Genomic DNA, 70,480 nt, shown 5'->3' with positions numbered 1-70,480 from the left:
GATTCTTTCCTCTCTTTCCTCAGGATCCAGAGGCCTTCCAGAGGCAGAAGGCAGCTCTGCTGCTCTGCGGAGGAGTAGGGTCCTTTCAGCCATGAAGCATGTGTTGAACCTCTACCTCTTAGGTGTGGTACTGACCCTACTTTCCATCTTCGTTAGAGTGATGGAGTTCCTAGGGGGCCTACGAGAGATCCCATCGCCTGGGACCTCCTGGACCACCAGAAGCCAGCTAGCCAACACAGAGCCCCCCAAGGGCCTTCCAGACCATCCATCCAGAGGCATGTGATAAGACTTCTTTCTGTGCTGGCCATATTTTGGAACGCTGACCTACACGTGTCCAGATGGGAGTCCCATTCCTAGCAGGCAAGCTGAGCACCAGTGTAACCAGAGAACTATTACTAGGCCTGGAAGAACCTGGCTAACTGGATGCTCATTACCTGGACAAAGCCTGTTTAGGCCGGCTGCCGTGCTTTACGAATGTAATCCTAGCACTTTGGGAGGCTGAGGCAGGTGGATCACCTAAGGTCAGCAGTTTGAGACCAGCCTGTCCAACCTGGTGAAACCTGGTCTCTACTAAAAATATAAAAGTTAGCCAGGCGTGCCGGGCGTGGTGGCTCAAGCCTGTAATCCCAGCACTTTGGGAGGCCGAGGCGGGTGGATCACGAGGTCAAGAGATTGAGACCATCCTGGTCAACATGGTGAAACCCCGTCTCTACTATAAATACAAAAAATTAGCTGGGCATGGTGGCGCGTGCCTGTAATCCCAGCTACTCGGGAGGCTGAGGCAGGAGAATTGCCTGAACCCAGGAGGCAGAGGTTGCGGTGAGCCGAGATCGCGCCATTGCACTCCAGCCTGGGTAACAAGAGCAAAACTCTGTCAAAAAAAAAAAAAAAAAAAAAAAAAAAAAAGTTAGCCAGGCGTGATGGCAAGTGCCTGTAATCTCAGCTACTCAGAAGCTGAGGCAGCTGAATTGCTTAAACCCAGGGGGCAGAAGTTGCAGTGAGCCAAGATCACACACCCCTTCACTCCAGCCTGGATGAAAGAGCAAGATTCCACAAAAAAAAAAAAAAAAAAAAAAAAAAAAAAAAAAAAAGAAAGAAAGAAAAAAAAGAGCCTGTTAAATGCACAGGTATGAATGGATTGCTCGGGGCTGTGAGACAGGTTGAATTCGCCCTTTCCCCAGGGCCTGCTGTATGCTGTGCTTTCCTCAGCAGTATGGCTGACATCGCTTAGATGTCCCAGCTTCAGCTGTTGGGAGAGGATGTTTTTAACCCTGCTTCCTAAACATCTGCCAGGGGTTCCTTTAGACATGAGTGTCTTATGCTCAATTATTTGGTGTTCAGCCTCTCTTCCACGAGAGCTCCTCCATGTTTGGATAGCAGTTGAAGAGGTGTGTGGGTGGGCTGTTGGGAGGGAGAGGATGGAGTGTTCAGTTCCCATTTTTAATTGTTTTACATTTTAAAGTCCTTCCGCCAACATAATGTGTATTGGCCTGAATGGGGTCGTGGGATGCCAGAGCCTGCTCAGGTTACGGACATTGTGGCCACTATGTGGCTTAAATGATTTTTTCTAATTAATAAAGTGGAATATGTGTTTCTACTGTGTGCCATGTTGGCTTCTGCCCTTGAAATTCTTGGTAGGGAAGGGTCTTAATTTCTAGACCTGAGGTTTAACATCTTAAAACTTTGGAGCAGGAAAGTGCTTAAACCACTTTGTTAAAAACATAATAAACCTCTGCATTTGGGGGCAGAGACAGTTGGGTCTGCCCTGTATCAACCAGTTGTGTGAGCCTAGGCCACGACTACTGTAGTCCTCTCATGACTGGATCTGTAAAGAAGAAAAATGAAGGCCGGGCGCGGTGGCTCAAGCCTAATTCCAGCACTTTGGGAGGCTGAGGCGGGTGGATCACTAGGTCAAGAGATCGAGACCATCCTGGTCAACATGGTGAAACCCCGTCTCTACTAAAAATACAAAAAATTAGCTGGATGTGGTGGCGCGTGCCTGTAATCCCAGCTACTCAGGAGGCTGAGGCAGGAGAATTGCCTGAACCCAGGAGGCGGAGGTTGCGGTGAGCCGAGATCGCGCCATTGCACTCCAGCCTGGGTAACGAGTGAAACTCCATCTCAAAATAAATAAATAAATAAATAAATGTAAAAAATAGGAGAAAAATGAGCATCACCACTTCCAGCCCCTCACCTTGAGTCTCTGGGACAAAGAGGACTGTCAGTCCAGGAGGCCGTGGCTTTTTTCTTCTGTGCTCTTCACGTGTTTTATTTACCCACCAAAAAGACTGCTTAATTCCAGTTGTTCTCAAAGTCAGTTGGTAAAGCGTCCACACTACAGATGATTATTTCTGCTCTCCCAGATCTAAGCAACTTGGCCTTTCCTCAAAAGTTGGAGGTATTTCTTTTTCCTTGTATCCACCACTCTTTCGCTCCCTGTCCCATGTACAATTGTATCCACTCCTCTGCCTGTGACAGTATTTTACACTTCCATCACAGTGTGTGCATCATTTGGTTAATTTGATTTACTTTTGCCAAAGGTAAACAGCGGAGTACAGTGTCTTCTGTGAAACCAGTTTTGCTTCTTGAGTGAGTATTCCTACAGTGTCACGATAGAAGCCTGTGGGTTAAGCATCACTTTCATTTATTGCACTTTGGTTGACGTTAGTGTTATTTATCAAGTATTTCCAGTTTCCCACCTTCTGGATACATGTGGCTGACTGGGTTTATATGACTCTTACTTTATTAGCATAGTACTACTCTCAAAAATGGAGGTGGCCTTTTCTGTCTGATTTCAGACAGTTTCATGTGCCAGTGGTTGCCCTTTCCTAGTCATATTTCTTGTATTTGATATATTTTCTCATTCTCATGCCTCTGTAATTTGGGTATTTTTGAACTTTCAATTGGAGAGCTGCACTTTAAGCCTCTCCTCCAAGTGGTTTAGTTGAACCCTTGTGGTTGGATGGGGCCGTGTCTTTAGTTCTAGCCAGTGAGCTGTGAGTGGTAGTGACTTGCGTTAATTCTACATGAGGGCATTTCAGTGCTAGAGAAACCTGCGAGGCCCTCTTTTTCCCTCTGCGCAGTGACCAGGAATGCTTCATATGGAACTGTTCCATTAGTGTAGGTCCTGGAATGATGATGCCATGGAACAGAGCCCTTAATCTGTCCAGTCTGACTGGGATGTGGGAGAGAATTCCAGACCGGTTGCTTTCTTTAGGGCATGTTCTTGTATTTCCCTTTACCCACCACCCCTCTGCAAAAGGACTGAGCCTGTTTCAGGAAGATGACTGACATTTGCACTGCAGCACAGGAGTTGTGCTCCTGATATCTGGGGGTTTTGTTAACTGAAGTGTAACAGCCTATCCTGACTGATACATAGTGTACAGCACCTATTGGATGCCAGGTGTCAGCTAAGACCTCATCACTACCTGCCTCAAAATGTACAGGAGGTAGTAGGCGGAAAGCATGTGAACAAATAATGTGTCATGATCTTATGATAGATGTGTATACAGGATAGTGGGTATATAAAGATATTTGTAGGCAGGAGAGGGATGTTCAGGAAAAGCTTCTTAAGAGGATTTCAATTTTTTAAAAATGAGTAGGTTGTAGGCCTCCTGGTCAACTTAGGAAAAGGTGTCTGAGTGGAGAGAACACTGTGAGCAGAGGCACAGAGATGAGCCTGTGCACAGCTCATTTAGAAAACCGCAAGTACAGTCCGGGCACGGTGGCTTACACCTGTAATCCTAGCACTGGGAGACTGAGGCAGGTGGATCACCTGAGGTCAGGAGTTCATGACCAGCTGGGCCAACATACTGAAACCACAACTCTACTAAAAATACAAAAACTTTGCCAGGTGTGATCACAGGCACCTGTAATCTCAGCTACTCAGTAGGCTGAGGCAGGAGAATCTCTTGAACTCAGTGGGTGGAGGTTGCAGCGAGCTGAGATCACGCCATTGCTGTCCAGCCTGGGCAACAAGAGTAAAACTCCATCTCAAAAAAGAAAAAGAAAACTGCAAGTACAGGCCAGGCACAGTGGCTTGTACCTGTAACCCCAGTGCTTTGAGAGGCTGAGGCAGGAGGATCGCTTGAGCGCAGGAGTAGAGAACAGAGCAAGACCCTGCCTCTATTATAAAAAAAAAAAAATTTTTTTTCCATCCAGGATCTCACTTCGTTGCCCGGGTTGGAGAGCAGTGGTTCAGTCTTGGCTCACTGCAACCTCCACCTCCCAGGCACAAGCAATCTTCCTGCCTCAGTCTCCCGAGTAGTAGGGACCACAGGTGTGCACCACTACCCCCAGCTAATTTTTGTGTTTTTTGTAGAGACGGAGTTTCACCGTCTTGCCCAGGCTGTTCTCGAACACCTGGACTCAAGTGATCTACCCACCTCAGCCTCCCAAAGTGCTGGAATTATAGGTGTGAGCCACTGCACCTGCCCCCTCCTCCATTTTTAAAAAAATGTTAGCTGGGCATAGTGATGCATGCTTGTAGTCCTAGCTACCAAGGAGGCTGAAGTGGGAGGATCACTCGAGCCCAGGAATTTGAGGCTGCAGTAAGCCATGATCATGCCACTGTGCTCCAGCTTGGGTGACAGAACTAGACGCTGTCTCTTAAAAATAAAAAATTAAGGCCAGGCACTGTGACTAACACCTGTAATCCCAGCACTTTGGGAGGCAGAGGCAGGTAGGCCATTTGAGATCAGGAATTTGAGACCAGCCTGACCAGTATGGCAAAACCCCCATCTCTACTAAAAATACAAAACTTAGCTGGGCATGGTGGTGTGCACCTGCAGTTCCAGCTACTGGGGAAACTGAGACAGGAGAATTGCTTGAACCTCCAGACTGGGTGACAGAGCGAGACTCCATCTATAAATAAATAAATAAATAAATTTTAAAAGAGCAAGTACAAATTTTAAATCTTACTAGCTTGTGGCCTGAACTCTAGTGCCACCTAGTGGACTCTAAAGAAGAGACTATTTTATGTGCTATATGCTGTGTAACGCTTTCTGAATTTGAATGACTGCCTCTAAAGCTTAAGATACGAGAATATTGGCTGGGCTCGGTGGCTCAAGCCTGTAATCCCAGCACTTTGGGAGGCTGAGGCGGGTGGATCACGAGGTCAAGAGATCGAGACCATCCTGGTCAACATGGTGAAACCCCGTCTCTACTAAAAATACAAAAAAACTAGCTGGGCATGGTGGCGCGTGCCTGTAATCCCAGCTATTCAGGAGGCTGAGGCAGGAGAATTGCCTGAACCCAGGAGGCGGAGGTTGCGGTGAGCCGAGATCGCGCCATTGCACTCCAGCCTGGGTAACAAGAGCAAAAACTCTCAAAAAAAAAAGAAAAAAAAAGATACGAGAATATTAAGGGCTGGAAGATACAATCTAGCCACGTACTGTCCACTAAAAATATAATGCAAGACACATATAATTTAAAATTTTCTAGTGTCCGAATTAAAAAGTAAAAAGAAACAGAAGGTACTTTTTACGTATTTAACCCAATATATTCAAGATATCATTCCAAAATATAACACAAAGTATTATTATTATTATTGTTTTTATTTATTTATTTATTTATTTATTTTTTGAGACGGAGTTTCGCTCTTGTTACCCAGGCTGGAGTGCAATGGCGCGATCTCGGCTCACCGCAACCTCCGCTTCCTGGGTTCAGGCAATTCTCCTGCCTCAGCCTCCTGAGTAGCTGGGATTACAGGCACGCACCACCATGCCCAGCTAATTTTTTGTATTTTTAGTAGAGACGGGGTTTCACCATATTGACCAGCATGGTCTCAATCTCTCGACCTTGTGATCCACCCGCCTTGGCCTCCCAAAGTGCTGGGATTACAGGCTTAAGCCACCGCGCCCGGCTACAAAGTATTATTAATGAGATATTTTAAATACTTTTTTTGTGGTGCTAAGTGTGTATACTGGTACTTACAATATATCTTTACTTGGATTTTGCACATTTTAGTTAGTTTTTGTTGGTGGTGCTGGTTTGTTTGTTGTGTCTTTTTTGAGAGTCTTGCTCTGTCGCCCAAGCTGGAGTGCAGTGGCATGATCTTGGCTCACTGCAACCTCCACCTCCCAAGTTCAAGCAATTCTCCTGCCTCAGCCTCCTGAGTAGCTGGGGTTACAGGCACCTGCCACCATACTGGACTATTTTTTTGTATTTTTGGTGGGGACAGGGTTTCACCATGTTGGCCAGGCTAGTCTCAAACTCCTGACCTCAGGTGATCCACCTGCCTCAGCCTCCCAAAGTGCTGGGATTACAGGCGTGAGCCACCGTGCCCGGCACCTGCTTTTGATTTTATAGGCTCATGGGTAGAAGGGACTTCCAACTTGTCCAGTTGCCTTGTCTCAGGTGAGACTTTGGACTGTGGACTTTTGAGTTAATGCTGAAATGAGTTAAGACTTTGGGAGACTGTTGGGAAGGCATGATTGGTTTTGAAATGTGAGGTCATGAGATTTGGGAGGGGCCAGGGTGTAATGATATGGTTTGGCTGTGTCCCCACCCACATCTCATTTTGAATTCTCATATGTGGGAAGGACCTGGTGGGAGGTAATTGAACGACAGGGGCAAGTCTTTTCTGTACTGTTCTCATGATAATTAAGTCTTATGCGATCTGATCATTTTAAAGAGAGGAGTTTCCCTGCGCAAGCTCGCTCTCTCTTTGCCTGCTGCCATCCATGTAAGACGTGACTTGCTCCTCCTTGCCCTCTGCCGTGATTGTGAGGCCTCCCCAGCCATGTGGAACTGTAAGTCCAGCTAAACTTCTTTCTTTGTAAATTGCCCAGTCTTGGGTATGTCTTTATCAGCAGCATGAGAACAGATTAATGTATTCTGCCTCTCGGGTTCAAGAAATTCATACGTTAGTCTCCTGGGTAGCTGGAACTACAGGTGTGCACCACCGCATGTGGCTACTTTTTGTATTTTTAGTAGAAACAGAGTTTGACCATGTTGGCCAGGCTAGTCTTGAACTTCTGACCTCAAGCGATTCACCCACCTCAGCCTCCCAAAGTGCTGGGATTATAGGCATGAGCCTCTGCGTCTGGCCTGCACTGTGAATTTATAATTCCAGTGATTAGATATGGATATTAATGTTACTCATTTTCTTTTTACCTTAAATATTTTGTTTTTAATAATAATAATTTTTAAATATTTGAAGATATAAATATCCTTAAATACTTTTAAAGTCATGTTAAAAATTCTTCTGATTTCAAAAACAATGAAAAATTGATAATGCATTTGGAAATTGTAGAAATATGAGAGGGTCCTAATTTTGAAAATGAGGCACTCTGATACAGGTCAGTTGTACAAGGACATCAGTACATTAGTACTGGTGATTTCTTCATGTTTGGCAATTATAGTCAGATACTTCTTTTATGAATTTAAAATTAGTAATTTATTTTATGACCAAATTCTCAGGAGCTGTTATTGTGAAGGTCTTTTTGCTACTGTGAGTTTTATCCAGTCCGAAACAGGAACCAGTTGTAAGCAATTACTTGTATTGCTGCAAACAATTTTTAAAACCTGCCAAATAAGCCATTCCTTGCTATTCAAAAGAAAAAAAAATCATTGGTTTAACTCCATAGTTTTGTTGTTGTTGTTGTTGTTGTTTTGTTTTGTTTTGTTTTGTTTTTGTTTTTGTTTTGAGATGGAGTCTTGCTCTGTCACCCAGGCTGGAGTGCAGTGGCACCATCTCAGCTCACTGCAACCTCCACCTCCCATTCAAGCAGTTCTCCTGCCTCAGCCTCCCGAGAGTAGCTGGAACTACAGGCCTGTACCACCATGCCCAGCTAATTTTTGTATTTTTAGTAGAGACAGGGTTTCACCATGTTGGCCAGGCTGGTTTTGAACTTTTTACCTCAGGTGATCCACCCACCTTGGCCTCCCAAAGTGCTGGGATTACACATGTGAGCCACCGTGCCACGAAAGAAAAAAAAATTCAAATTTCATCCCTGAAAAATTATAGCCTTCATGAGATCAACACCTGTGGAAAGAAAAGAAAACATTAACTCCTTCAAACTAACCTGATAAGGTTTACAAATCCTCAATATTTAAAATAGTATAGTGCCAGCATATGAATAGACAGTTCAAGACAATGTAAAATAAATTCTGAAATTGGCCCACTATAGTTAAGACTTTTGATTCTGAGAAAGGTGGCATTGTCCTCATGAATCTCAATGAGGCTTAAACTGACCCCCCTATTTAATAGCACAACCTTCCACCACATCCATCCCCAACATTCCTGCTCCCCCTTATCCTGTTCTTTTCTTTCTATAGCACTTAACACCTCCTAACACACTATATCATTTTTCTTTAATTGTTGGAATCTCCTTGCTTAAATGTACGCTTTTTATTTCATTCATTGATTTATTCCAAGCAGCTAGGATAATGCCCGCCATATATAGTAGATACTTAATAAATAATTGTTAAATGAATGAATCTCAAATCAGTAGTGAAAGATGTAACATACTAAACTATAAGTGACACGGGACAATTGATAGCCATTTGGGGAAATACAGACAAACACATTGGTTCTAGACTTTATCTCACAAACCAGGAAAAATCCTAGGTGGATTAAAGACTTAAATAGAAAGATAATAATCGTAAAAGCAGTTCAGGAAACCATGGGAAAATATTGTATAATCTTAGAATGGGGAAACTTTGTCAAAATATCATACAAAATCCCAAAGCCATAAATGAAAATACTATAAAACTACAGTAAACATATTCAAAGACAAATTTAAAACTAGGAAAAAAAAATCACAACTCAATCTTTCCAATATGAAAAGATTGCCTATAAAATAGATAAGAAAAAGGCCAGTAGCCTAATAGAAAAATTGGCAAATGTTGTGAATTAAAAATTTATAGAATAAAAAGCAATGAAGGAAATGAAAAGATACCCAATTAAAATTACATTGAGATACTGTTTTAAAAACTTTCAGCCTGATAAGTTCAAAAGCTTGATGACATACTGGGATGGTAGATCTATAAGAAGCACAAACTCTCAAACATTGTTGGTAGAAATATAAATTGGTATACTTGTTATGAAGCGCATTACAATGGTATCCATCACTATTTTTTTTTCAAATTATTTATTTGTTTTGAGACAGGGTCTCACTCTGTTACCCAGGCTGGAGTGCAGTGGCATGATCTTGGCTCAGTGCAACCTCTGCCTTCTAGGATCAAGTGATCCTCCTACCTCTGCCTCCTGAGAATCTGGGACCACAGGCATGTACCACCATGCCTGGCTAATTTTTTCTATTGTTTGTAGGGATGGCATTTCACCATATAGCCCAGGCTGGTCTCAAACTCCTGGATTCAAGTGATCTTGCCTCAGCCTCCCAAAGTGCTGGGATTATAGGCGTGAGCCACCACACCTGGCTCATATATATCCTTTCACACCAATTCTACTTTTTTTTGTGTGTGTGACATAGTCTTGCTCTGTCACCAGGCTGGAGTGCAGTGGTGTGATTTTGGTACACTGCAACCTCGCAATCCCTGGTTCAAGCAATTCTCCTGCCTCAGCCTCCTAAGTAGCTAGGATTACAGGCATGTGCCACCATGCCCAGCTACTTTTTATATTTTTAGTAGAGATGGGGTTTTACCATGTTGGCCATGATGGTCTCAATCTCCTGATCTCATGAGCCACCTGCCTCAGTTTCCCAACAATTCTACTTCTGAGAATTTATTCTTGTTACCAATCAGGATTAGCTAGGTTAAGTTGAGGTAATAAACAATCTCAAAATATTGATGGCTTAAAATTACAAAGGGCTTTTTTAAATGTCTCACTAGAGTCATGGAAAGACTATCCTTTAAAACATATCTAAAGTGGCCTTGCCCTGTTACTCATGCCTGTAATAGCAATTTGGGAGGCCAAGGCTGGTGGATCACCCGAGGTCAGGAGTTCGAGGCCAGCCTGACCAACATGGAGAAACCCTGTCTCTACTAAAAATACAAAAAAAAAAAAAAAAAAAAAAAATTAGCTGGGCGTGGTGGTTCATGCCTGTAATCCCAGCTACTCAGAAGGCTGAGGCAGGAGAATTGCTTGAACCTGGGAGGCGGAGGTCGCGGTGAGCCAAGATCACACCAGTGCACTCCAGCCTGGGCAATAGGAGCAAAATTCCATCTCAAAAGAAAAGAAAAGTTTTAATAATTGCTGTGTTTAACAACTGGCTTGTAACATTCCTGAAAATGCAACAGCCAGCTCTCATGACCTCTTTTGGTCTGGCTCTAGCACACAACTGTGTCACTGCCTTCTCCTTTGCCCACTGTTTCCAAATAAATAAGCCTGTTTAGTTAATAGGTGTTTATTTCTTTAAAAAAAAAAATCTCCTTTTATCCCATGAGAGGGGGTAGGGAAGAGGAACTCCCTTTCTCTTACCCTTAGACTTCTCTGAGCAGGTGAACAAGTCACACGGAAGTTTTGTGACAGGCTTCACTGGGAGGCAAGAGAATGAAAGCCTGTGTGTTCCCCAGAGACTTTCTTGCATCTGGCCAGCTTACTGCTGTCTTGGCATAACTTTGGGAGGGTCATATTCCCCATTTGGGGTATGACTGAATGTTTAAAAAGTGGAATAGGCTGCATTACTGCTGGTTAGTTGGTGGAAAGAGGGAGAAAAGAGCCTGGCACATCCAGTGTCCTTCCTCTCCTCTCCTATTTTTTTTTTTTCCTTTTCTGTTGTCACCATCACATTCCTTGATGTCATTCCTGCCATTGTGAGCCGACAGGCCCTCCCGGCTCTGGTGGACAGCCCGTAAGTAAGGAGGGGAGAAAGAGCTGGGGAGGTGGGGGCAGATCACATCAACATCTTGCCGTTGGGCTGGGTCTACGTGGAGCCCCAGAAATGTTCCCCAGCCCATTCTTCCCAAGAATCAATGAGTAAAATCAGGGGCTTCCCACCTGAGGTCAGGGAACCAGGCCCTGGCGTGGAACTTGGGGTGGAAAATGGCCTTCTTTGTCAACTAATTCATTCTCCAGAATTCAACTTGTTCTCCGACTCGGTGGTGTTTGAAAGCAACTTTATCCAGGTACCCTCGTGGCACTCAGGGCCAGCTGTCTTTCTCTTTCCAAAACTTGTTCCTAGGGGATGGTTAGGTTTGAAAGCCCTGAGGAGGATAAAGAAGCCACCAAAGCTAGAGAAAACCAGAGGGTCTGGGTCCCATGTTCACCTCCATTTATGCCTGTGGTATATTGAGGATCCCTGCAGGTCGTCTGCTTTAAGGAAATCGATTTATACCTTACAAAAGGAGAGATCAGAGCTCAGTCTCCAGGCGGGATTCACAGGCCCTTTCTGGGCTACTTGTCCAAACTGTATGGTTACAGGAAATGAAGGTTGCTGTTAGAAACTCTGCTCTGAAATCCAACTTCCTCACTCTGGGATGGTTTAGAAACAGCCTTATTTGAAAGCAAAGACACTGGGTAAATAGGGCTTACCCAGATCCTACCATTCCCAAAGAGCAGTGGTGACATGACCAATGGAAGTGAGCCTGGGATGGAGCCACTGGGAGTGGAGGGTGATCGTTTTCGTTAAGTATCAAGTCTTACAGGTGCTGCCTGTCTCCCTCTAGCGGTCTAGCCTGAACCCGCGCTCCTGTGCAGGAGAGCATAACCAGTTAATCAGCCGGTGAGCACACACCAAACATCTACTGCATGCAGAGCAGGAGGTGCAGGGAAAGATCAGAGAGTGTCCCTGGCCAGGAAGCGTATGAGTTTAGTTTACCTGTTATTTGGTACCTGTCTAAGCAAATTGTATGTCAGAGAGTTTGGGCCAGCTGATGTCCCAGACATGGCTGCAGAGAGCGTTAAAGGCATTCTTTCTGGACTTTGTCTGAAGGCTTTCCAGAAGGGTCTTAAGCCATTCTTTAAGAGACTGCTGAGATTTTGGTAAGTGGAAGAGCAGCGGGGAGTATATCCCAGACAGAGTGGCTTCAGAGTACCTGAGGAAAGGCAGGGAGACTGGAATGCAGGGAGGTCTGCAAGACACAGACCCATTCAAATGGAGGGGGAAAATGGCCAGGGGTTATAGGAGAGAAGGTGGGAACAGTTGGAGGTGGGTATTGGGCTTCATTTAGAGACTCTTTACAGAGCAATGAGCTACTCCCTGATGGAGTCTTCAGATTTTGGAGAGCTGTGTTTATGGCTCCTGCTGCTCCTGTGCGGCCCCGGGGAGATGTGTAGTTGGGTGATCAGCTGGCAAATCTGGGGTGAGCTCATTCCTAACATCCTTGATGGAGACAGAGCAGTAACACTGGAAATCCAGTCTCAGGATCTAATTTCTAGTTATTTCTATTGGGGAGTAATGATTTGGCTGCAAATATGTTCTCTTAATGTTTTTTTTTTTTTTTTTTTTTTTTTTTTTTTTTTTTTTTTTTTTTTTTTTTTTTAGAGAGAGAGAGAGAGAGAGTCTTGCTCCAACACCCAGGCTGGAGTGCAGTGACGCGATCTTAGCTCACTGCAACCTCCGCCTCCCAGGTTCAAGCAATTCTCCTGTCTCCGCCTCCTGAGTAGCTAGTCTGTAGATGCCTGCCACCACGCCTGGCTAATTTTTGTATTTTTAGTAGAGATGGGGTTTCACCTTGTTGGTCAGTCTGGCCTTGAACTCCTGACCTCAGGAGATCTGTCCTCCTCAGCCTCCCAAAATGCTGGGATTACAGGCATGAGCTACAGCACCTGGCCTCTTAATGTGTTTTCCTTGGCCTGATATTAAAACTGTTTAGCTTATCTGAATGGACACTAAGTGACCAAGGCAGCAGCAAACTCAGAACCTGCTAGGGAGAGGCTGACTCCCACAGTAAAGTTCAAAGTTTGATTTTTTAAAGAAATGTTTTGATAGAGACAAAGTCTCACTATGTTGCCCAGGCTGGTCTTGAACTCCTGGCTTCAAGTGATCCTCCTGCTTTGGACTCCCAAAGTGCTGGGATTATAGGCATAAATAACCACACAGCTCAAAGTTTACTTGAAATGATGCAATCCACATATTAGTTATAGTTATCATTGTCACAGTGCAGTTACACTGCTTCCTCTCTCCCGTCTCCTCCACATCACCATCACTATCATCTTCCCAAAGCAGCATCACCCACAAACATTTATTGGGCACGTACTCTCAATGTGTGCAATCCTCTGTGTTTTGCAGAGGACATGAATTTCATTCCTCAACATGGACTCCAAGAAGTGTCACTTTTTTTTTTTTTTTTCCCCAAAATCAAAAATCACTTTTCTTGGAACACCATCTGGTCAGGCTGGTGGGAAATTACATTTCAGTCATCCCCTGGGCTTTCCCCTGTCCCCACTTCCACCAAGGACTGTGCAGTGGTGTTGATGGTTTTACAAAGTCTAGAACATTGACTGGGCATAGTGGCTTGTGTCTGTAATCCCAGCACTTTGGGAGGGTGAGAGGAGAGGGTCAAACAGGAATTTGACACTAGTCTGGGCAACATAGTGAGACCCTATTCTCTATTTTCTTATTTATTTATTTATTTATTTTTTGAGACGGAGTTTCACTCTTGTTGCCCAGGCTGGAGTACAGCGGCATGATCTCAGCTCACTGCAACTTTGCCTCCTGAGTTCAAGCGATTCTCCTGCCTCAGCCTCCCCAGTAGCTTGTATTATAGGCATGCACCTCCACGCCTGGCTAACTTTGTATTTTTGGTAGAGACAGGATTTCTCCATGTTGGTCAGGCTGGTCTCGAACTCCTGACCTCAAGTGACCTGCCCGCCTCAGCCTCCCAAAGTGCTGGGATTACAGGCATGAGCCACAGCACCTGGCCCCATTTTCTAAAAAAGGTGTAGAGCATTGGAAGAAGGCCCTCTGGCCTTGGGAACATAGGGGTCCCTCCTCATACATTCCTTACCAGGGTCCCTGTGGCTCCTTAGTGGCCATACCTCTGGTGCTTTTCTGCCAGCCATGCACAGTGAGGTGGGGGGTGTCTTAGCTGAGACATTGTGCCCAGTGCCAGGCCATGCATCCAGTCTTTCTGTCCTGCGACAGCCTCCTAGTGCTTCCAGAGAATAGGTCCTCATTCCACTCGAGACCCAGCAACAAGATGGCCCCTTCCTCACCCTGGGATTAGTGCTCCAAACCTCCCTCAACTCAAGCTCTCTGGGTCTTCCCCATTCAACAGCTCTTTCCTCACTTTCCTCCCCTTCCGGACTTTTTTCACACAATCTCCCTTCTAGGCCACTAGAAACCAGGGCCAGCTTCTCCTACCCAAGGGTGGGGAATGAGAACTTCAATGCCACTCAGCTTTTTCTTGCTAGTGCGTCTTTTTGCAGTTAGATACAACAGAGGACACAGAGAAGGATAACACAGGGCTCCTGAGGCCAAGGACCTCGAAGTCTATTTGGGGAAACCAACGGAAAGGATCAACAGCAGGTCAGGGCCCAGCCCCGTGTACCGTACACCTGCCCCCAGATGAAGCATCCCTTTCCAGCATCTGTGTCTTTCCACATCTTGTTTTCTGCTTCTTTCTGACCCATGTACCTCGGGCTGATTTCTAGGTCACTAAGCCCGGGAACTGGAAAGATGTCTGTGAAAGGTCTACCACCGTGATCCTTGGGGTGACCTCCTCAGTACCCTCCCTGCCACTCCCCAATGTCCTCCTGATGGCCAATGTTACCTGGCCCCGGGGTCCGTTTTCCACCTGGAACACACCTGGTGATGCCCCAGTCATCACCCTCAGCAGGTAAGGCTTGAGGGAGGGGCTGGAAGGGATGGAATGATTGACTGGGATATGCATTGCTTTGTAGCTGGATTTTAGATCAAAAGAAAGGACAGCGTTCTTTAGTGCATAAACTCTGTAGAACTCACTCATTCATTTGTTTAGCAAGCATGTATGTATGTACATATGTATGTATGTATGTATTTGGAGACAGAGTTCCACTCTTTGTTGCCCAGGCTGGAGTGCAGTGGTGCAATTTTGGCTCACTGCAACCTCCGCCACCTGGCTTCAAGCGATTCTCCTGCCTCAGCCTCCTGAGTAGCTGGATTATAGGTATGTGCCACCACAACAGCTAATTTTGTATTTTTAGTAGAGACAGGGTTTCTCCATGTTAGTCAGGCTGGTCTTGAACTCCTGACCTCAGGTGATCCATCCACCTCTCGGCCTCCCAAACTGCTGGGATTACAGGTGTGTGCCACCATGCCCGGCCTAGCAAGTATTTATTTAGTGTCTGTATATACCAAGCAACTGTGCTTTGTGCAGGGATAGGGCAGTATGCACTCTTTGTCTAGAGCCTCGTTTTTGAGAATCTTGGCTTCCTTTTGTGTAAGAGAGAGAGAGAGAGAGAGAGAGAGAGAGTGTGTGTGTGTGTGTGTAGACACATTTCCATGTCTTTTAAAATCTCTTTTTAAATATCATTTTGATAATTTCTATTCAGTAATATGAAAGAATTAAAATGTACTTGACCAGTCCCTTAATATTAGACATTTAAAAATGTTTCTTTTGTCAATATAGAGGGGGTTTCCAAGGAAAATGTGAGGATATAAAAGTCAAGCAAAACTATGAAGTGCTGAGATTGAAAAAAAAAAACTAGATATACGGGAGACATCCAGCCTTTCCTTGCCCTTTCAACACAGTAAATCAGGATATAGGGAGAAAGAGTCCTAGAAATTGAGTCAGGAAATCTTAGTTCCAGGTTATACTTAATAAGATCTAAACTTGGGCAAATCACTTAGCCTCTCTTAGCCTCAGCCTCGAAATCTGTAAAGTGGAATTAATTTTACTTATCTTGGCAAGACACAGTGGCTCACATCTGTAAATCTAGCTCTTTGGGAGGCCAAGGTGGGAGGATCACTTGAAGCCAGGAGTTCAAAACCAACCTGGGCAACATAGGGAGATCTGTTTCTACCAAAAACTTCCCAAAAAAATTAGCTGGGCATACTGGCACACACCTGTATTCCTACTAAAGTCCTGGCAGTTGGAGAGGAGTCAGCCTTAGCAATCACCCGCACTTTCATTACACGAGTTTTCTCCCTTCAGCATTCCCCAGGCAGAGAGGTAGGAGGCCAGTGATGCTGGTGGGCACCCACGTGGTCAATTGAAACCACAGGCTCCCCCATGGGAATGTCCTGATTATGCCCAGGCTTCTCCCCCTGAAGTATGTGGAGCTACGAATCTGTGACCGGCTCCGACGCATCCTGAGGGTTAGGACAGTGACCGAGAAGATCTACTACCTGAGGCTCCACGAAAAACACCCAGAGACTGTGTTTCAATTCTGGATCCGCTTGGTGAAAATTCTGCAGAAAGGCCTGTCCATCACCACCAAAGACCCAAGAATCGAATTCACTCACTGCCTGGTGCCCAAGATGCCCACCAGCTCCACGGAAACAACAGTAAGTGGGCCTCCCTCCGGGACCTATCGAGAAATAAGTATATATGTATATATGTAAGTGCGTGTGTGTGTGTGTGTGTGTGTGTGTGTGTGTGTGTGTGTAGACACATTTCCATGTCTTTTAAAAGCCTTTGTAAATATCATTTCGATAATTTCTATTCAGTAATATGAATTAAAATTTACTTAATCAGTTTCTAATGTTAGACATTTAGAAATCAATCTTTCTTTCTCTTTTTCTTTCTTTTTTTTTTTTGAGACGGAGTTTCGCTCTCGTTACCCAGGCTGGAGTGCAATGGCGCGATCTCGGCTCACCGCAACCTCCGCCTCCTGGGCTCAGGCAATTCTCCTGCCTCAGCCTCCTAAGTAGCTGGGATTACAGGCACGCGCCACCACGCCCAGCTAGTTTTTTGTATTTTTAGTAGAGACGGGGTTTCACCATGTTGACCAGGATGGTCTCGATCTCTTGACCTCGTGATCCACCCGCCTCAGCCTCCCAAAGTGCTGGGATTACAGGCTTGAGCCACCCCGCCTGGCCTTCTTTTTTTTTTTTTTGAGATAGAGCCTTGCTTGTCACCCAGGCAGGAGAGTAATCGTGTGATCTCAGATAACTGCAACTTCCACCTCCCAAGTTCAAGTGATTCTCCTGCCTCAGCCTCCAGAGTAGCTGGGATTACAGGCACATGCCACCACGCCCAGCTAACTTTTGTATTTTTAGTAGAGACAGGGTTTCACCATGTTGGCCAGGCTGGTCTCAAACTCCTGTCCTCAAGTGATCCACCCGCCTTGGCCCCCCAAAGTGCTGAAATTACAGGCATGAACCACTGTGCCTGGCCTTTATTTGTTTATTATTGTAAATAATGCTAAAACAAGTATTTATGTGTATTATCCACATTTCTGGTAATATTCTCAGATTGGTTTTTAGAAGTAGAATTCAAAAAGCATGAACACTTTCAAGGCTCTTAACACATATTACGGGACTATTTCCATACAGATCATACCAAATTATACTCTCACCAATATGAGTGTCTGTGGGCCAGGTGCAGTGGCTCATGCCTATAATCCCAGCACTTTGGGAGGCCGAGGCAGGTGGATCACCTGAGATCAGGATTTCAAGACCAGCCTGGTCAACATGGCGAAACCCTGTCTCTACTAAACATAGAAAAATTAGTCGGGCGTGGTGGTGGGCCCCCGTAATGATACTGGGGAGGCTGAGGCAGGAGAATCGCTTAAACTGGGGAAGCGAAGGTTGCAGTGAGCCAAAATCGTACCACTGCACTCCAGCCTGGGCAAAAGAGTGAAACTCTGTCTCAAAAAAAAAAAAAATTAGTAGCTGTGTCACTGTGTATTCTGTTACAATTGAGCAGTAAATGTTTTAATAAATTTCCTAATATAATAGCTTAAAAAAAGGGGGCATCTCTTTGATTTTCAATGAGTTTCAGCCTTGTTATGTCTATATCCATATATAACTATTGTTACATTGTTAGGTATTTATAGCTCTCTCCATATATAACACAAGCTTGTTTATATATATTATATATGTCAATGCCACATATGTATATATACTATATATACAATGCCATATATGTATATACATGTATATATACAATGCCATATATGTATATATGTATTTATGGCATTGTTGTGTTCTTTGGCCATTTTTCTATTGGCAATCTTGTGTTTCTCTAAATTGATTTGTAAAATAAAACTTTTGATACATCTGGATTTTCGATCCTTTAATTACAAGCCTTTGCAGATATTTCCTCAAGTATTTGCCCTTCTTCTCTGGTTTATTTGGGGTATGTCTTTGACACACATAAGGCCTTTCCGGGTCCTGCTTGGTGTAGAAGCACAGGAAGGAAGGCCAATAGAAAAGACTGTCCAAAACCTTCAGATTTCAGAATCTAAATGCTTTTCTTCTCTCACTTCAGTTGTGTGTTTCATGTATGTTGTCACTGACTTTGAGGGTCAGCAGTTTTACAGCCTGACAGCTCTGCCTCTGAATGTTCAGATCTGCGCTCTGGACAGAGCAGCCACCGTAGTTGACCAGGGAGTGTGTGCGACCCTGCCAGGGGTCCCGTTTTTTTTGTCTGATGATTCCGGGGGCTTAATGCTGAAGGAACAGATTTCCAGGGCTAGGCTGTGAAACTCAACTGCGATAGGGGTTTGTGATATTACAAAGTTATCCCCTGAGGAGGCCAAGAACACTCTCAGCAGACACCTGACTCTAAATTTCTCCATCCAGCCTGAAAACAGCCTCCTGTCAACCTCCCAGCCCAGTGAGACTCTCATGCTGCTGGCGGCTGAGCAAACCAGTGGCAGTTTCTCACAGCTCTCAGGAAAGCCCCAGCTCACAGCAGACAGGTGGGTGCTTCGTGGGGTCCCTTCCTCCAGCGTGAAGTCATGGGGTCAATGACACCTTTTACCAACCTAGCTCAGTTCCTTTGTATTCTAGATAGTCATGCACATGGCTTTTTCTGTCAAAAAAAAAAAAAAAAAAAAAAAAAAGCCATGTGCATGACTTATCTAGAACACAGGCTTACATTTATTATAAGCCTGTCTTTGAAAACAAGGATGTTGGCTCTTTGATCTGGATATTCACTCCCAAGGCAAACCCCAGTGTTTTCTAATGACAGGTGTTCAATAAAAGGAGTGAGGGATGAGAAAATTAATGCAAAGAAGCGTAAGCTGACAAAGCAGACTCATGGTGGAGTTAGCTATTGACTATTTCCAACCCAAGCTTACAAGGGTCCCTGGGGTAAAACCCTAATTCTCTCAGCCTCATCTGCCTCATCTTCTTCTTTTATTTTATTTTATTATCATTATTATTATTATTTTTGGAGACAGAGTTTCACTCTTGTAGCCTAGGCTGGAGTACAATGGCCTGATCTCTCGGCTCACTGCAACCTCCGCCTTCTGTGTTCAAGCGATTGTCCCACCTCAGCCTCCCAAGTAGCTGGGATTACAGGTGCCCGCCACTGCACCCACGTAACATTTTGTACTTTTTGTTTGTTCATTTTTGAGAAGGCGTCTTGCTCTGTCACCCAGGCTAGAGTGCAGTGGCACCATCTCAGCTCACTGCAACCTCTGCCTCCTGGATTCAAGCAGTTCTCCTGCCTCAGTCTCCTGAGTAGCTGGGATTACATGCGCCTGCCACTGAGCCTGGCTAATTTTTATATTTTTAGTAGAGACAGTGTTTCACCATGTTAGCCAGGCTGGACTCAAACTCCTGACCCTGTGATCACCAGCCTTGGCCTCCCAAAGTGCTGGGATTACAGGCATGAGCCACCATGCCTGGCCAATTTTTTGTATTTTTAGTAGAGGAGGGGTTTCACCATGTTGGACAGGCTGGTCTCGAATTCCTGACCTCAGGTGATCCACCCACCTAGGCCTCCCAAAGTTCTGGGAATACAGGCATGAACCACTGCACCCAGCCCCCACCTGCCTCTTCTGCAAAATGGACAGAATAAGGGAAACAACCAGTAGCTCCAATTTTTCATTAATTTACTAACGAATAATTGTATTAGATTCTTTCTGTAACAAGTGTTAGAAACTCAAAGCAAGATAGTGCAACCAATATGCTGAACAAGTGCAACTTGCAGGGTATCATCAGAATGCAAATTTATTTTGTCTGCCCTTCATAACTTTTTCAGTGGGAGAAGTTTTCCTCTTGCCCCTGGATAAAAGCTGGCTTTCTGGGCAGGCCACATAGCATATGGGTTCTCTCTGAGAATATAAAATGTCCTTTGTCCCATTTAAATTGCAAAAGCAGCCTCAATTCTGAAATTAAAATGTCTAATGTCTAAAAATTATCAAAACTCTGAACTTATTACACCTTCTCCTTAGCTCCCTATCAAGGTGACCCTTCCTAGAGGGGAACTGGGTTGTCACTCTTCTTTTTCTGTTTCCTGTTTAAAGTTAACTTTTTTCCTCTTAGGAGCTTCCTTCCTTCCTTTCTCTCTCTCTCTCTCTCTCTCTCTCTCTCTCTCTCTCTCTCTTTCTTTTTCTTTCTTTCTTTCTCTTTTTTCCTCCCCTCTGCTCTCCTTTCCTTTCCTTTCAACAGTATCTCACTGTGTTGCCCAGGCTGGAGTATAGTGCCATGATCTTGGCTCAATACAGCCTCAATTTCCTAGGCTTAGGCAATCCTCCTGCCTCGGCCTCCCGAGTAGCTGGGACTCCAGGCACACAGCATCATGCCTGACTATTTTTTATTTTTTTTAGTAGAGACAAGGTCTTGCTATGTTGCAAGACCTCAAACTCCTGAGCTCAAGTGATTCTCCCACCTTGCCTCCTAAAGTGCTGGAATTACAGTCATGAGCCATCACAGCTGGCCAGGAGTTTTCTTGGGTTCTTTGAAATCTCTTTTTGACCCCTCAACTGCAACACTTCCCTTTCATCTGGCCACCCAGCAACTACCTGCCCCCTCCCCTGGCCAGCTGTGGCTCTGCAGGGTCCATGCCATCCCAAGCACTAGCTATCCCATCACCCCTTTAAGGAGTCCTCTTGGGTAGGGCTTACAGTGGCTCCAGGCTTGTATGTACTTTCTCTCTCTCTCTCTCTCTCTCTCTCTCTCTCTCTCTCTCTCTCTCTCTGGCACAGTCTACATCTGGTCCTCAGGAAACATCCCCTCCTATTTTGACCAGGCACTGGAGAGGAAGACCTTGCTTCCTAGACACAGAAGCAACTGTTCTCCCACAGCCCAGGAGCCACAGCTCAAGCTCCCTGGGTTGTCCCAGGAAGGCCCTCTCTTTCAGCTAGAGGAGAAGGAGCCAGCAGCTCTTTACAAAGGACTCTCCCCATGTGACAGCCCAAGCCCTTGGTTACCAAGGCTGGCAATCCCTCAGGCAGCCCAGCTCACTCTCACTTCCCTGATCGTAAATTTTTGGTCTCCTGGATTTTGTCTTTGAGTCATAATACGTTAGCTTCTCAACACATTGCAGCAATGCTTAAGGTTCGAAGAGTTGTTTGTTCCTCCAGCAGGGCAGGCCTTGGCTCCCGGCTCCCTCCTCCTCTCCTCTGTAGCCTTCTCTCCTCAGGTTGCCTTTAACATCATTCCACATATGCATATTGTTACTGCCCCGCATTTCCATATTTCTACATACGTTCAAGGCACTGATGCTGGAAAAAGGCATAATTAGAAAGTGGGTGGTGGCCGGGCGCGGTGGCTCACACCTGTAATCCCAGCACTTTGGGAGGCCGAGGCGGGTGGATCATGAGGTCAAGAGATTGAGACCATCCTGGTCAACATGGCGAAACCCCGTCTCTACTAAAAATACAAAAATTAGCTGGGCATGGTGGTGCACGCCTGTAGTCCCAGCTACTAGGGAGGCTGAGGCAGGAGAATTGCTTGAACCCAGGAGGCAGAGGTTGCGGTGAGCCGAGATCGTGCCATTGCACTCCAGCCTGGGTAACAAGAGCGAAACCCCGTCTCCAAAAAAAAAAAAAAAAAAAAGAAAGTGGGTGGTTTGTTTTGTTTTGTTTTGTTTTGAGATGGAGTCTTGCTCTGCCACCCAGGCTGGAGTGCAGTGGCACCATCTCGGCTCACTGCAAGCTCTGCCTCCTGGGTTCAAGTGATTCTCTTGCCTCAGCCTCCTGAATAGCTGGGATTACAGGTACGTGACACCGTGCCCAGCTAATTTTTGTATTTTTAGTAGAGACAGCATTTCACCATGTTGGCCAGGCTGGGCTCGAACTCCTGACCTCAAGTGATCCACCCACCTCGGCCTCCCAAAGTGCTAGTATTACAGGGGTGAGCCACTGTGTCCAACCGAAAGTGATTTTTAAGTTAAATTTTAACAGTGTTTTCTTTTTCTTCTGTTGCTTTCAATAACCCCAAAATTCCCTGGCCTCCAACAGGAACAATGACACTGCCATTGAAACAGGCAATTACGGAAGCTGTAAGATACCCTCACCAGCGGCATCTCCAATCAATTTCAATATATCCATGCGAGCTGCTTTGAGCCACAGCCTCTGGGAATAAGAGGACCCTCATGAGCACTTTCTATAAGTTCCTGCGGCCAGTTCCCTAGGAGAGCACTTCTTGGGACTCTGACACCAGACAAAACATGCTCTTCCTGGCATGGGTGTACTTGCTACCACCTCTGATAACACTCCTTTCCCACTGTGGGTCAGAGGACCATGGGAGAGGTAAGATGGTGTTTCCAACAAGGTGCTTCTGTACTTCTGCCAATAAACCTCCAAGTGAGTCTCTAATTGTTGTAGGTTGTGCTATTGGGAGGCTCCAGGTTGGGAAAGGACTGACTGAGAGCAGGAGCACAGTTTTTGGAAAAATAGGTGGGAAAAACTACTGTCTGTGTATCTGTCCATTCTTGCATTTTTATAAAGAGGTACCTGAGGCTGGGTATTATTTATTTATTTATTTATTTATGATGGGATCTCGCTCTGTCGCCACGCTGGAGTGCAGTGGTGAGATCTCAGCTCTCTGTAACCTCCGCCTCCTGGATTCAAGCAATTCTCATGCCTCAGCCTCCCGAGTAGCTAGGATTACAGGCATGAAGCACCACCCTCAGCTGGTTTTTGTATTTTTAGTAGAGATGGGGTTTCACCATGTTGGTCAGGATGGTCTCGATATCCTGACCTTGTGATCCTCCTGCCTCGGCCTCCCAAAGTGCTGGGATTAGAGGTGTGAGCCACTGCACCCACCCCGCCTCCCTGGTTTCTTTCTTACCTATGTATTCCAAAACTTCTAGACCAAACGGTAAACTTAAATGCCACAAGCATACCCTATGTACAAAAATGAGAGAAGGATTAATTTAAATAGCTTACATCACTGCAAAGAAAGAAATACAGGTGGAAGTTTTAGTTCTTGTTTTGGCTTCTTGGTTTTAAGTCAGTAGTAGTTGTTATTTATGACTTCCCTCCTATACTACCATTCCAGGTACCTCTTGCTTTGACCGACTTCTTTCCCTGGTAGGGAGTCCACAGACTTTCACTCCTGAAAAGCCTAAGCCCTTGATGGTTTTACACATGTAGAGTTGTGTGATCTTCTGTTGACAGAGCAGGAGCTCTGAAGAGGCATCTCAGTCTCCTCTGAATACCATTCCTACTCCTCTTTGCCTCTGTTTTATAGAGCCATCTTTTTGCTTTTAATAATAGCAGTCAATCCACTCCAACAACTCCAAAACCCCCTTCTACACATAGCACTATGCACTCCTAATGGCAGGAGGAGCCAAAAATGGCAGCCGCAGCTCAGTCTTCAGTTAGTGGAATGATTTTTGTGTCCCTGGTGAAATCATTTTCACCCTAAGGTATTAAAATCTCCAAACTTTATATGTGCAATAAATTTCGTTCTTTTTAAAACATCTTTTCCCACATGTTCAATGCAATTTTTCATACAATTCTTTCTTAAGAAACTCCTGGTGGATGTACTTCATTAAAATGAAGTCAACTCAGAAAAACATGGCTTCAGGAAAGGGGTGGGTTCAATGCAGGAAAAAAGGAAAGACAATATCCAGGTGAAGAAAGATGAAGAGACAGCCAGAATGACAGAACAGCAGCCCCAGGAAGCAGTCCGCTCTTACTGGAGCAGGGGATAGGACTCTGCTAAACGCATCTCCACAAAGATCAAATTAATGGAATACCTGATGTGTATGAATGCGCTAAGAGGGTCACACATAGGGCAAAGTTTAGGGGTGTGTTAGGAACAGGACTATTAAACCAAGCAAACAAAAAATAATATAACTACTTACCCCAAGAGGAAGAAGTTGTACCAAAAAAAGAAATATAATTTAAGTATATACTGTGTCTTTGACTATTCATAATACCGTACACATTGAATACAGATTGAGTCAAAGTAGAGGATGGTTGAAGGGCAATTTGTGGGGTGGGGGAAAGAGGGAAGGAAAAAACAGTGAAGATTAAATCCGTCTCTTCCATGACTGGAAGTTCTGTGCCCCAGAATTCCCATGGTTCCTGCATGTTCTCCAAGCTGATCTACATCTAAGGGCTCATTGCCTCTGGTTTCCAGGTGGATTTGGCCAGTGAGAGGCCCAGGCAGGAGATCAGAGAGGATGAGGAGAATGAGGTTGGGACAACTATTCCCTCCCTTGTAGTCACATAAGGTAGGCTGGTAGCAGAGGGAAACTGTCAGAGGCATTTGAACCAGAGTAACTCCATCTTGATTGGGAGCTGGGTAAAATAAGGCTGATACCTACTGGGCTCCATTCCCAGGAGGCTAGGAATTCTTAGTCAAAGGATGAGATAGGAGGTTGGCACAAGATACAGGTCACAAAGACCCAGCTGATGAAACAGGATGCAGTAAAGAAGCCAGCCAAGACCCACCAAAACTAAGATGGTGATAACAGTGACCTCTGGTCTCCTCACTGCTCATATATAATTGTAATGTATTAGCATGCGAAAAGGCTGCTATTCTCTAATAAACTTGCTTTCCCTTTATGGACTCTCCCTGAATTCTTCTTGCACGAGGTCCAAGAACCCTCTCTTGGAATCTGGATCAGGACCCCTTTCCGGTAAGAAAACTGCTCCTCTGGTGGTGGCTTCCCCTACTAGACTCTCCTGGATCCAGTAACCACTCCCTCCCATCACCCTTCAGATCCCTGGTATGAACTTAGCTAACTGGATGCCCGCTTCCTGAATTGTGTAATGTAAACAGGAATGTCAGTCATCTCCATGCAGGCGTGACAGTGGGGACACCGTCCTGGCGAGGCAGTTCCAGCTGCGAGACAGTTGCTGGGCTTCCCTCCAGCTTACTGCTTTTTGGTCCTGGCCTATTCTCCATGCCTGGTTCCCTTAACCTTCAGTTGGTGTGAAGAGCTCCCCAACAGTCTTCCGATAAATTCCCTTTGGCTTGGGTTGGCTGTACACTTTCTATGTGTAGAACCATGAAGTCTAATTGATGTGGTTCTGTGCCCAGAAATGTGGATGCTGTGTAGGGAAACATGCCAACCATATGTGTCTATTCATTGTGTATCTGCCAGTGCCTGGGTCCGTCCTGCTAGACTGACCCAGTTAAAGTGTCTGTTTCTTGTTAAATAAATCCATTTCTGCCATAGCCAGCTCTGGCTGCTCCACATTGCTTCTCCCACAAAACAAGGGAAGAAACGACAGCTCTTGCTGACTGGGCTCATCTTTGAAGCTGATTTCTCAGAATCTGTTTCTTAGATGAAATTAACACCACACAAAGGATCAGTAAAACTTCTTTTTTTTTTTTTTTTTTTTTTTTTGAGACGGAGTTTCGCTCTTGTTACCCAGGCTGGAGTGCAATGGCGCGATCTCGGCTCACCGCAACCTCCGCCTCCTGGGCTCAGGCAATTCTCCTGCCTCAGCCTCCTAAGTAGCTGGGATTACAGGCACGAGCCACCACGCCCAGCTAGTTTTTTTTTGTATTTTTAGTAGAGACGGGGTTTCACCGTGTTGACCAGGATGGTCTCGATCTCTCGAACTCGTGATCCACCCGCCTCGGCCTCCCAAAGTGCTGGGATTACAGGCATGAGCCACCGCGCCCGGCCGGATCAGTAAAACTTCTAATGACCAACATACACATCATTTAAAAGAGAAAAGAAACAAAACATTGTTATCCAGAGTCAAGTGAACTCCACCAGAACATGACATGTGCAAAAACAATCCTCAAGACAATGTAAAAATGCTTCTTAAAGTTTCTGAGATGGAATTCAGAGAAAAGAGAAAACATCCTCAAGGAATAACACCCAAACGGACGCTCTTAAAACTTTGATGGAAATGAGATGAAAGCTTCACAAATGCCTTTGTAAGTCTTGAGAAAAATAATAAGCAGAGGATTAATTAGGGCTGTACGGATGTTGACGAGGCAGCAGACAGGGAAGCAGAGAAGCTGGGAGCATGAATGTATAGAAACACGTGGTTCTGGGGGATTCATGAATGACCTCCCAGAAACACAGGTCATCAAAACACAGGGGGCCCATCTCAAGACATCCAACATCAGGGCTTCAAAAGAGGTTCCAATCACTGAGAGTGGTAAAGCTTCATAATTTAAAATGAGCATTTAGAGTTATTAAGGCTGAGGCCATTTATAGAAGCTGTAACCTGAGTGGAAACCACCAGAACTACCACAAACTACACATAGCTTAAGAGAAGGTGGTTCTGGATATTGCTCTGTCTCTGATTCCCACCTGATTTAGAACAAATCAATTTATTTCCCCATTGGGCATTCTAATAGAAAATTAGATAATTTCCTTTTAGTAAACTATCACTGAATTTTTAAATTATATCCAAACGAAACACTGTTTCTGGTGTTAATAATTGCAATAGCAGCCAGAAACACACCGTGTATCCATGACATGCAAATAAATATTCACAGTTGGTGTATTCTAAGTTGCTTTTATAACCTTTCTAAAGTCTCCAAATAAAGTATACTGCCTTGGACAAGGAAGGAAAGGAATGTCTGTGACATCCATCCCTCCTCTCACTCCGTTCAAGGGCCATATCTGGATGCAAGAAGAATGCGGTGCTTTGGGGTCCTGCCACTCTGTCTGTAGCCATCATGGTACCTAAGCTTAAGTTCCATGAGCAGAAGCTGCTGGAGCAGGTGGACTTCCTGAGCTGGGAGGTCATGGACCTGCACAGACTGCCTCCCTGGCTGTGGAGGAAGGCTGACACGCGCTGCAGCCAGCCAAGCCTCCCGTGCCAGAGCGGCCCAAGCACTGTTGGACAAGCTGTACGCTCTGGGCCTGGTGCCCACACACGGCTTGCTGGAACTCTGTGACATTGTCAGGGCTTTATCCAGGCCTTGTCCTTGTCGCCACTGCCTCCTGCCCACCATGCTCCTCAGGCTGCAGGGCTTTCATGGGGCAATGCCTTGTGTGCATGGGCCCCCGATGTGGTTACTGACTCCACCTTTCTTTGTCCTGTGCCACATGGAGGACTTTGTCAGCTCATCCAAGTTCATGGCACATGCTGTGATACAACAAGGAGCGCAACAACTTCGATCTGGAAGACTTGCTGGCCTCCCAGTCTCCACAGCTGCCTGTCTTTTACAGATGGGAAAACTGATGCTGGCGATTCTGTGAGGGCGCTCTCCCCAAGAGTGTCAGCCAGTTGTAGGTGCTTAGATTCCTCAATGGCAGGCCATGCACAGAGCCAAGGCGGAGAGAGGGCATGGTCCCTGTTTTCCAGGAACTTTTCTTAGTATTCTTAGTACTTGGAATACTGATTATTAAATGACTGTGCCTTGGGAGACAGTGGAAAGTGATTTGGTGCTGCATTGTAGAATTGTTAGCTTGTGCTGGAAGCTTTGTAGTGTAAAAGCAAGAACTCCAGCTGGGCACGGTAGCTCAGCCTGTAATCCCAGCACTTTGGGAGGCTGAGGTCAGCAGTTCAAGGACCAGCCTGGCCAACATGGTGAAACCCATCTCTACTAAAATACAAAAAATTAGCTGGGCATGGCTGTGTGCACCTGTAATCCCAGCTACTTGGGAGGCTGAGGCAGGAGAATGGCTTGAACCTCAGAGGCAGAAGTTGCAGTGAGCCGAGATTGTGCCACTGCACCCCAGCCTGGGCAACAAAGCGACACTGTCTCAAAAACAAACAGAAAGCAAGAACTCCACATATCCCCCAACCCTGCCCTGTCCCACACACTCCCGTTTCCCTTCATGGTCTTGTAGCAGGACTGGTTCAATTTATTCAACTCAGATTCTTGCTCCTGGTCATGATTAAGCTGTGTACAGATAATGGAGAGTTTGGGCTCAAGTTTTCATGAAATGGTGGACACTTTAGTGTTCAGATCCTCTCCCTTATTTAAAGGAATGCTTTTGTAATGCCAGTCAATGCCCCAACTGCCTTTAAGTGTGAAGAAGAAGGTGACAAAGATGAAGAAGACAAAGAGGAAGATGAAGATGAAGAAGGAGGAGGAGGAGGAGGAGAATGTGGCAGCTAGTGGTAGGGGCTGTCACACAAACATACTCAGGATGCTCCATTGGTAAATGTTTGGCATTTTTTAGTGTCTCCATATCCATAATCTAATGAGATTCTCGTAATTGTGTAAGATAGCTTTATTATTAACTGTACTTCACAGATGATCAGAAAAGGAAAGCCCAGAACCGCTAAAGGGGTTAACAGACCTTATGCATACAGGCAGGAGCTTCAGGCAGCTTGTGATCCTCGAAGTCCAGCAGGCACTGGGGTGATGGCCTCTGGGCCTCTCCTCACAGGGGTCAGCCCCGTTTTGCCCACTCCTCTCAGCTGTCACCACTGAGACCTTGAGTTGCAGGCCAGCCCAGCCCAGCTGCTAAGCCAGTATACCCGACGGAAGGTTGTGCCGTGGGTGTTCAGCCTTCAGCATGTGCAGTCTGGGAGGAGCCCTTGTTCCTATGAGGGGCATGGGGATGTCCTGACCTTTCGTACCCCTCACCCCATTGACTCAATTACTGCTGGGATTTGAACCCTTCTCTGATCCCAGCACGATCCCCCGACATTGCCCTGACTGACTCCAGAGGCCTTCCCTGGACAGCTGGACCTGCTTCCCATATTCCTTGATATTATCTGTTCACGTTTTTCCAATTATCTTTCACTCTGTCTTTCTCTCTCTCTTTTTGTGTTTGAGACGGAGTTTCACTCTCGTTACCCAGGCTGAAGTGCAATGGCGCGATCTCGGCTCACCGCAACCTCCGCCTCCCGGGTTCAAGCCATTCTCCTGCCTCAAACTCTCAGGTAGCTGGGATTACAGGCATGCGCCACTGTGCCTAGCTGATTTTGTATTTTTAGTAGAGATGGAGTTTCTCCATGTTGGTCAGGCTTGTTTCAAACTCCCGACCTCGATGATTCACCTACCTCAGTCTCCCAAAGTCCTGGGATTACAGGCGTGAGCCACCGCGCCCAGCCTCTCTCTCATTTTAAACCTTGGACAACTAAATCTTATCACTGTAAGCATTTTTTTTATTTTCTTTTTTTTTAAGCATGTTTTTAAAGAAAATATTTACTGGACATGGTGAATCATGCCTATAGTCCCCGCTACTCAGGAGGCAGAGGTAGGAGGATCACTTGAGCCCAGGACTTCAAAGCTGCAGTGAGCTATGATCACACCAGGGCACTCCAGCCTGGGCAACACAGCAAGACCTGCGCAAGACCCTATCTCTTAAAAAAAAAATAAGATAGGCCAGGTGCGGTGGCCCATGCCTATAATCCCAGCACTTTGGGAGGCCGAGGTGGGTGGATCACGAGGTCAAGAGATCGAGACCATCCTGGTCAACATGGTGAAACCCCGTCTCTACTAAAAATACAAAAATTAGCTGGGCATGGTGGCACACGCCTGTAGTCCCAGCTACTTGGGAGGCTGAGGCAGGAGAATCGCCTGAACCCAGGAGGCAGAGGTTGCGGTGAACCAAGACCACGCCATTGCACTCCAGCCTGGGTAACGAGCGAAACTCCATCTCAAAAATAATAATAATAATAATAATAATAATAAGATAAAATATTTAATCTTTTCCCTGGAAACTTTTCTAGAACGCGACATGTTCCTCCAGCCTTCTTAAATCTGTGTACCTGATTAAACAGCCCTCTGCATGGCCCTAATTGAATCCCTTCTTGCCAGGAAACCAGATAAGTGCATTTCTTAAAATCATTTGTAATCCAGACATAGCTCAGGCCTCTTTCCCCTTTGAAAAGGCAGATATATATTTCTCATTCCCTCCACTGATTTCTGCCTCCGACATCAATGCATGCATCACTGTTTTATACCCAACCATTCTGACCACAGAACTCAGTCCTTTGTTGACTTCTAAAGAAATCTATATCGAGAATTTTGTGAGTCTGGTGGACTCTATTAAAAATTAAGAGGTCACCTAAAAAGGCCTCCCCCATCTTGACAGCTCCTCCTCCTGCCTCCCAGCCCATCTGGCTTCCTATCCCTTCCTCCCCGGCTCCCTCCCAGCTTCCAATTCTTCTTCCTCTACCTTGCAGAGAATTCAGCTCTTCCAGCTTCTACATCTAAACTAGATACACAAGTTCACCAAGGTGCTCAGCAACCAAGAGACTCACCATCAAGAAGAGCTACCTTCTTAGAAGACATTTGAGATTGTACATACCTTTTTTTTTTTTTTTTTTTTTTTTTTTTTTTTTTTTTGAGACAGGTCTCACTCTATTGGCCAGGCCGGAGTGCAGCGGTGCAACCGTGGCTCACTATAGACTCAAACTTCCAGGCTCAAACGATCCTTCCACCTCAGCTTCCTGAGTAGCTGGGACTACAGGCATGTGCCACCACACTTGGCGAATTTTTTGAGGTTGCAAATACTTTTTAAAAGTAAAAAGGAGGGCTAGTTTCTGTAACATATTTCTAAGATTAAGTAAGTTGACTGAATAAGGATGAGAAACCAGCATATGGGCCAGGCACGGTGGCTCATGCCTGTAACCCCAGCACTTTGGGAGGCCAAGGTAGGCAGATCACCTGAAGTCAGGAGTTCAAGATCAGCCTGGCCAACATGGTGAAACCCCATCTCCACTAAAAATTACAAAAGTTAGCCAGGCATGGTGGCAGGCACCTGTAATCCCAGCTACTCAGGAAGCTGAGGCAGGGAGAATTGCTTGGACCCAGGAGGTGGAGGTTGCAGTGAGCTGAAATTGCACCACTGCACTCCAGCCTGGGTGACAGAGCGAGACTCTGTTTCAAAAATAATAATAACAATAATCGGCATGTGGGCTTTAGTGCACGTGTAACATATAACCCATGATAATGTAAATAAACTTGAATAGGGCAATTCTATAAGGGGTACTGATCACAAGTCTTTTACCTCTCTGAGCATAAGAATTCAGTCCACCCGGTCCATGCATCTATATATAACAATACTTTGGGAGGTTATAAGCACAGGAAAAGGATTTGTTGAGAATGACTAAACTCACAAACTGAAATGAAAACTAAATATATTTTGCAAGGCAGTTAATTTCAGCATAAATATAGTCACTCAACTGTGAATACCATGCATGGAGTTCTGAAGGCTGAACTTCCAGCCTTCTTCACTAGAGACTGAAATTGGCTTTGCTCATATCTTCCCTGGACGCCTTTCTTCCCAGGTCCCTTGGTCTCTGTGTACTCACGTTATCTTCACAGCAAGTGAGCTTCTTGCTTTAAGGTCTATATCAGCATCATGTTTAGCTGCAAACAATGAGAACCCAGTCAACAAGAGGTTAAGTAACTCTATTCACTATGTCTAAACTTTAAAGAAAAAGATGTATGTTCCTTGCAGGCTGTGGGAAGTAGAAAAATTCCTTTTTAAAGTTTCCTGTCTTGTTAAAGAATAAGTGTGCTAATAACTTTGTTAAGCCCTATCCTATGTAGCTGTTAGGCATGTCATGCTTACAGGCACGTAGTGCATTCTATGTCCTTGTACTTTAACCAGGATGTCTGTGCTGGACATATTCACAGGCATGTCCCAGCTCTCCATTCCTTTTACCTGTTTAGAAAAGTTTTAAGTTGTTAGCCAATCGGGTTTTAGTTTGGATTGTGAGGTCTGGCTCCAGCCAGTGGAGATCAGACACAGCAGTAAGGACAACCACCAATGTGTAAGGGATAAATTTGTGTGTTTTCCTTTGTTCATTGTACTCTTTTTTTTTTTTTTTTGAGACGGAGTTTCGCTCTTGTTACCCAGGCTGGAGTGCAATGGCGCGATCTCGGCTCACCGCAACCTCCGCCTCCTGGGTTCAGGCAATTCTCCTGCCTCAGCCTCCGGAGTAGCTGGGATTACAGGCACGCGCCACCATGCCCAGCTAATTTTTTGCACCATTAGTAGAGACGGGGTTTCACCATGTTGACCAGGATGGTCTCGATCTCTTGACCTCGTGATCCACCCGCCTCGGCCTCCCAAAGTGCTGGGATTACAGGCTTGAGCCACCGTGCCCGGCTGTTCATTGTACTCTTAAGTCACAATGGCTAGCAAGGATACCCTTCCTGCAGTCCAGGAAATAAGAATTGTGCTGCTAAAAAATCCTTTGTCTTACTGCTAATTTTTCTTTGCAGCATTGAGCATCTATTTCCAACACAGGCCTAGCCAAGTTTTTCTTTTTCTTTTTCTTTTTTCTTTTTTTCTTTCTTTCTTTCTTTTTTTTTTTGAGACAGAGTCTTGCTCTGTTACCAGGCTAGAGTGCAGTGGCACGATCTTGACTCACTGCAACCTCCAACTCCTGGGTTCAAGCGATTCTCCTGCCTCAGACTCCCAAATAGCTGGGAGTACAGGCATGCACCACCACACCCAGCTAATTTTTCTATTTTTTAGTAGAGACAGAGTTTCACCATGTTGGCCAGGATGGTCTCTACCTCCTGACCTTGTGATCTGCCGACCTTGGCCTCCCAAAGTGCTGGGATTACAGGCATGAGCCACGATGCCTGGCCCAAACCAAGTCTTTGGTAATATGCTGGGTATCTTCTCTATGCTCCTGCCCCCATCTCACCCCAGGCCAGGCCAAGCCACTCTCCACCCTCCTCCATCCTGCTCTCTGCCCCAGAGGCTGGGAACCTCTATGGATTGTGTCAAGGGAGGCCCATGTTTTGCAGCTTTGGTTGGATTTGGCCAGTGGGAAATCAAAGGTAAGAGAGTCTCAGGCTGCAGCACAGTTCCAAGAAAGTTTCAGCAGACTGACGAGGAACCCTCAAACCCAGTGTACATTAGAGGAATCTGCATGTCCCTGGAATGGGGTTTCCCTGTAGCTGGAGGTCTAAATACAGCATCTTTATGGTCACCAAAAGAAGAAGTATAACTTATACCACTGCCAAGTCCTCCTGAACATTTTTAAATTTTATTTTTATTTTTTTCTTTGAGACAGAATCATGCTCTGTTGCCCAGGCTGGAGTGAAATGGTATGATCTCAGCTCACTACAGCCTCTTCCTCCCAGGTTCACGTGATTCTTATGCCTCAGCCATACCAGTAGCTGTGATTACAGGTGTGGGACACCACACCTGGCTAATTTTTGTGGGTTTTTTTGTACGAGACAGGGTTTCACCATGTTGGCCAAGCTGGTCTTGAACGTCTGGCCTCAAGTGGTTGGCGATTGTGAATAACAATTGTCTGCATGTTGGAAGAGGTTGAGAGTTTCGGAATTGAATCCATGCTAAATGTCAGTTACCAATTTGGATTGATGAAAGTGATTTTTCTGCTTTACTCCTTTCCTGTCAGAAAGGTTTTTCTCTGTGGTTCCCTTAAGTTGAGGATGAGCGGACTATAACCAGGAAAGGAGGAAAGATATCAGGGATTTTTAAGTTTGTTTAGAGAGCAAACCATATTGACCTAGGCTGTTATAGATAGTTCCTAAACATTGCTGTTCACCAGATTAGCTTAACAAATAATACTCAGCTAAATATTTGCATTTGGGAATACTCCTAAAACAGATATTGCCAACAAGATACACGGCCTCAATCTTGACCAGATGAGAGAATAGTTAAATTCTCGTAGATGGGTAGTAAGTTGAATACCAATCTATCAGTTTGTTTCAACACAGAGGTTTCTTTTTTTTTGTTTGTTTTTTTGTTTTTTTTTGAGACAGAGTATCGCTCTTGTTACCCAGGCTGGAGTGCAATGGCACGATCTCGGCTCACCGCAACCTCCGCCTCCTGGGTTCAGGCAATTCTCCTGCCTCAGCCTCCTGAGTAGCTGGGATTACAGGCACGCGCCACCATGCCCAGCTAATTTTTTTTTTGTATTTTTAGTAGAGACAGGGTTTCAATATGTTGACCAGGATGGTCTCGATCTCTTGACCTCATGATCCACCCGCCTCGGCCTCCCAAAGTGCTGGGATTACAGGCTTGAGCCACCGAGCCCGGCCTCAACACAGAGGTTTCAAATGGAAAGCCAATCATCTTATAAGCTGAACAGAAAAAAACGCACATTACACCTGGTCTTTTAGAAAATAAAGCCGTAGAAACAAGAAACCTTTAAATTATTAGTATGGTACTCTAGCAGCACCTTTAAAACAATCTTTACCTTAGTTTTTGAGCTGTTTTACCTTTCAGCTCAATCTGAAAAGTTTTAATAAATGCTGAGTTTATTCTTAGGGTGTGACCTGGCATTATTTCCAGTGACTAGTCAGGCATTATGCCTGATACATATGCCCCTGGGTACCCTTCTCCAGCCTTCAGATACCCTCCACTGCAGGTCCCCTCAGGAGATAGCATTATTAATATAGCCTCAGTCTTGTTTATAAAGATTCTAAGTTGTCTAGTAAAGAAGTCTCCCTGAATCTTTTTTTAATTTTTAATTTTATTTTTTGAATGTTTACAGAAACTTTATTCACGATTGCCAAAACTTGGAAGAAATCAAGATGCCCTTCAGTAGGTGAATGAATAGATAAAATGTGATATGTTCATACAATATCATTCAGTGCTATCAAGACACAAAAATACATGGAGAAATCTTAAATGCATATTACTAAGTGAAAGAAGCCAATGTGAAAAGGCTACGTATTGTATGATTCCAACTGCATGACATTCTGGAAAAGACAAAACTAGGGAGACAGTCAGGGGTTGATGAGGGAGGAATGAATAGGTGGAGCACAGATCATTTTTAGGGCAGAGAAAATACTCCATATGATATTGATATTGTAATGATACATACATGTCATTATATCTTGTCCAAACCCATAGAATGTACAACATCAAGAGTGGATCCTAATGTAAATTACCAACTTTATCTAGTTCTCTAGTCTCTCTGTCAGCACAGTTTTTTGTCTAGACTGAGATGTGTAACAAGATTATTAACTTTTTTCAGGTCTAACATTCTAAGTCAGGCCCAGGGTGGTGGCTCACGTCTATCATCCTAGCACTCTGGGAGGCTGAGGCAGGAGGCTCACTCAAGGCCAAGTGTTCAAAAAAGAAAAAGGATTCTAAGTCAATGAGCCTCCGTGGGCAGAACCCCACCATAGAAGGTGTTTGGCATTTCTTAAATGACAGGGTGCTTGGGGAGTCACCATGGCTGGAGGGCTCTAACGGCATTCTAGCAGTTGAGGCCCATGATGCTAGAAGCCCTGCGGAGAATAAATAATGATCTCCTTATGCCACTCCAACCATTCTGGCAGGCGAAGAACCCCTGTTTACAACTACTTGAGTCTAGACCTTAACTTCCCCCACCCACTGACCCAATTTTAATATACTCAGAATTGTCCGGGAATGTAATCATCATGTAAATCAAAGGAAGATGGTACTTTGAGGGGTTCTTTTGGTGCTTAACCAAAAGTTGCTCACAGTTCGGAAAAACATTACAAAGTTGCTCCTAGGACAGTAAAATCTATTTAATAAGTGGGTTCAGATCCCTCACAACCCTGATTTTATCTGGGTCTTGGAGAAAAGAGCAAAGCCAGCAGGAAAAGGCAGGCCGCTCCTGCAGGGCCACTCCTCTGGGTCCAGAATTCTCCCTACAGGTCTCCCCAGATCAAACCAAGAAAACGGGCACCAAATGACCAGAAACTGCTGAAACCATTACCTCTGATCCTGTGAATCCCAGCCAGCCTCAAAACCTCAATTTCTTTCTTTCTTTCTTTTTCTTTCTTTTGACATAGTCTTGCTCTATCACCAGGCTGGAATGCAGTGGGTGATCTCAGCTCACTGCAACCTCTGCCTCCTGGGTTCAAGGGATTCTCCTGCCTCAGTCTCCAGAGTAGCTGGTATTACAGATGTGAGCCACCACGCACAGCTAATTTTCGTATTTTTAGTAGAGACAGGGTTTCACCATGTTGGCCAGGATGGTCTCGATTTCTTGACCTCGTGATCCGCCTGCCCCGGTCTCCCAAAGTGCTGGGATTACAGGCGTGAGCCACCGCTCCTGGCTAAGACCTCAATTTCTTCACCCAGCCATGTAAGCAGAGTGGACAATTGCCACCAGGTGGCGCAACGCCACAGTTGGGACCCCACCAGATTGACTCCGCCCCTCCCAGCCCCCTGGCAGAGCCAACTAACCCCAGCATTTCATTGACTTCGAAATAACGCCACCCCACCCCGATTGACTATTTTGAACAGCACTTACCAATCTGTAGTGGATCTTCACTGTTTTTGAGTAGTAAATTCAATAAACTTTGTGGGTCTATTTTTGTAACTACTGCATTCTGGGTACAAGCTTCTGATTCTTGTGTGTGTGTGTGACGGAGTTTCACTCTTGTTTCCCAGGCTGGAGTGCAGTGGCACAATTTCGGTTCACTACAATCTCTGCTCCTCAGGTTCAAGCGAGTCTCCTGCCTCAGCCTCCCGAGGAGCTGGTATTACAGGCATGTGCCACCATGCCCGGCTAATGTATTTTTTTAGTAGAGACGGGGTTTCTTCATGTCAGGCTGGTCTCAAACTCCTGACCTCAAGAGATCTGCCCACCTCGGCCTCCAAAAGTGCTGGGATTACAGGCATGAGCCACCGCGCGGGCCACAAGCTTCTGATTCTATTTCATGACTTTGAATGAAGTAATGAACAAGCGTTTACATATTGATTTATGCATTGTTTTATATTTTCCTTGTATATACGGTTGGGGCAGGATATCAATTTTTGAAATTTATATGTATCCATAGGTTACAATCACTATGATTTTTATTTCAGGCTGGTAAAAGGGTGTGACAGAATATTTGTCATAAAAAGAGGACTTGGGTCTTAACAGGGCTGAGAACCACAACACTGGAGGAATGTTGACCTCCCCAGTACTTCTCTGTTGACTTTGGTGGCACTTAGACAGTTCCTACACCATCTCTGCCTCCCCTCCCCTCCCTCAACACTGGGGCTGCTTCTCTAGGCTCCTCTGCTCTGCTCTTCCCACACCCTCTCCCCAGCTCTCAAAGCAGAGAGTATTGGGCAGCCTCTCCTGCTCCCTGGTTCCATCCCAGTCATGGCATCACCCACACCTCAGTCTCTCCCGCCCTTCCCTAGTCCATGCCACAGTGACTCCAACTAGCTCCTATAATCTTCAATCTCTTCTGGGCCGACTGTGGGAGGGAGGGTTCCTCCCTAGATTCCTGTCCTGTTCATAGGATCAGGTTCCAAAGCTCCCTCATTTTTATTTTATTTTATTACTTTTTTTTTTTTTTTGGATGGAGTCTCGCTTTGTCACCGAGGCTGGAGTGCAGCGGCACGATCTTGGCTCACTGCAACCTCCACCTCCCAGGTCCAAGCAATTTTTCTACCTTAGCCCCCCAAGTACCTGGGATGACAGGATTGTGCCATAAGGTTCTGCTAATTTTTGTATTTTTGATAGAGACGGGGTTTCGCCGTGTTGGGCAGGCTGGTCTCAAACTCCTGACCTCAGGTGATCTACCCACCTCAGCCTCCCAAAGGCTGGGATTACAGGCATGAGCCACCATGTCCTTCCAATGTCCGCTCATTATACAGCTCCTGCTCCAGCCAGCTGAGCCCTGGGGGTTCCCTACCATAGTCCTGTCAGGGAACAGGGGAACACCCTGTACCAGCTAACTTACTGTCTTCTCCTGAAGGCTCTTAATCCTGAAATCCTGGTTTCTCTCCTCACCACAGTATTCCAGGGCAGCCAAGTGCCAGTCCTCATAGCCATCTCTAACTCTTTGTCTCTTACACTTAGCGAGGCACCAACTGAATTAAACTCACAAACATTTCAATGAATTTTTTAATAAAAATTTTAGATATGTATTACAAAAGGATTCCAATAATTCAGAACTAAAGCAATTTGGGGGCCTGTCTGTTTATCTCCCCTGCCACCCCCGCCAAAAAAAAACCACTTCATTGAAACAAACACTTCGATTGCTTTTTATTTAATAATTCATTTGTTCTTGTGTAATCTGAGGGTGTCAAGTTCTGTAACTTTCTAAGGTCACTGATTCTTTTATTATCTAAAGGAAGTGACTCAAGCCCCTAGGCCACTCGCTGTCATTCCTGAACATTTTCGGGGATGCTTGCACTCTCCTGATTTACAATCACTTTGATGTCTGAATCCCACTGAATCCCATAGTCTAGTAATTTTTTGTGTGCTTTCTAGCTTATGGGCATTGTGATCTAGATTTGAATATTGCCTTTATTGCTCAAAAAGCATTTTTTACTTGTAAATTTCCCTATGTACTTAAAATTACAGCATATTCTGCAACTGTTGGATGTAGTGTGCTCCGCCTATGGTCTATTAAATCAAGTTTGTTAATCATGTTTAAATCTTCTATATCCTTACTGATCTGGTCTGCATTTTCTATCAGTCACATTCTCTATCAATTTAGCAATGGTTTTCGGCTTAAAGTGCATTTGACTGGGCCAGGTACAGTGGCTCACACTTGTAATCCCAGCACTTTGGGAGGCCTAGGCAGGAAAATCACCTGAGGTCAGAGTTCCAGACTAGCCTGGCCAACATGGAGAAACCCCATTTCTACTAAAAATACAAAAATTAGCCAGGCATGGTGGCAGGTGCCTGTAATCCCAGCTACTCGGGAGGCTGAGGCAGGAGAATTGCTTGAACCGGAGGTGGAGGTTGAGTGAGCCAAGATGGCATCATTGTACTGCAGCCTGAGCAACAAGAGTGAAACTCCACCTCAAAAAAAAAAAAGTCCATCCGACCAACATTTACATAGCTCACTAGCTTTCTTTTGTTAGCACTTATATAGTATATTTCTCTTTCATTCTTTTACTTTCAAGCTTTCTTTATACTTTTGTTTTCCTTTTTCTTTTGGAGATAGGGTCTCTCTCTGTCACCTAGGCTGGGGTGCAGTGGTGCATCATATCATATTTTCCTTTTGACTAATTAGCATGTGAATTGCAGTGATATAGAATGTGTAATTTTCAATTATTCTTGCTTTCTTTAATACTCCCATTTAGTAAGATTTTTTGTTTTGTTTTGTGTTTTTGGGGGGAGTTTTTTTGGAGACGAGGTCTCTCTCTGTCACCCAGGCTACAGCACAGTGGCACAATCTCAACTCACTGCAACCTTCACCACCAGGGTTCAAGCCATTCTCCTGCCTCAGCCTCCCATGCAGCTGGGATTACAGGTATGCACCACCACACCTGGCTAATTTTGTATTTTTAGTAGAGACAGGGTTTCGCCATGTTGGTCAGGCTGTTCTTGAACTCCTGACCCCAGGTGATACCCCTGCCTCAGCCTCCCAAAGTGCTGGGATTATAGTCATGAGCCATTGCGATGTTAAAATCAATATTAAAACATGAGCTTGACACATACACATATAGCCGGAATCCCAGGAGAAGGGAAGAAATATTTGAGGAAATAATGGCCAAGAATTTCTCAGAATTAAGGACAGCCATCAAACCACAGATCCAAGAAGTTTAGAGAGCATAAAACAAGAGACGAACACAAGCATGCACGCACATGCACACACACACACACACACACACACAGTACTACCTACACATTTTAAGTTCATATTGCTGAAAACAAAATGAAAAGGATATCTTGAAGGAGCCAGAAAAGAAAGAAACACATCCACAAAGGGCTTGGTTCCCCTACAGATACCAAAATCCACACATTCCTAAGTCCCAGCGGAACCCACTGAAAGGAAACGTGAGCGCTCCATCTAGGTGGGCCTCACATCCAGCCAGTACCGTATTTCACCATAACGCATCCGGTGATGCCCTTTCCCTCCCTAAAATAGATAACCACCTTTAACTGACCATTTGCCCCAACCTATATAACCAGTCCCCATTCCTACGCCCCTTGCCTAACTCCTTTCTCAGACTTGGCCCGCTTGCACCCAAGCGTGAAATACAACGGCCTTGTTGCACACACAAAGCCTGCCTGGTTGTCTCTACCCGAGCAATGCAACTAACAGGATCTAATGCCGCTGCTGATCTGGCAGGAGGCCAAGCTCTGGTGATAATGTGAGCAATGGGCAGAGGCTGTAAATACAGATGAAGGCCACTGTCGGCCACTCACCTCCTGCTGTGTGACCTGGTTCCTAACAGTCTGCAGCAGTCTGGGGGTTGGGGACCCCGGCTTTAGTTGGTAAATTTGTTTCTCACACAATATGGGTTAGCAGTTCCGAAACTACATTACATTATAATGGTCAACATATTAGGATTGAACAAATAAGGAAACATCATGAGAGCCAGCTTTCTCACTGTCAAAGGAAAGAGTTCAAAATAGGTCAATGGAACCCTACGATATGGAGCCTTCTGTCCTCTTTCACTTAGCCTTATTGTTGCATGAATCAATAGTCTGTTCCTTTTTGTTGCCAAATGGTATTCCACTGTGTGGATGTAATGTGGTTTCTTTATCAACTCACCCGTTGAGGGACATCTGAGTCGTTTCCAGATTGGGTAACAAAGCTGCTAGAAACATTTCCCTTGGGAAAAAAACATGGAATTTGGTTTCCATATGTTGTCAGTATGGTCTTCCCCTTCCCCCTCATCCCCCAATCCCGAATAGTTTCCTGGCCTTTCCTTGCCTTTCTTGATCTCTTAGACAGCACAGACTTTATGTTTTTGCCTGGGTCTGTCTGGTGTTTCCTCATGATCAAACTTGGGTCTTGTTTTCTCAGCAGGAGTACCCTGGGAATGGAGCTGTGCTGTCCTCAGAGCCGCACATGGGAGGACTGATTTTGTTGTCTGCCAGATTTTTCTACCATAACATTATCATTTCCCTCTTTATAATTCAGTAGATTTTTCCAAAAATATGTCCCAAGATTGCATTCATCAAACCTCCTCTATTCACTAGCTTCAGCCTCTATTGAAAACTTCTGCCTGAATCAGCTGCAACTCTGATGGTGCCAAACTGTGATTTTTTTGGTGTTTGTTTGTTTGTTTGTTTGTTTTGGAGACAGGATCTCACTCTGTCACCCAGGCTGGGGTGCAGTGGCATGATTATAGTTCACTGCAACCTCCACCTCCCAGGCTCAGGTGATCCTCCCACTTCAGCCTCCCAAGTAGCTGGGACCACAGGCGCACACCTACAACCCACTAATTTTTGTAGAGACTGGGTCTTGCTGTGTTAGTCAGGCTGGTCTTGAACTTTATGTTCAAGTGCTCCATCCACTTTGGACCCCCAAAATGTTGGAATTACAGGTGTGAGCCATTGCGCCCTGCCAAATGGTGATTTCCTACTTTCACTATCCCTTGTACTATGAAGAGTTGGCATTCTACTGTAAAGAAGAGGTGTCCCCACCCCCCGCCACCGCCATCAGTATGACTCATAGGTTCCAATTTTATTCAAGAGTTTGTAACTCATCACTGTCATTATCTGCTTTGATATTCAAGCAGTCCCAAATTTGGCCAGTGGGAGCACCTTCAGGCTGTCTTCTGCATTCTTTTGACTTGTCAGCTTCATTCTTAGAGCACTTCCTTCCTTTCTGGCAAACAAGACGTTCCACTCTTGTACTTTTCCTGCCCTAGTCTTGGAATCAGCCATTTCTCCAAGAAATCCTGGTTCTTTTTTTTTTTTTTTTTTTTAAAGATGGGGTTTCACCATGGTGGCCAGGCTGGTCTTGAACTCCTGACCTCAGGTGATCCACCCACCTCAGCCTCCCAAAGTGCTAGGATTACAGGCATGAGCCACTGCGCCCAGCAGAAATCCTGGTTCTTTAAAATGAAAGATGGTATTTAGAAAACCAACCTACACATTTAGTGCGCTTCTTCCTGTTGTGGCGTCACTGCTTCTAGGCCCTCTCAATGAACAGAGTTAGAAAAACATACACACACATCCATACATGCATACACGGGTTGTTGTTGTTGTTGTTGTTGTTGTTTTGAGATGGAGTCTGACTCTGTGGCCCAGGTTGGAGTGCAGTGGAACAATCTTGGCTCACTGCAAACTCTGCCATCCGGGGTTCAAGTGATTCTCTTGCCTCAGCCTCCCGAGTAGCTGGGATTACAGGTGCCTGCCACTGCACCCGGCTAATTTTTGTAGTTTTTAGTAGAGACAGGGTTTCACCATCTTGGCCAGGCTGGTCTTGAACTCCTGACCTCGTGATACACTCACCTCAGCCTCCCAAAGTGCTGGGATTACAGGCGTGAGGCACCGTGCCTGGCCGCACACACATTTTTATACACTCATGCACCTATAACTATATATCTCCGTCTGTCTTTGTTTTTGTTTTTGTTTTTTTGAGATAGAGTCTCACTCTCACTCTGTTGCCAGGTGCCAGGTTGGAGTGCAGTGGCACGATCTCGGCTCACTGCAACCTCCTCCTCCCGGTTTCAAGCAATTCCCCTGCCTCAGCCTCCCGAGTAGGTGGGACTACAGGTGCGCACCACCACGCCCAGCTAAATTTTGTATTTTTTTAGTAGAGACGGGGTTTCACCATGTTGGCCAGGATGGTCTCAATCTCTTGACCTCGTGATACACCCACCTCAGTCTCCCAGAGTGCTGAGATTACAGGTGTAAGCCACTGTGCCTGGATCTCTCTCTTTATATATTTTAAACTGAGTTCACTTTGGTATCTCCAATTTCAGTCTCCCACCTCTGGCTTCTTTCTAGCCTTCCCAATCTTGCCATGCTTATAAGAACCTTCTCCCACAGTGAGAAACCTAGCTACCATTATCCTTGATATGTTTACTCATTTGCTTATGTAACCAGTCTCCCAACTACACTGGCCGACTCCCTCACCTGCCACCGCCCCTACTGAGCAAGCCCTCTGTCTTTGAGAAGCTCTCGGATCTGCCTCATCCTTCATCCCTGGGCATCCTGCAATCTCAGGGTCTAATGGGCTCACCTTTGTCTTCTTCCCTGCTTGCTGCCACACTGCAGGCAGTAAGGCAACTCCTCACGGGAAATTCAAAGGGCTACAATGGGGTTGGAAGGCTGCAGGTTGTGTTAGACAGTCATTCTTCCATAGCGTGAAGGTCCTGCGGAGGACTCAGGGGCCTGGGGTGATGAGGACTCAGAGGAATGACTGAAATGTAAAACACTGTCTATATTTAATGTTATACAACCTGATGAGTGTGGGGCTAAGTATACACCTGTGAAGCCAACTCTACTACCATCAAGGCCATAGACATACCCATCACATCCTGAATTTTCCTCCTGCTCTATTATGTTGTGTGTGTGTGTGTGTGTGTGTGTGTGTGTGAATAATATTCAATATATTCAATGTCTACACTCTTGGGAAATTTTTTTTTTTTTTTTTTTGAGATAGAGTCTTGCTCTGTTACCCAGGCTGGAGTGCAATGGGGCAATCTCAGCTCACTGCAACCTCTGCCTCCTGGGTTCCAGCGATTCTGCCTCAACCTCCCAAGTAGCTGGGACTACAGGCGCGTGCCACAATGCCTGGCTAATTTTCTCATATTTTTAGTAGGGACAGGGTTTCACTGTGTTAGCCAGGTTGGTCTCAATCTCCTGACTTGGTGATCCACCTGCCTTGGCCTCCCTAAGTGCTAGGATTACAGGCATGGGCCACCACGCCCAGCCTGGGAAATTTTAACTATATAAATCAGCATTGTTAGTGGCAGGCATAATGGCGCATATTAGATCTCTAAAATTCATTCATCCATCCTACAACTGAAACTTTGTACTCTCTATCATGTCATCTTCAACCCTTACCCAGCCCATGGCAACCACTGTTTTACAGTCTGCTTCTTTGAGACAGGGTCTCTCTCTGTCACCCAGGCTGGAGTACAGTGTGGCACAATCATGACTCTGCAGCCTTGACCTCCTGGCCTCAAGCAATCCTCCTGCCTTAGCCCAGGAACACAGGCTTTGCTAATTTTTATTAGTTTTTTTTTTTTAGAGAGATGGGGTCTCACTACGTTGCTGAGGCTACTCTTAAACTCCTGGTTCAAATGATCCTTCCGCCTTGGCCTCCCAAAAGTATTGGGATTACAGATATGGGCCACCCTGCCTGGCCAACCATTTTTTATTCCATGTATATGTGATATCAGACGATATTTGTCTTTTTGTCTCTGCTTTATTTCACCTAGCGTAATATCCACCAGCTCCATGCATGTTGTTGCTTATGGCAGGATTTTTTTCCTTCCTTCCTCCTTCCTTCCTCCCTCCCTCCCTCCCTTCCTTCCTTCCTTCCCTGCCCCCCTTCCCTCCTTACCTTCTTTTCTTTTTCTTTTGAAACAGGATCTTGCCCTGTTGCCAGGCTGGAGCGCAATGCTGGGATTACGGCTCACTGCAGCTTTGCTCTCCCAGGCTCAAGTGATCCTCTTGCCTCAGCCTCTCAGGAAGCTGGGGCTACAGGTGCATGCCAGTACCCCTAGCCTTTTTTTCTTTTTCTTTTTCTTTTTAAATTTTTAGTAGAGACAAGGTCTCACTATGTTGCCCAGGCTGATCTCAAACTCCTGAGCTCAAACAGTTCTCCCACAGCCTCTGAAAGTGTTGGGATTACAGGTGTGAGCCATTGAACAGAGCCAATTTCTTTCTTTTTTAAGGCTGAATTGTCTCCTGAAAAATTGTTAAATGCCCTCTTTTCTATTTGTAGATGTATCCTATTCTCATGGGATAATCCTCCAGGCTGAAGAACTAAACAATGGTGAGCCCAGCTGGGCTTTTCTATCTCTAATGAGAGTGCTGTGAATGATCCGGGATTTACGAAGGTTTTTCTTGAATTATTTTCCTCTATTCTTGAAGGGTTTTCTTGAATTGTGTCCCTGAGCTGATTACTCACTCCCTCAGACTGCTCTTCTCCAGTTTGGGGAGGGGGAGGGAGTAATTTGTGAGAACTCTGCACAATTGTATTAACTAGTGTTTTTTCTCTATTACCAGGCTATCTCCAGATTTTGTCTTCCCTACCCTTAGGCCACCTAACTTAACCATTTTCTTTGTTAGGTTATCAATAGTTAATCTTTTATTTTAAAAAATGGTATACTTAATGTGCAGGCAGGGGAGTCATTCTATGACAAAGCTTCTTCGCACAGGTTGCTAACTGTCCATCAATAGCCCTCATCCTTAAATAATAAATAATTCTCCAGTTCTAGGTGGGCTCATGGGCACCCAGTGAAAAGTTACATTTCCCAGCTTCCCTTGTACCTGGGTGTGGCCACATGTCTGAATTCCGACCAATGGGATGTGAGCAAAAGTGATTATGCCATTTTCAGGTCATAGCCTTAAAAGGAATGAGTGTTCACTCCCGTTTCTTTTCTCTCTTCTCACTGGCCAGGACGCAGACATAATGGCAGGAGCTGGAGCAGCCACCTTAGGACCCAGAGCTCAAAGTCGCATGTTGAGAATGGCAGAGATACTGTATCCACTCTGGACTGCTGACCTTTGAACTATTATGTAAGAGAAAATCAAAATTCTATTTTAAGTCACAATATTTTGGGGTCTTGGACTACCTGGACTGCATCTTAAGTAGTATAGCTTCATACCACTACCTTCACCCAGAAGCCTGCACCTCCCCTTTATTTGCACATAGTTATGTTTTCTTATTTAATGCTCTATGCCCATGTTTTCACAAAGTAAAATGTTTAGTGATCCAACTAATTTTTTTCCAAAGAACCAGCTTATGGATATATTTTGGTGTGCTTAGTGTTTTGAGATTATTTTTGCTACATTTGAGTGAATTTTAAGCCATTTATAGAATTATGGGGTCACATACTTTTCTTCTCAACATTCTTTCTCCATTGTTTCACTGTCTTATGTCATCTAAAATTGCTGGAAAGAGGTCTGAGGCCAGTCTGCTTTTTTCCCCTGGGTAGACTGTCAGCTTCTTCTATCTGGATGTTTGTAGTATAATTTTTTTTTTTTTTTTTTAAGTATGGGGTTTTCCGGTAGAAACTGGAAAACCTGCTAGACAAATTCTTCTTTTCTTTTTCTTTCTCTATCACCCGGGCTGGGGTGCAGTGGCATGATCTCAGCTCAGTGCAGCCTCCGTCTCTGGGTTCAAGCCATTCTCCCGCCTCAGCCTCCCGAGTAGCTGGGACTACAGGTGTGTGCCACCATGCCTGGCTAATTTTTGTATTTTTAGTAGAGAGGGTTTCACCACATTGGTTAGGCTGGTGTTGAACTCCTGACCTCAGGTGATCTGCTTGCCTTGGCCTCCCAAAGTGCTAGGATTACAGGCGCGAGCCATTGCACCCGGCCGACTTCCAGATCTTTAGTGTCTTTTTCTTGTTTCTTTGCTTACCTCTTTTGGTTACCATTTCATCGTTTTCTCTTATTTTGGTATCTCTATGTTTTTCTTTCAGAGGGCCCATATTATATTTAATTTTATTGGGAGTTTGGAGAAGAGTTTTATCAAATATTTTCCTCTACTTCCTGGGATCATTATGCTTTTGATATGCAGTGCTCATGTGTATTTTCCTCCTGGCATTTTTTGGGGGAGAGAAGAGTAGTATCTTACAGAGATCCTGTGACAGAGCTTTACTAAGAAATAGTGACTATTTTAATTTTTTTAAATGTCTACCTTGAATCCAGTAACCCTTTAGATAGAGCTTCTATTTCACAGGAAATAAGCAGTAGAGAATCAAGCTAAACATCACCCCATGGAAGCAAGCAGAGAAACCTAGAAGATAGGGCATGCTGCGGGAAAACTCATTCAATTGCTTTCACTAATAAGTGTCCTAAAAAGGGAAATATATCAGATTAAAATAAGCTAAGGGAACACGCTTGGTCCTGGATTGGGTAAGGATTTGGGTAAACCAGCTATAGTAATAATTTTGGTTAACTGGAGAAAGTATAATATGGTCTGAAAATTAGGTAAGAGGAAAATACACAAAGGCAGAGAGTGTCAACTAAATGAAGCAGGTTATTAAAAAGTTATAAAACAATATTTAGGGCCGGGCGCGGTGGCTCAAGCCTGTAATCCCAGCACTTTGGGAGGCCGGGGCGGGTGGATCATGAGGTCAAGAGATCGAGACCATCCTGGTCAACATGGTGAAACCCCGTCTCTACTAAAAATACAAAAAATTAGCTGGGCATGGTGGCGTGTGCCTGTAATCCCAGCTACTCAGGAGGCTGAGGCAGGAGAATTGCCTAAACCCAGGAGGCGGAGGTTGTGGTGAGCCGAGATCACGCCATTGCACTCCAGCCTGGGTAACAAGAGTGAAACTCCGCCTCAAAAAGAAAAAAAAAAAAAAAAAAAACAATATTTAAAGTATGATCTCATCACACACCCTTCCAGGAGGAAGGACTATGCTGAGTTTTATTAAACACTTGCTGTATGGCGTGGTGGCACACGCCTGTAATCCCAGCACTTTGGGAAGCAGAGAAGGGTGGATTGCTTGAGGTCAGAAGTTCAAGACCAACCTGACCAATATGGTGAAACCCCGTCTCTACTAAAAATGGAAAAATTAGCCGAGTGTGTTGGCAGGCTCCTACAATCCCAGCTACTCGGGAGACTGAGGCAAGAAGGTCACTTGAACCCGGGAAGCAGAGGTTACAGTGAGCTGAGATCGCACCACTGCACTCCAGCCTGCATGACAAAGCATGACCCTGTCTCAAAACAACAAACAAATCCTTGCTGTATTTTCCAATATTCTTCAAAGCTGTGCACTGCTTATGTAATAATAAAGTGTTTTAAATAGTGACATAGATTTAAATGGGACAGACTTACCACAAAGATAATAAAACTTAAGCTTCAGGGCCTCTAAATCATATGGGCCTCATGAGGCCCTAGGAGGACCCTAGCAATTTTATATCATACTTTTGGGGAGGTTTTAATTTTGTTTGTTAAGTTCTAGTGTCTTTTCACTGTGGTGACATACACACAACATAAAATGTATCATTTTAACCATTTTAAGTATACAGTTCAGTGGCACTCAGTACATTCCCATTGTTTCACATCCATCACCACCATCCATCTCCAGAACTTTTTCATCTTCCCTAAATAAAACTCTGCACCCATTAAACAATAGCTCCCTATGATCCCCTCCATCCAGTCTTTTATTTTTAAGAGTTTCTAAAATTTTACAAACTCTTAGCTTCACAAAACCTGGGTCCAGTCCCAACTGACAACCAGATGTTCTGATAATTCCTGGGCAAGCTATGAAATGATACCTTGCCCTGCCAACATGGCTTTAGCCTCAGACCAAAGGACAGTCAGCATGGTTAAGGCTGTCACCAAAGTTTTCATCACTAAATGTGCAAACAGTAGTATTTGTGTCAGCATCAACATTACTGAATATGCAAGGAGGAAAAAGCAATTTTTGGGGCAAGTTATTGGAACCTACATTTATATAACTTTCCCCAGAAGCTACAAGTTTATTATTCCTACAGTCCTCATTTCCTGTAAATTAACCTTATTTTCTTCATTGCTTAAAATTCTTGGTAAATAATTTTACATCTCCTTTTCCAGAAGGTAGTTACATGGCCTTACCTAGCTGCAAGGGAGGCCAGGAAATGTAATCTTTCTTATAGGAGACCTGTGTCCAACGAATCATTAAGTATTCTATTACTAAAAAAAGAAAGAAAGAAAACAGAATTGGTCAGGCATGGTGGCTCACACCTGTAATCCCAGCACTTTGGGAGGCCAAGAGGGGGCTGATCACTTGAGGACAGGAGTTCGAGATGGTGAAACCCCATCTCTACCAAAAATACAAAAATCAGCCAGGCATGGTGGTTCATGCCTGTAATTCCAGCTACTTGGGAGGCTGAGGCAGGAGAATCGCTTAAACCCAGGAGATGGAGGTTGCTGTGAGCCAAGATCATGCCACTGCACTCCAGCCTGGGCCAGAGTGAGACCTGGTCTCAAAAAATAAAAAAAATAGAATGGGTCTTAGGACAGACAACTAATAGACAACTAAGCATCTCTCAAATTGTTTCTAAAAAGATTCAATATGCTCGTTTTTGAGGTTTGGTGGGGGGAAGTAGGAAGGACTGCACATCTTTTTTTTTTTTTTTTTGAGATGGAGTTTCGCTCTTGCTACCCAGGCTGGAGTGCAATGGCGCGATCTCGGCTCACCGCAACCTCCGCCTCCTGAGTTCAGGCAATTCTCCTGTCTCAGCCTCCTGAGTAGCTGGGATTACAGGCACGCGCCACCATGCCCAGCTAATTTTTTTGTATTTTTTTTAGTAGAGACGGGGTTTCACCATGTTGACCAGGATGGTCTTGATCTCTTGACCTTGTGATCCACCCGCCTCGGCCTCCCAAAGTGCTGGGATTACAGGCTTGAGCCACCGTGCCCGGCTTTTTTTTTTTTTTTAATAGAGACAGGGTCTCATTCTGCTGTGCAGGCTGGAGTATAGTGGTGAGATCACAGCTCACTGTAGCCTTGAACTCCTGTCCTCAAGCAATCCTCCTAGGAGCCTCAGCTCCTCAAAGCACTAGAATTACAGGTGTGAGCACCTTAAAGCACCATTTATACAACTGCTTAGCATCTTGTTTAGAATGAAAAATTTACTTGCTCACAATCAGCTTTCTAGGTTGGGCGCTCAAGCCTTCTTCCTCTGAGGGTTGATGAACACCATAGAAGTAGGCTTAACAGGCCGGGCGCTGTGGCTCATGCCTGTAATCCTAGCACTTTGGGAGGCCGAGGTGGGTGGATCACCTGAGGTCAGGAGTTCAAGACCAGCCTGGCCATCATGGTGAAAGCCCACCTTTAAAAAAAAAAAAAAAAAGAAGAAGTGGGCTTAACAGACTTGCATGGAAAAGAGAAGTCATCTCCCCAACTGACTCTTGGGTGTCTCAATGGCCAAGTATATGCAAACTGTATATCTAAACCAGTGAGCTTTATTGTTGTGGTTAAGCTTTAACTGTGAACAGCAACATATCAATTTACTAATTACTACATTTTTGTGCTGTGTGTTCCCTTTCTAGGTTATTTCCAGGGAAATGCAAACCACAGGGCGTCGTCTCTGATCTGATCCTTAGAGAATGTGACCATGAGGACACTTTTCCTACCTGGTAAACAAAAGATAATGAGAAAAGTGAGGTCGGAAGTTGCTTCGCCGACCCAGGAGCTATAACAGATGCTTGAGCAGGGGTGTGATCTGAATGACTAGAGGGAAGGACTGTTGGTGGGTTGGGAGAGCCTCTAGGCCCTTTAGGCCTCTCCCTGACTTTATGATGAAATACAAAAGTCAGCCTCCATGCTTGTCCTTTGTGTTTAATTGTTGTCAAACTCCTTTTCTATATTTGTCACATTTGACCTTGATGGTTAATTCATTACATAATAAATTCAGAATTTGGTCCAAATTAGGAAACAGTTTCTCCCAGGAATGGCCTTGAAGAGTGTCAGCCTGCTTGGTTCTTTCCCCGTGACCTAGCAGCCCATGATTTGGGCTCTTTCCTCCTTTGGCTCAGGGGTGAGGGACACTGTCACTCTTCAAGAGGGGAAACGGCTTGTGGACCTGGCAGAGCTGCTCATCGGGGTTCTATTCCTCCCAGCCAGCGCCCTGACAAATCCAGCCTCTGGACAGGAAATGAATTACTTCTCCTGCTTCTTCAGTTTGACCTCCAAAGGGAAATAAGTCCTGCAAAAGAAATCAGCCTGCCTCGGCGGAACACAGAGCAGGCACCAACTCCCCTGCATCTGCTTCCATCACCTGCAGATCCCACATGATGCAAAGCTTAGGAAGACGGGGCTTTCAATGGACACACAGCTTTTAAAGTTGTGTGAGATAGGTTGCATTCAGAGTAAGGAAGCATTGAAAGGCAGGAAGGGTATTTTCCTCTTACCGGTGGAAGGAGCTTCCTGACAGCCCTCCTTCCTTGCTTTCTGCCTGGCTTACTGCTTTCTCAGCAAGTTGTGGGAGAACTATGTCCGGGGGTTCTGCAAAGGGCTGGAGAATGTCAGGGTGTGGATAAGCCCCACAGCCCTCTGGAGGAAAAGGGAGGCTCCTCTGCACTTCCCCTTCCTGGAGGTCTGTCCTGGTTTTTCATGATGTCATCCATTCATCATTGTGAGCTGACTGGCGGTCCAGGGCTTGGCCAGCTGCCCAAGGCCAGGAGGGGAGAGAGAGATCCCAGGACAAATGTGCAGCAGGCCCCTGAGCATGGGTAGAAATGTCATCAGTTCCACATAGAAAGACTTGGAGGAAATCAAAGAGGACAGTAAAAGTCACACGATCCTATCCAACCTTCCCTTCCCTGAATGCCTGGGAAGAATTCAGGGGCCTCTTGCCTGTGGATGGGGAACCAAACCCTGGAGCGGCCCTAGGTGTGGAGGAGGGACTGCTCTGCCAGATGCTTCATTCTCCAGAATTCAACTTGTTTCCTGACTCCGCGGTGTTTGAAAGCAACTTCGTCCAGGTACTCTTGGGTAGTGCAGAATAGCACTTTTTGTTTCTTCTAAACCTGTTCCCATGATATGACTGAGAGAGCCCGTTCCTGAAACTGGGGCAGAGTGAGACTGAGGCAAGGAGAAGCTAGTGGACCTGGAATGCAAGGCCATCCCCATTGACCTGGGCTTTCCAGAGCCCCAGACAGGGCTTCTACCAACAGCTGCCACCCGGGGAGAAAGATCAGGGATCCTCTGCTCTAAGTGGAAATTTGGTATTCAAATCCCCCAGTTTACTTCAGTGCCCAGGCTGTCACCTGAAGCAGATAAACAAAAGGCGCATTGAAAATATATGCTTCTTTTATCATTACTATTATTATACTTTAAGTTCTGGGGTACATGTGCAGATCGTGCAGGTTTGTTACATAGGTATACACGTGCCATGGTGGTTTGCTGCATCCACCCTCCCATTGTCTACTTTAGGTATTTCTCCTAATGTTATCCCTCCCCAATCCCCCCACTCCTGCTATCCCTCCTCTGTTCCCCCAACCCCTTGACAGGCCCCAGTGTGTGATGTTCCCCTCCCTGTGTCCATGTGTTCTTGTTCAACACCCACTTATGAGTGAGAACATGGAGTGTTTGGTTTTCTGTTCTTGTGTCAGTTTGCTGAGAATGATGGTTTCCAGCTTCATCCATGTCCCTGCAAAGGACCTGAACTCATCCTCTTTCTTAAGAACTAAAACGTGTGTTGGAGAAAGAACAGCATCTGGGGACCCAGAGAGAGCTGCTCTCAGATTCCAGTCCTCTGCCTTCTCCTTGGGAGGTGAAGGACCTGCACAGCCTAAATCTGGCTCCTTTAATGTAAAAGGGTTGAACTGACCTGAAGATGAAATGCAAATACAGCAAGCGAAGTACCTGGTCTAACAGGCACTCGATTCGAGTTCGTGTCCTTGCCTGGGCTCTCCTCTGGTTGGATGGAAGCGAGAATAAACAGCACTTTGGAGTTAGAGAGGACCTTCCGGTTTAGTGAGGGTGCAGGAGATAACAGGGCCCCTCAGGGAAGGACCAAGAGGATACATTTTTCAAAGAAGGCCAGGAAACAGTCCAGGGAGGACTGGCAGAAATGTGACAGATGCCAGGGAACTCCTGGGTTATAATTCTTGTGGGCAACTGTTAACAGCAGGTCGTTGAAATACTGTTTAAATACTAGTAGTTGTTTAACCAACATAGTGGTTCTCAACAAGAATTGATTTTTGGTCCCTACTGCCAGGGAACATTTGACAATGTCTGGAGACATTTTTCATTGTCACAGGTTGGCTGGGAGTGCTTGCTACTAAAACTAGTGGGCAGTGGTCCTGGATGCTACTAAGCATTCTCTAGTGTGCAGGGCAGTATCCAGCCCTCAGCGAAGAATATCTGACCTAAAACATTAATAGTGTGGAGGTTGAGAAACCCTGGGCTGAAACAGACTGCGGCTTTTGCCAAATGCTCAGGTTGTGCCTGGGGGCTGTGTTGCAGGTCAAAGGGGGCAGGAATTGGAGAGAGATCCACACAGCCTCCAACACCACAGCCCTGGGGGTGACCTCCTCAGTGCCCTGCCTGCCCCTCCCCAACATCCTACTCATGGCCAATGTCAAATGGCACCAGGGGCAGAGCCAGACATGGAACAGACCATCCACAGTCCCCAACATCTTCCTGAAGAGGTGAGCAATGCAGATGGGAATGGAGGACAAGACAGGTGAGGGGTGGCTGCAAAGCAGAGGTTGCTTGACTACCAAACTCAAGGAGAAGATAGAGCTGTCATTGGCAGTGACATTAAATTTTTTTAGACAACTGCAACCTAAGACAGGTGGTGCACTGGAAGGATAGAGGTCAAGTGGGACAAAGGGAGGCATCATGTGGACAGGAGTGAGGGCCAGTCTACCTGCCCACTTTCTTTCTCGCTGCACAGACCCTACTGAATTCATAGGAAATCTCTCAGCATTTGGTCCAAGGGCAAGGAGGCAGTGGGCTCTGGCAGATGGAGCACTGGCTGGGGGAGGGAGATTATTTCTAGTTCTTGGTGTGCAACTAACTGGACTCAATTTTTAAAATCACAAGTTATTTGCTGCTTTCCTTAGTTTTTCTTTTTCTTTTCTTTCTTTCTTTTTCTTTTTCTTTTTTGTTTTTGAGACGGAGTCTCTCTCTGTTGCCCAGGCTGGAGTGCAATTGGTGGGATCTCGGCTCACTGCAATCTCAGCCTCCCAGGTTCAAGCGATTCTCCTGCCTCAGCCTCTCGAGTAGCTGGGATTGCAGGTGCCTGCCACCACGTGCAATTAATTTTGTTTTTTTTTTTTGTTTTTTTTTGTTGTTGTTGTTTTTGAGACGGAGTTCCACTCTTGTTACCCAGGCTGGAGTGCAATGGCGTGATCTCGGTTCACCGCAACCTCTGCCTCCTGGGTTCGGGCAATTCTCCTGCCTCAGCCTCCTGAGTAGCTGGGATTACAGGCACACGCCACCATGCCCAGCTAATATTTTGTATTTTTAGTAGAGACGGGGTTTCACCATGTTGACCAGGATGGCCTCGATCTCTTGACCTCGTGATCCACCGCCCTCGGCCTCCCAAAGTGCTGGGATTACAGGCTTGAGCCACCGCGCCTGGCCTAATTTTTGTATTTTTAATAGAGTCAGAGTTTCACCATGTTCGCCAGGCTGGTCTTGAACTCCTGATGTCAGGTGATCCACCCACCTCAGCCTCCCAAAATGCTGGGATTACAGGCGTGAGCGACTGTACCTGGCCAGTTTTTCTATCAGTAAAATAAATGGGACTAAGTCTCACTTAGAACTGTAGCATGTAGTGACACCACGCTTGTCTGGTATGAAGTAGCCTTTTTTAAATCTTTGGGCCTCTTTAAATAATCTGTAGGATGTCTCATGAATCTCTAGATATTCCCAGAAGTCCAGGAAAACCCTTCATTTCTCCATGCTACCTCAGTGACACATCTCTCCGTGATGTTCTTGGTGTACATGTAGCAAGTACAGCCCAGCCCCAGCTGATCATATTAGGTCCAAAGCCAGCTCCTTGAACTTGAACTCCCTTGGGAAGAGTAACTGTGGCATTAAACTCAATAAATGCATAACCCAGACAGTGGGGCAAGCTCCTTTGGTATTTTCAAGAAAGAAATTGCAAAATCTTATGACTCCAGCCACTTTACCTCCTAGGCTGTCTCTTTCACATAGAGTCTAGGATTCACGAGAATATGGCAGGGTGGGTGGAAGTTACAGTGCAAATTCCAGGGTCACAACCGACTCCTACTGAATCGGACTCTTTAGTGGTGTCTTCGGGCATCTGCATTTTAAACAGGCTCCGGAGGCATATTTGATCTCCCCGGCATTTGAGCAGCCCTGTGCTAAAGCATCCTCTTTCCTACCTCCAAGAGCTTTAGTCCTAAAGGAGACCTTCCTGATTTTGATGAAGACAGGGTCAGATCAGATGCAATAGCGCTGTTAATGTGTATCTTCTCTGGTGGCTCCAGGATTCTCCCATTGAAGTTTGTGGAGCTCCAGGTATGTGACCGTCATCAACGTATCCTGCGATTGAGGACAGTCACTGAGAAGATTTATTACCTAAAGCTCCACCCTGACCATCCTGAGACTGTCTTCCACTTCTGGATCCGACTGATTCAAATTCTGCAAAAGGGGCTGTCCATCACCACCAAAGACCCTAGGATTCTTGTTACTCACTGCCTGGTACCCAAGAACTGCTGCAGCCCCTCAGGAGATTCCAAGGTAAGTGAGCACCATTGCCAGCCTCCAGCCAAGGCCAGAGCAGTGAGGTAGAGCTCACATAACCCAGCTGGTATGTGAGCGCCCTATGAAGGTGATCTCAGCCTGAGGCCTTTTCTAAACAGCTTTATTGAATATCATTTAGAACCATAAAATCTACCATTGTAAGTGTACAGTTTCAACACTTTCAGTAGATGTATATAGTTGTGTAACCATCACCACAATCCAGTTTCAGAACATTTCCATCACCCTAAAAAACTCCCCCTCGCTCATTGCAGTCATTCCCTGTTCCTGCTCCCAGCTCTAGGCAACCATCATATGTTTTCGGTCTCTACACATTCATCTTAGGCATTTCATATAAATGGAATCTTACAACATATAGTTTTTTGTGTCTGGCTTCTTTCACTTAGCATGACATTTTTCAGGTTCATCCATGTTGGAGCATGGGCCAACCCCAGGGCAGAGCAACAGAGTATTTGCAGTTTTTTTTGTTTTGTTTTGATTTTTTTTTTTTTTTTTTTTTTTTTTTTTTGAGACAGAATCTCACTCTTGTCACCGGGCTGGAGTAAAATGGTGTGATCTCAGCTCACTGCAATATCCACCTCCCAGGTTCAAGCGATTCATGTGCCTCAGCCTCCTGAGTAGCTGGGATTACAGGTGTACATCACCACACCCAGCTAGTTTTTGTAGTTTTAGTAGAGACGGGGTTTCGTCATGTTGGTCAGTCTGGTTTTGAACTCCTGACCTCAGGTGATCCACCCGCCTCGGTCTCCTAAAGTGCTGGGATTACAGGTGCAAGCCACCTCGCCCAGCCAGTTTATTCCTTTTTATTGCTGAATAGTATCCCATTGTATGGACAGACCACATTTTGTTTCACCAGTTGATGGACATTTGGATTGTTTCCAGTTTGGGGCTATTATAAATAATGCTTCTATGAACATTTGTGTACAGATTTTTTTAGACATTTGTTTTCATTTATCTTGTGTAGAGTTCAGTGAATAAAATTACTAGGTTATTTGGTAAATTTATGTTTCACTTTTAAAGAAACTGGCATTGTTTTCCAAAGTGGCTGCACCATTTTACATTTTCACTAGCAACATGTGAGGGTTTCAGTTTCCTTGCATCCTCACCAAAACTGGTATTGCCTATTTTATTATAACCATTCTAGAAGATGTATAATGATTTTACTATTATTTTCCCTAATGACTAATGATACTGAGCAACTCTTCATGGGTTTATTCGTTGTTCATATACCTTCTTTGGTAATATGTCTATTCAAATCTTTTGACTATTTTTCCTTTTTTATTATTATTATTTTTTTGAGATGGAGTCACTCTGTCGCCCAAGCTGGAGTGTAGTGACACAATCTCGGCTCACTGCAACCTCTGTCTCCCAGGTTCAAGCAATTCTCCTGCCTCAGCCTCCTGAGTAGCTGGCATTACAGGCATGCAGTACTGCACCCGGCCAATTTTTGTGTTTTTAGTAGAGACAGGGTTTCACCATTTTGGCCAGGCTGATTTCGAACTCCTGACCTCAGGTGATGCACCCTCCTCGGCCTCCCAAAGTGCTGGGATTACAGGCCTGAGCCACCGTGCCCGGCCTTGACCATTTTTCAACTGGGTTTTTCTTCTTATTGCATTGTACAAATGCTTTGTATATTCTGGGTACAAGTTCATCAGATATATGATTTGCAAATATGTTCTCTCAGTCTATGAATTGCCTTTCATTCTTAATGATGTTTTTGAGGAGCAAAAGTTTTAAATTTGGATAAAGTGCAATTATCAACTTTTTCCTTCTTTTTTTTTTGAGACGGAGTCTCGCTCTGTTCCCCAGGCTGGAGTGCAATGGTATAATCTCGGATTATTGCAACCTCCACCTCCTGGGTTCAAGTGATTCTCCCAACTCAGCCTCCCGAGTAGCTGGGACTACAGGCATGTGCCACCACACTAAGCTAATTTTTTGTATTTTTTAGTAGACAGGGTTTCACTGTGTTGGCCAGGCTAGTCTCAAACTCCTGACCTCAGGAGTGATCTGTCATCCTCAGCCTCCCAAAGTGCCAGGATTACAGGCATGAAGCTTTTTCTTTTATGAATCAGGTTCTTTTTTTTTTTTTTTTGAGACGGAGTTTCGCTCTTGCTACCCAGGCTGGAGTGCAATGGCGCAATCTCGGCTCACCGCAACCTCCGCCTCCTGGGTTCAGGCAATTCTCCTGCCTCAGCCTCCTGAGTAGCTGGGATTACAGGCATGCACCACCATGCCCAGCTAATTTTTTGTATTTTTAGTAGAGACGGGGTTTCACCGTGTTGACCAGGATGGTCTGGATCTCCTGACCTCGTGATCCACCCGCCTCAGCCTCCCAAAGTGCTGGGATTACAGGCTTGAGCCACCGCGCCCGGCTTGAATCAGGTTCTTAATGCATATCTAAAACTCTTTGTTCATTCCAAAGTCACAAAGATTTTATCCTATGTTTTATTCTAGGAGTTTCATAGATTCAGCTCTTACATTTAGGTCTCTGATCCATTTTGAGTTAATATTTATGTATGGAATGAGGTAATGGTCTAAGTACTTTTTTTGTGTATTTGGATATGCAATTAGCCCAGAACCATTTGTTGAAAAGACTATTCCTTCCCACACTGAATTGTCTTAGCAACTTTGTCAAAAATCAGTTTACCATAACCATAAAAATCTGTTTCTGCGGCCGGGCGCAGTGGCTCAAGCTTGTAATCCCAGCACTTTGGGAGGCCGAGGCAGGTGGATCATGAGGTCAAGAGATTGAGACCATCCTGGCCAACATGGTGAAACCCCGTCTCTACTAAAAATACAAAAAATTAGCTGGGCGTGGTGGCGCGTGCCTGTAATCCCAGCTACTCAGGAGGCTGAGGCAGGAGAATTGCCTGAACCCAGGAGGCAGAGGTTGCGGTGAGCCAAGATCGCGCCATTGCACTCCAGCCTGGGTAACAAGAGTGAAACTCTGTCTCAAAAAAAAAAAAAAAAAGAATCTGTTTCTGAATTCTCAGTTGCATTCTGTTGATTTGGAGTTTGCCTATTCTTGTGTGAATACAGCAATGTCTTGGTTAATGCAGCTTTATATTAAGTTTGAAAATGGATGATATAAGTCTTCCAATTTTGTTCTTTTTCAAACTGTGTTGGCTATTCTAGATCTGTTGCATTTTTATATAAATTTTAGAATCAGTTTGTTAATTTCCATTGAAAAAAACTTTTAGAATTTTGATAAGTGCATGTTGAATTTATATATCACTTTGGGGAGAAGTGCCACCTGACAATATTGAGTCTTCCAATATACGAATATAGAATGTCTTTTCATTGATTTCAATACTTTAGTTTCTCTTAGCAATGTTTTGTAGCTTTTGTTTTGTTTTTAACAGAGACGAGGTCTTGCTAGGTTGGTCTTATGGGAGAACTTCTGGGTTCAAGCAGTTCTCCTGTCTCAGCCTCCCAAGTGCTGGGATTATAGGTGTGAGCCACACGCTTGGCCTGTTTTGTAGTTTTTAGTAAACAAGTTCTTCACTTCTTTTTTTGAATGTTTTCCTAAGTATTGTTGATGCTGCTGTGAACTGAATTTTGTTTGTGTTTTCTTAATTTTGTTTTGGGGTCATTCATTGATAGTATTAGACATACAATTTGTTTTTTAATATTAACCTTATTATACATTATAGCAGTTTTATAGATTCCTTGAGATTTTCTACACACACACACACACACACACACACACTCATGTCGTCTGCAATAAGTACAGTTTCACATCTTCATTTCCAATCTAGATTTGCTTATTGTTCTACTGCACTAGCCAGAACCTCCAGTACATGTTTAACAAAAGAGGCAAAAGCAAACATTCAGTCTTCTGCTATTAAGTATGATGCTTATTATGAATATTTATAGATGCCCTTTATCTGGTTGAGGAGTTCCCTTTATTCCTAATTTATTAAACAGTTTTCTTTTTTTATCATGAATGAGTATTAGATTTTGTTAAATGCTTTCTCTGCATCTATTAAGATGATTATATAGTTTGTCCTTTATTCTGTTAATATAACATATTACATTAATTGATTTTTTTTATGTTAAACCAACTTTGTGTCCTTGTGATAAAATTCGCCTGATCATGGTGTATATACTTCTTTTTTATATGTTTCTAGATTCAGTTTTCTTTTCTTTTTTTTTTTTTTTTTTTGAGACAGAGTTTCGTTCTTGTTACCCAGGCTGGAGTGCAATGGCATGATCTCGGCTCACCGCAACCTCCGCCTCCTGGGCTCAGGCAATTCTCCTGCTTCAGCCTCCTGAGTAGCTGGGATTACAGGCACGCGCCACCATGCCCAGCTAATTTTTGTATTTTTAGTAGAGACGGGGTTTCACCATGTTGACCAGGATGGTCTCGATCTCTTGACCTCGTGATCCACCCGCCTCGGCCTCCCAAAGTGCTGGGATTACAGGCTTGAGCCACCGTGCCCGGCTAGATTCAGTTTTCTCACATTATGTTAAGGAATTTTGTATCTATGCTCATGAGAGATAGTGTTCTGCAGTTTTCTTGTGATATCTTTGATACCCTGGCTTCGGCATCAAGTTAATATTAGCCTCATTGAAGGAGTTAGAAGTATTTCCTCCTCTATTTTCTGAAAGAGTTCATGAAGCATTGCTATTACTTCTTTAAATATTTGATAGAATTTACCAGTGAGCTTTTTTGCCCCAGAACATGATGAGTATAAGTCTGACTTGAGCTACAACAGAAACTCCATGAAGGCAGGGGTTTTTGTCTGTCTTCTTTACTGCTGTATCCCTGGTATCTGGTAGCTAGTTGGCATTCAATATACATGGAAGGAATGAGCAGCTATGGACAGCATGCACAACTGGAGCACTTTGGAGTGTCATAGGCAGCAGGAAAATTAATTTTGTCCTGATGTAAAAAGCAGCTTACTAGAGGATATTTCTTAGAGAAATTAAGTTTTAAAACACTAATTAAATTTCTATAACAAAGATAGTATTCCCCTACATTTAAGTATAAAACCAAGCAGCATAAACTTTATTAAAGCTTATATTAATAAGCTATTAATACATGATATTCAGGTATATTAATAAGAATGAGTATCTGCTAAGTTATGTTAAAAGTATGTAATGAAGATATTCCCCTTAAGGCAGAAGAGGATATTTTTACCAATACAAAGAGTGTAAACTAACAAATATGGCCTCAGAATTGCCTTTATGAGCAGCTAGTATGGCTGCACCTTGGAAAATTCTGAGTTCTAACACTTTAGAGTCTGGACAATGATATTAGGAAAATGTGAAGACCCTAAGGCCTTAACCACCTTGTTCTGCTTTTTTTTCTCCATATAGGTAGAACAGAAGAAACTCCAAGCCTCACAGCCCAGTGAGAGTCTCATTCAACTAATGGCCAAGGGGGAGAGTGAAGCCCTCTCTCAGATTTTTGCCGACTTACACCAGCAGAAACATTTGAGGTACATGACTTAAAACAGGCCAGCCTCTGACATTCCTTTCTGCATCCCAGATGGTCTGAGCTGTGAGATACAGAAACCAAATATCTTGGTTAATGAGACCAGGGACAGACCCTGAAATACTGCCACTCACTATACAGTCTTTTTTTTTCTTCTTCTTTTCTTTTTGAGACAGACTTTTGCCCTGTCCCCTAGGGTTCAAGCAATTCTCCTGCCTCAGCCTCCCAAGTAGCTGGGATTACAGATCCCAGTAGCTGAGACTACAGGCGTATGCCACCATACCCAACCAATTTTTTCTTTTTAGAAGTAACAGTGTTTCACCATGCTGGCCAGGCTGGTCTCAAATTCCTGGCCTCAAGCGATCCACCTGCCTTGGCCTCCCAAAGTGCTGGAATTACAGGAATGAGCCACCATGCCAGTCACGTAAAACCTAATTTCTAATCCAGTTTCTAGTCCTACAGAGAAATAACCAAAACATTGTTTAAAACATTGTCAACTTACTGGATTTACTTACCTACTCACTCTGTCTCTGCTTGGACTTTTTGGAGCATCCGTGGTCGTTTTCTTAATATAGAGTCTGTTCTGGAAAGCTCCATGGTACGGCTCTATCTTCTTCATGACTGTGGAAATATCACTGTATGCACAGATGACTTAGCATTAAGTCTTGGTATAAAACTGGTTGGTTTACGAGACACAGGAGTTGAGCTGGGCGCAGTTGCTCATTCCTGTATTCCCAGCACTTTGGGAGGCTGAGGTGGGCAGATCACAAGATCAAGAGTTCAATACCAGCCTGACCAACATGGTGAAACCCTGTCTCTACTAAAAATAGAAAAATTAGCTGGGCGTGGTGGTACACACCTGTAATCCCAACTACTCAGGAGGCTGAGGCAGGAGAATCGCTTGAACCTGGGAGGCAGAGGTTACAGTGAGCAGAAATCATGCCACTGCACTCCAGCCTGGGTGACAGAGCAAGACTCCGTCTCAAAAAAAAAAAAAAAAAAGAGAGAGAGAGAGAGAGAGAGAGAGGGAGACAGGACAACTCCTTGAGCATATTGAAACTTGAGGGCTCAGTTTTCAGATTTGTAAAATGGCAATGAAAATAGTGCTAACCTCATTCAGATGTCGTCAGGATCAAATGAGCTCATATGCATCAAGCACTTAGAATGCTCCTCAGCAGATTTAGGGGCAAATTATAAATAAGCTCTCAATAAGTATTAACTTGTATTATTGATTCTAATTTGGCTGGAAGTAGAAAACTATTAACACAAGAAAAAGACTTATCTGTTGCCCTGTGTAAAGAATATACTCGGGAGCTTGTCCTTCCATATGCCATACAGAGATCTGTAATTAAAGAACTTCTTGATGAGTTATCATATTGCTGAGCCCTGGACTCTAATAGAGCAAGGTATTTTGAAGCTACTTTTTGGCTGTCTCAAAATATTAAATCACTGATTTTTTTTCTTTCTTTCTTTTTTGAGACAGAGTCTCGCTCTGTCACCCAGGCTGAAGTGCAATGGCACAATCTTAGCTCGCTGTAACCTCCACCTCTCAGGTTCAAGCAATTCTCATGCCTCAGCCTCCGATGTAGCTGGGAATTTAGGTTTGTTGATGAAATGCATATGGCTTGTCAGAGCTCATTCCACAGTTAAAGCCATTGTTTAAAGAAACGCTGCGGTGCTCTGTGTTTTTGCTCCTGATTTCCCTGGGGGTTTTGGATGAAAGTTGCACACAGACTCATTAATGTCAGTCTGTGCCTCAGGGACTTGAGGTTGCGTTTTTGAGCATAGGGTGCAGAAGCCTTTCTGGATTTGAATGTGGCTGTGGAAAGACTGCAGTAGCCAAGGCCATATGCATAAAATGAGGGGTTGGAGTCAGTAGTCACCTCGGGGATTTTTTCCATTTTGCAGTAAGACGTTGGTGGCGCGTGCCTATAATCCCAGCTACTCAGGAGGCTGAGGCAGGAGAATTGCCTGAACCCAGGAGGCGGAGGTTGCGGTGAGCCGAGATCGCGCCATTGCACTCCAGCCTGGGTAACAAGAGTGAAACTCCGTCTCAAAAAAAAAAAAAAAAAAAAAAAAGAAATTATTTGTAACTTGCCTCTGCTCATTGGGCAGTTCATTTCAAAGGGTTATTTGCCTCATCTTCTGTCTTCAGTGAAATCTTATGTGTAATTGTGTGTATTTATTCCACCATGGGAACGGAGAACACCTGCTTAGTGTTGCACTTTAGACTGGTGTCTGTTTTATGAATATAGCTTTGCCACAAATTCTCCTTTATCTTTTAAAAATGTTATAGCTTTAAATTATGACTTATTTTGACTGTGGAATAAATACATGAATGAAAAAAAAAATGCAGGTGCCCACCACCATGCCTGGCTAATTATTGTATTTTTATTAGAGATGGGGTTTCACCATGTTGGCCAGGCTGGTCTTGAACTCCTGGCCTCATGTGATTCACTCGCCTCAGCCTCCCAAAGTGCTGGGATTACAGGTGTGAAGCACTGTGCCTGGCCAAATCACTGATTTTTAAATGACTGTTTAAAGAATAGCTTCTGTTTATATCTCATTGGCCACACTCAGTCACATGGCCTTGCTCAGCTGCAAGGGAGGCTGGGAAATGCATTCCCTGTTTTGCATAGTCATGTACCAACACAAAATTAGTCACTCTGCTCCCAAGGAAGAAAGGAAAAAGGGTCACTGGGGACCTACTGGCACTCTCTGGCACAGATAGCTTTTAATATTTCCAGAAGCTGAGAGGAGTAAGATCTGAAGGAGAAAATCGGCAATAGACTGCTAAAGAAAGGGTGAAGAAGGGCCAGGCAGGTTAAGGGAATGGACAGGTGCAAGGCTGAGACTTCCACAAAAGAAGAAACTTGGGTGGAAAGGAAGAGCAGGTAGTGATGGAAGAGAATACGCAGAAGAAAGCAGAGAGTGAGCCAGGCAGGGCTTGGGAAGCCATGCAAAGAAATCTAGACTTCCAGTGTCATGGGAGCTTTAGCAGCATTTTAAACAGGGAAGTGACGTGATCCAATTTACATTTTGAAAAGGTCATGCTAGCTGTTGCCTGACAGTTAATTTGAAGGGAAGGAGAGACATGGAAAAAGCAGCTAAGGAGCTATGGCAACCTAGTCTGGGCAGATGAGAGGGATGTAAGAAATGAGGGAGGAAGGGATTCGTTTTGGCTTCACTGCTATCTCGATAATTGCTTTGTACAGACATTTAGTTCCTCCTCTTCAGTTTCCCAGAATGAAGCCCCTGAGTGATGATTTTTCTCTGATTCAGGCTGGTTCTAGTCTGGTTGCAATTATTATCAATTTCTGCACATTTAGCAACAAGATGCAACTTAACAGCAAATATAATAAATGGCTGAAATGCAGAACTGAACAGATGGAGTCACCCCTCCTCCTCAGCGAAATCAGCAGCATGGGCTCTGCTCCTCACCTCCCACCCCATTCCACCTCCCCTTCCCTGTTTTTTTTTTTTTTTTTTTTTTTTTCTGGAACTTTAATATGCGTCACACCCATCCAATATAGCCACAGCTGGCTTTTTTCATATTTATATCTGTCTCTAAAGCTTTGCATCAGGAACTTTGGAACAAGATCTGAAATACAAATTTAATGTTCTTTTCCTTTACTTTCAACTTTCATTTCCTTGATCCTGAAATGGCTCGAGTTTCAGGAGCAGCAAAAAGGTGGAGACCAACAAGAACAGCTCAGGTAAGGGAGGGCACAGGGTACCATACCTCAAAGAGCTTTCCACTCTGGATATAAGAACAAGATGCTCCCCAGCTCCCATTCCAGTTGTCCTGGTGCTGTCGGTATTGCCATTGTCCTTCCATGCCTTAGTTTGAATTCCTTTAAGCTCTCTGGCCACCACAGTTAAGTTGGCACGAAGTCCTAGTCAATTTCTTTCTTTGCAATGTATCTTCTATTTTCTTCACTTTTACACTCACAGACCCTACCCTAGCCCAGCCCTACTCATCTCATGCCTGCAGCACTCTTCCACAAGTTCCTTTATCCATTTATTCTTCAAAAACATGCACTGAGTACTGTGTAAGTGCCAGTTACTGTGATGGGCTTGAGGGTCATCATGTAGAAAGACACCATGTTCTCTCAAGAAGTTCAAAATTTGGTGGTGTCAGATGGGGAAATCCCCGAATTACAGAACGTCTCCTTCCAGGAAACATTCAAAGCTTATGCTTAGGGGACCAAAGGAGCATAAAGAAGGGGGTCCCTTGTTCCTGCCAGGAAGCTGGCCTGGGAGGCATGGTTTCTGAATTGAGTCATAGACCATGAGTGCAGGTGAGCTGGCTGGAACAGATAAGGCAGGGCATTCCAGGAAGAAGAGACAGAGTCTGCATGAGGGAGCATAATGTATTCTGGGAAAAGCACCCAGTTCTCTATTTCCAGGCTCTAGTTAACCCCAAATCCACTCAGTGTGGCATGCATGGCCCTGCACAAACTTTCCCCATCTCACCCATCTCACCTGATCACTCACTCTGCCTCTAATAGGAGCCCTTGGCCTAATCATCTTCTCCAGCCCACATCTTTTGCTTCAGCAAACTGTATCCATCCCGTGCCTCCTTCATCTCCATCCACTCCCTCCCCTCGATGCTTCCCTCTAAATCCTCCCTATCCGTCTAAATCCTGTCCTTCACACAGCACCTTCCTGCTCAGGATAATCCTTCCTTGATCACAACCTCTCTTTCGTGATTCCCTAGTTGTTTTATAAGTTTGAGGCACATTTCTTCAATGAATACTAAATTGTTTTCATGCTTCTCAATTATCCGCAGCATAAAGTAGAGGGCTGAGAACACAATGGGACAATAAATACCCATACACCACGCCACAAATCAATACTTCATATTGGCTCAGCAGGCAGGCAGAATATCATAAGATATCTATAAATTTAGAGAAGGCTATAGGTCCCAGGGGAACTCTGCTAACTTTCTTCTAACTCAGGGATTACAAATGCATAGGTCTGCAGGTGATATAAATGGGTAAAGGGCTGGGTGACATGAATGTAAGAACAGGTTAACTTTTCTCTAAATTCTGTTATAAGTAAAACAACTGCTGGCAGCTGACACTTGGTGTCAAAACTGAGAAGACAACAGGGAGTGGTGGGGACAGTGGCAATGAGAAGGTGAAAGCTTCAATTAAGACTTCCGTTAATTGTTGCCACGCTGGAATCCAGGCCAAATGTTCTGATTTTTTTGAGAGAAGCCAAAAGTCTGGACATATGTGGCATACCACCTTCCCACAAAATATTAAAGCGTAGTATTGGCTAACACTTAGTGGGCAAACAAAACATATCTGCAGACCGCATTCGGCCTGGAGGCCACCAGCTCACAGCCCCTGTTCTAAATGGTAAGCACAGCTGTGGCTGCTTCACATTTTGTCCAAGCCTAGGAATGTTTTCTCATGTTGTGCAACTAATGACTCGATGGTGATTCGTTTCTCTGTAATTCAGACACACATACATATAAACATACACACTCAAAATACACCCCATGGCATTAGGGTTGAGGAAAACAGATGTGACAAATATTTCAAACATTTCTGGGACTTGAGAAAACAGCTAAAATTGTAGGATCACAGGGTATCTGGCATCACAGGAGCTACCACACCCAAGACGTTTCTAGGCTGAAATTAACCATCCCAGGTGGCCTCCAGGCCCTCTTTTCTCATTGGGTGAGGTAGCGTACCCTCTCAGTTTAAAAGGACTGTTAAACCCCAGCCTCTTGGAACTTTTGGATGACAAAGAGAGACTTAGAGTTGGAAAAACCAGAGACCCAACAGTACCTGTGTGGCTGAATCTTTCCACTCCCCTCCAGCAGGCGGTGTGGCCCATTACCGCAGTGTTTCCCAACCTTTAATGGGCAAACAGTCCCCCACAGATCTTGTTAAAAGGCAGATTCTAATTTCTTTGGGTCTAGCGGGCTTCAGCCTGCTATTCTAACATGCTCCCCCCAGGTGATGCCAAAGGTTCACTGGGCTATGGGCCATCCTTTGAAAAGCTGGGACCAAGTGGACCAAGAAAAGGGCTCTGGCTTAAGGCCTTCTGGGTTCAAGGCCATTGCTACGTCAGCTAAATGAGTCTCCTGGGGAAATTCACTCAGTTAACCCTTCTGAATCATATCGGGTCTCTCCTTTTACTGGTGCTGTCTTGTTCACATGACATAGTGGTAAGAACATGGACTCTGGAGCTGGGCTTCCAGGCTTGGAATTCTGACTCTGCCTCTCTTTGTGTGCCCATTGGTAAATTACTCACCCTCTCTGACCTCACAGAGTTGTGGTGAGGATTAAAGGACCATGAATGCATGTAATTGTTTGGAATGGTGCCTGGCACATTATAAGCAGCCCCCAGATGTTGGTTGTAGCCTGTGAGTGCTCTGGGAACCAGCGTACAAGCAAACGCATTTCTTTACTTGACTTAGAGAAAGATTCTTCCGGTGAAGACAGCATCCCTTGCATCCGTGACCTACGTTGGAGGGCTTCATTCACATGCGGAGAGTGGGAAAGAGAGAACCCCTCCGGGCTGCAGCCCCTCTCACTCCTCAGCACTCTGGCAGCCTCCTCCGGGCCACAGCGGGCCCCACCCATAGGTACAGCAATGGGAGTAATCCCCTACCATGGTGGGGCAGCCCTGGTGTTTAGCCTCAGGGCTGGGTCAGGTCCTGGGGTCCTGAGGGTGATTCCAGAAAGCTGTGGGGTGGGGTCGAGTGATGTTGGCCACAGAAACCTCAGCCCTCTTTTTCCAACTGGGTTGAGCAAAACCCTGATGTGTGGCACCTCCAGGGCCCCCAAAGTTCCCCAGATGCTGTTGACACTACAGCTGCTTTGTTTTGCTTTGTGGGAGGTGTAAGGGGTCTCCTCTGCAGAGTCTCCATGTGCTCCTTCCTCTCTTTTCCTTTCCTGGAGCTCTTGAAGAGCTTTCTTACTATTTTGGTTGGGTGCAGAGAGTGAAAAGGAAGGAGGCTAAGGGAGCAGGGGTGCGGTCAGAACTCCTAAGGTCCCACCCAGTCCTTCTCTTCATGCTCAATGCGCATTCGTCCATCCACACATTCATCTAATGAACACTTGTGAAGTACTTCCTATGTGCCTCTGTCTGGCCAGAGATCGATTTCCTTAAAAGGGAGTGTCAAAACTGAGAAGACAACAGGGAGTGGTGGGGACAGTGGCAATGAGAAGGTGAAAGTTTCAATTAAGACTTCCATTAATTGTTGCCATGCTGGAATCCAGACCAAATATTCTGACTTTTTAAGAGAAGCCAAAAATCTGGACATATGTGGCATACCACCTTCCCACAAAATATTAAAGCACAGTATTGGCTAACACTTAGTGGGCAAAAAAAAACATATCTGCAGATCGCATTCAGCCTGGAGGCCGCCAGCTCACAGCCCCTGTTCTAAATGGTGAGCACAACTGATTTCTGTTTTCTTTTTCTTTTCTTTTTTTTTTTTTTTTGAGATGGAGTTTCGCTCTTGTTACGCAGGCTGGAGTGCAATGGCGCGATCTCGGCTCACTGCAACCTCCGCCTCCTGGGTTCAGGCAATTCTCCTGCCTCAGCCTCCTGAGTAGCTGGGATTACAGGCACGCGCCACCATGCCCAGCTAATTTTTTGTATTTTTAGTAGAGACGGGGTTTCACCATGTTGACTAGGATGGTCTCAATCTTGACCTTGTAATCCACCCGCCTCGGCCTCCCAAAGTGCTGGGATTACAGGATTGAGCCACCCGCGCCCAGCCTGATTTCTGTTTTCTAAAGTAAAATATTGTTAATAAACCACCAACTCTTTTTTTTTTTTTTTTTTTTTTTGAGATAGAGTCTCGCTCTGTCACCCAGGCTGGAGTGCAGTGGCATGACCTACACTCACTGCAACCTCCGCCTCCCAGGTTCAGGTGATCCTCCCGCCTCAGCCTCCTGAGTAGCTGGGATTACAGACACCTGCCACCACGCCCAGCTAATTTTTGTATTTTTAGTAGAGACAGGGTTTCCCCATGTTGGCCAGTCTTTTCTTGAACTCCTGACCTCAGGTGATCTGCCCACCTTGGCCTCCCAAAGATTATAGGAGTGAGCAACTGGGCCTGGCCACCACCAATTCTTATAAGATACCTATTATGAAGAGTTGATAATTTTTAAATTAGCGTAGTATCTTTGTGCCCACAAAAGAGCTTTTTAGGTAATTTATATCCTATCAAACACTTTTCTCTCCTACACTCACAGGAAATTCTATTTGAGCCACCCTTCCGCACTGGGGAGAATCTGTGCAAGCCTCATCAACACTACTCTGTAGCATTCAGCTTCTGAGGGATTATCGGGAAAAATAGAATCATCTCACGGTGACAGCAGAGCCTTTCCAGCTGTACGTAACCACGTCCTCACCACTGCACCTCGCCACTCCCTGCCTCCATGCTGCTGCCAGAGCTGGCCTAGCAAGATGTGTGCTCAGAATGGCCAGGACCGAGCGATGGAGGAAAGGAGTGAGAGGGAAGTAGGAGCAGAGAAGTGGAAGGGAGCAAAAAAGGAGTGGCAAGAAAGGAGGAAGTCAAAGCGGATGAGAGACGCGAGACAAGTGGTAACAGGAAACAGAAGAGACTTGGCAGACAGGATAAAGAGGACAAGAGAAGAGGCACAGCCCTGAGGGATGCTCACCAAGCTTCTATTTATCTAATTTAAAACTTGGAAGTAAAGCCATAAACCAAAAAAAAAAGAAATACGTTTTCTTCCCTGCTCAGACCACTCTGGACAAGTGTGAACTGCCAGACTCCCTCAGTTTCCCTTTCTGTCTGTTTTTCTTGCTAGTTCCTCTCTTCTGATTAAAGCTGTATTCTTTCTTTGTTGGCCTGCTCCCTAACTTGGACTTGCTAGCCCAGCCTTGGTGTTCCAAATAGAGGTTTGGGTTTGAGCTGCAGAAAGGTTCCTGTGGGAGGCAATAAGACAAGGTGTGTAAGGTAGGGTGAATTTCTCTTTTGTGTTCAAATTCCCTAAGTTTGCTATTATCTCAGTGCTGCAAACACTGGCTTTTAACTTCCTTTTTGTATAACACTCCTTAAAATGCCAACATGCATTGTTAGTGCTTTTTAAATTAGAGATTCCAGAGATAGGCGATAAAGTCTCAAAATGTAGGTTGATCAGAGGTTTATCAATTACAGATGAAGAGAGTCACTAAGGAGTGTTTGTCAGATGGTCTATGGACTGGCCTCTTTGTTTAAAATGTGCCATATTATCAGGTGCAGTAGCTCTTGCCTGTAATCCCAGCCTTTTGGGAGACCAAGGCAGGTAAATGGCTTGAGCGCAAAAGTTGGAGACCAGCCTGGGCAACGTGGCGAAATCCCATCGCTGCCAAAAACAGAAAAAAAAAAAAAAACCTGGGAGTGGTGGCATGTGCTTGTAGTCCCATCTACAAGGGAGAAGCAGAGGTAGGAGGATTGCTTGAGCCCAGAAAGTCGAGGCCGTAGTGAGCCATGAGTGTGCCACTGTACTTCAGCCTGGGTGACAGAGTGAGATCCTGTCTTGAGAAAAGAAAAATTTCACATTTAATGAGAAACAGACTATGAATATTTCAGGAAATCTGCCCATCCTCCAATTGGGCAGGATATTTTGGGAGGTTTTGATTTGACTTAAGATATCCTAGGCCGGGCGCGGTGGCTCAAGCCTGTAATCCCAGCACTTTGGGAGGCCGAGGCAGGTGGATCACGAGGTCAAGAGATCGAGACCATCCCGGTCAACATAGTGAAACCCCGTCTCTACTAAAAATACAAAAAATTAGCTGGGCATGGTGGCACGTGCCTGTAATCCCAGCTACTCAGGAGGTTGAGGCAGGAGAATTGCCTGAACCCAGGAGGCGGAGGTTGCGGTGAGCCAAGATCGCGCCATTGCACTCCAGCCTGGGTAACAAGAGCGAAACTCCGTCTCAAAAAAAAAAAAAAAAGATATCCTAATAGGGTCTTTTTCC

The 70,480-nt window shown here is 44.9% G+C and overlaps 3 protein-coding genes and 1 pseudogene across 4 annotated transcripts in view; 3 read left to right on the top strand and 1 right to left on the bottom strand.

The window, feature by feature from the left end:
• The window catches only part of HILPDA (hypoxia inducible lipid droplet associated), a 2,814-nt gene extending 1,040 nt beyond the window's left edge, over positions 1-1,774 (top strand). The window contains exon 2 of the mRNA XM_003921012.4: positions 24-1,774. Coding sequence (XP_003921061.1) covers positions 92-283 — 192 coding nt within the window. The 5' untranslated portion in view covers positions 24-91 and the 3' untranslated portion in view covers positions 284-1,774. The remainder of the gene's footprint in view (positions 1-23) is intronic.
• A 10,622-nt stretch (positions 1,775-12,396) lies between these two features.
• Positions 12,397-22,731, top strand: GARIN1A (golgi associated RAB2 interactor 1A). Of its 2 annotated transcripts, none has more exons than XM_003921011.4 (4): positions 12,397-14,685; positions 16,085-16,334; positions 18,576-18,694; positions 22,187-22,731. In XM_003921011.4, exons 1-4 carry the CDS (start codon positions 14,606-14,608, stop codon positions 22,308-22,310), a joined length of 573 nt encoding a protein of 190 aa, XP_003921060.2. In that variant the 5' UTR covers positions 12,397-14,605; the 3' UTR covers positions 22,311-22,731. The 2 variants fall into 2 exon arrangements, with proteins under 2 accessions (XP_003921060.2, XP_074235200.1); XM_074379099.1 differs by having other exon boundaries at positions 14,628-14,685; positions 15,982-16,334.
• Positions 22,732-45,894: 23,163 nt separating this feature from the next.
• Positions 45,895-45,938, bottom strand: LOC120365482 (U7 small nuclear RNA; annotated as a pseudogene).
• Positions 45,939-51,080: 5,142 nt separating this feature from the next.
• On the top strand, positions 51,081-68,920 carry GARIN1B (golgi associated RAB2 interactor 1B). The gene is made up of 7 exons (XM_010343245.2): positions 51,081-51,326; positions 52,813-52,997; positions 54,810-55,062; positions 60,406-60,527; positions 64,196-64,239; positions 66,960-67,127; positions 68,749-68,920. The coding sequence occupies exons 1-7, from the start codon at positions 51,081-51,083 to the stop codon at positions 68,760-68,762; spliced, it is 1,032 nt and encodes a 343-aa protein (XP_010341547.2). The 3' UTR covers positions 68,763-68,920.
• The last annotated feature ends 1,560 nt before the right edge of the window (positions 68,921-70,480 follow it).

This window comes from Saimiri boliviensis, chromosome 10 (genome assembly GCF_048565385.1).
Source record: "Saimiri boliviensis isolate mSaiBol1 chromosome 10, mSaiBol1.pri, whole genome shotgun sequence".
Lineage (NCBI taxonomy): Eukaryota > Metazoa > Chordata > Mammalia > Primates > Cebidae > Saimiri > Saimiri boliviensis.
Note: the sequence above shows the minus strand (reverse complement) of the source record. Positions and strands in the feature narration are given on the sequence as shown.

What these genes read in the sequence shown, in the direction of transcription:
- GARIN1A (XM_003921011.4), top strand. Translation starts at nt 14,606, where the DNA reads ATGGCCAATGTTACCTGGCCCCGGGGTCCGTTTTCCACCTGGAACACA. An exon ending in CCAGCTCCACGGAAACAACA is followed by an intron (nt 16,335 to 18,575) that starts GTAAGTGGGCCT and finishes TTCTCCATCCAG; the next exon opens with CCTGAAAACAGCCTCCTGTC. An exon ending in CCCCAGCTCACAGCAGACAG is followed by an intron (nt 18,695 to 22,186) that starts GTGGGTGCTTCG and finishes GGCCTCCAACAG; the next exon opens with GAACAATGACACTGCCATTG.
- GARIN1B (XM_010343245.2), top strand. Translation starts at nt 51,081, where the DNA reads ATGTCATCAGTTCCACATAGAAAGACTTGGAGGAAATCAAAGAGGACA. An exon ending in TTGAAAGCAACTTCGTCCAG is followed by an intron (nt 51,327 to 52,812) that starts GTACTCTTGGGT and finishes GCTGTGTTGCAG; the next exon opens with GTCAAAGGGGGCAGGAATTG. An exon ending in CCCAACATCTTCCTGAAGAG is followed by an intron (nt 52,998 to 54,809) that starts GTGAGCAATGCA and finishes TGGTGGCTCCAG; the next exon opens with GATTCTCCCATTGAAGTTTG.